The following is a 72,089-nucleotide window of genomic DNA, read 5'->3' as shown; positions in this document are numbered from 1 at the left end:
TGACTCGGTATCGGTACCCCCTGTATAGAGTCTCGCTATTGTTATTTGATTGTGTTACTTTATTTATTTTTTACTTTAGTTTATTTGGTAAATTATTTTCTTAACTCTTTCTTGAACTGCACTGTTGATTAAGGGCTTGTAAGTAAGCATTTCACGGTAAGGTCTACACTTGTATTAGGCGCATGTGACAAATAAAGTTTGATTTGATATTTCCGTTTTTTATTTTTTTATTCTAAAAACCTGTTATTGACTTGTCATTATGAGGTATTGTGTGTAGATTGAGTGTGTAGATTTAATCCATTTTATAAATGCCTGTAACGTAACAAAATGTGGAAAAGGTCAAGGGGTCTGAGTACTTTCTGAATGCACTGTATATAGTGTGTGACTTTCTTTTCATACAGTTTACTCTCTGTTAGTCAACACCTCTATAAACAGTGCATCACCTTGTGCTTTTTACTAGACAAATATGAAGTAGAACAATGTGGGCCTGGTTCAACAGAGGCACTCTGTTGCATTCTTGGAGGTGTGTGTGTGTCTTTCATGGAGCATTTGTGAAACAGAAGTGGAGGTGGCCCTTACATGTTTTCATGGGCTGCCTTCATGGCCTTGGCAGCAAAGCCCATGTTCTTCAGCACTTCGGTGTTGGTGTTGGCGTTCTCTAGCGCCTCCCTCTGGAACTCGATGGTGGACAGCGTGCCATCGATCTGGCCCAGCTGCTTTTCATACCGCTTCTTCCGTTTTAATGCCTGCAGAGCAGCTGGATGCAAGAGGAGAGGAAGGAAAGACAACTGTGAGAGGATATGTGTGGGAATACTAATGGAGCAGCATAAGCCTAAAGCACTGCAAGAGGAAATACAAAATATAACGCTGTTCATTTGAGTCGTTTAACTCTGTATTCACTGGGAGACCTTGTATAGGCTTACAATAGGTATTTAATTGAGTCGAGACATTATCTGAAGTATCTTAGATGTGATAAGATGCTTTCACTGCGTAGCTTGTAGATTTCTAGATCACATCTTACCTTGAACCTCCCTAGAACTAATTTCAGACATGGTTCAAAAACCTGACTAAACTCAACAATATATACAGTTGATAGAATAATTTGTATGTTTAAGATGAAATGTGTTAGAGTCATAATCCAATAAGGTGTGTGACTAGGCCATTGTGTTACTATTTCGCAATATGAGCTGGGTATAGTTGAGACATTCAAGGACAACTGAACTGTCGACTTGTGATAACGGTAAAACTAATAACTGGAAAGAGGCCTCCCCACCCTAGGGAGGAGAAAAACTGTTAGAAATGTCTAGGCTTGCAGAAGATGATGAAACATGTTGCAGAAGGTTGATAAACAATGTATGTGAACTTTGGAAAAAAACAGTCCATCTAAAGAGAGGTGGAGTTTCAACTGATGCGAGTTCATTTGTGTTCATTTCTATTGCAGAATCTGACACTTTGTCTAATTCTTTATTAACAGGAGATTTACAACCTCTGGTAAATAGACAAAGCTTGAGTGATAGTTGAGTTCAACCATTGAGATAGCAAAATTCTTGTGACAACAGTACTAGCTAAAAGTTTGGACATACCTACTCATTCAAGAGTTTCTTTATTTTTTAAATATTTTCTACATTGTACAATAATACTGAAGACATCAAAACTAGGAAATAACACATATGTAATCATGTAGTAAACAAAGTGTTAAAAAAAAATCTAAATATATTTAATATTTGAGATTCTTCAAAGTGCCACCCTTTGCCTTGACAGCTTTGCACACTCTTGGCATTCTCTCAACCAGTTTCACGAGGTAGTCACCTGGAATGCTTTTCCAACAGTCTTGAAGGAGTTCCCACATGTGCTGAGCACTTGTTGGCTGCTTTTTCTTCACTCTGCAGTCTAATTCATCCAAAACCATCTCAAATGGGTTGAGGTCGGGTGATTGTGGAGGCCAGGTCATCTGATACAGCACTCAATCACTCTCCTTCTTGGTCAAATAGCCCTTACACAGCCTGTTTTGGGTCATTGTCCTGTTGAAAAACAAATGAGTCCCACTAAACCCAAACCAGATGGGATGGTGTATCGCTGCAGAATGCTGTGGTAAACATGCTGGTTAAGTGTGCCTTGAATTCTAAATAAATCACATTGCCACCAGTAAAGCACCCCCACGCCTCCTCCATACACGGTGGGAACCACCAAAGGACAGATTTCCACCGGTCTAATGTCCATTGGTCGTGTTGCTTGGCCCAAGCATGTTTCTTCTTCTTATTGGTGTCCTTTAGTGGTTTCTTTGCAGCAATTCAACCATTCGCGCAGTCTCGTCTAAACAGTTGATGTTGAGATGTGTCTGTTACTTGAACTCTGTGAAGCATTTATTTGGGCTACAATCTGAGTCTGGTAACTAATGAAATTATCCTCTGAAACAGAGGTAGCTCTGGGTCTTTCTTTCCTGTGGCGGTCCTCACGAGAGCCAGTTTCATTATAGTGCTGGATGGTTTTTGCAAATGCACTTGAAGAAACTCTCAAAGTTCTTAAAATTCATTGACATTTCTTAAAGTAATGATGGACTGTCGTTTCTCTTTGCTTATTTGTTCTTGCCATAATATGGACTTGGTGTATCAACCAAATAGGGCTATCTTCTGTATACCACCCCTACCTTGTCACAACACAACTGATTGGCTCAAACGCATTAAGGAAAGAAATTCCACAAATGAACTTTAGGAATACCTGTTAATTGAAATGCATTCCAGGTGACTACTTCATGAAGCTGGTTGAGAAAATGCCAAGAGTGTGCAAAGCGGTCATCAAGGCAAAGGGTGGCTACATTGAAGAATCTAAAATATATTTTGATTTGTTTAACACTTTTTTGGTTACTACATAATTCCATGTGTTATTTCATAGTTTTGATGTCTTCGCTATTATTCAACAACGTAGAAAAAAGTAAAAATAAAGAAAAAGCCTTGAATGAATAGGTTTGTCCAAACTTTTGACTGGTTGTTTCTCTCTAATGTCGGAAGTATGGTAGCCTTCACATGTAGATTGTTGTTTTTGCCAGCCAATCAGAGCGGCACTACTGTCAAAATTAGTTCCATGTGTAAAAAGTGAAGTGAGAACTCAATGCAAAATGGGATTAAAATTCAGGAACAAAAAAATTTGATCGCTAGCTACGTTAGCTCAGCTAGCTTCTCTAGGTTACTCGGATTTGATGTAGTCAGGCCAGGCATTGTCAAATGGGATGATACATAACATTAAATTGGCATGGCTTTGTTGGCTACTTTGTCTCTCCCTCTCCTGTCCACTCTGCTCCACACACACACACAAAAAAAAACACTCCATCCCAGATATGTAAATTACTTAAGTAGAAATAATTGAAAGTACTAAAGTAGTTTTTTGGGGTAATCTGTACTTTATTTATATTTTGGACAACTTTTACATCACTACATTCCTAATGACAATGATGTACTTTTTAATCCATACATTTTTCCTGACACCCAGAAGTAGTCGTTTCATTTTTAAACGCTTAGCAGGACAGGAAAATGGTGCAATTCACACACATCAAGAGAACATCCCTGCAAGGGGAACAACCACTCCAAGTCTCAGAGCGAGTGACGTTTGAAACACTATTAGCGCGCACCCCACTAACTAGCAAGCCATTTCACATTGGTTCCACCAGCCTAATCTCGGGAGTTGATAGGCTTGAAGTCATAAACAGCTCAATGCTTGAAGCACAGCGACGAGCTGCTGGCAAAACTCACGAAAGTGCTGTTTGAATGAATGCTTACGAGTCTGCTGGTGCCTACCACCGCTCAGTCAGACTGCTCTATCAAATCATAGACTTAATTATAACATACAGTAATACGAGCCTTAGGTCATTAATATGGTCGAATCCGGAAACTATCATCTCGAAAACAAGCCGTTTATTCTTTCAGTGAAATACGGAACCGTTACGTATTTTATCCAATGGGTGGCATCCATAAGTCTAAATATTCCTGTTACATTGCACAACCTTCAATGTTATATCATAATTACGTAAAATTATGGGAAATTAGGCGGCCCAAACTGTTGCATATACACTGACTCTGCGTGCAATGAACGCAAGAGAGGTGATACAATTTCACCTGGTTAATATTGCCTGCTAACCTGGATTTCTTTTAGCAAAACAGGCCGGCTTAAATATATATACACTTCTGTGTATTGATTTTAAGAAAGGCATTGATGTTTATGGTTAGGGACAGTCGTGCAACAATTGTGCTTTTTTCGCAAATGCGCATTTGTTAAATCCTCCCCCGTTTGGCGAAGTTGGCTGTCTTTGTTAGGAAGATATTTGCCTTCACAGAGCTCGCAACGAGCCAGGTTAGCAGGCAATATTAACTAAATATACCGTTTTAAAAATATATACTTGTGTATGGATTTTAAGAAAGGCATTGATGTTTATGGTTAGGTACATATTGGAGCAAGACTGTCCTTTTTCGCGAATACGCACCGCATCAATTATATGCAACGCAGGACACGCTAGATAAACTAGTAATATCACCAACCATGTGTAGTTAAATAGTGATTATGATTGATAGATTGTTTTTTATAAGATAAGTTTAATGCTAGCTAGCAACTTACCTTGGCTTCTAATGCATTCGCGTAACAGACAGGCTCCTCGTGGAGTGCAATGAGAGAAAGGGGGTTAGAGCGTTGGACTAGTTAACTGCAATGTTGCAAGATCGAATCCCCGAGCTGACAAGGTAAAAAAAAAAAGTCTATGTATTTTCAGCTGTTTGACCCAGTGGGTAAATAAACTTGGTTTCAGCTTTGACTAGTTGTCCGTTAGTTTTTCCCTCTGTTTGTCAAAACCTAAAACACTTAAATATTTTGTCTTGCCCATTCACCCTGAGTGTCTCAATTGTCTCAAGGTTTAAAAATCCTTCTTCAACCGGTCTCCTCCTCTTCATCTACTCTGATTGAAGTGGATTTAACAAGTGACATCAATAAGGGATCATAGCTTTCACCTGGTCAGTTTATATCATGGGAAGAACAGGTGTTGTACAGTGTAGATCTGGAGGCTCCAAGTCAAGTCTCTTCCCTATCAAGTCGAGTCTCAAATCATCATGTGATTCGAGTCAGAATAGAGTCCAAGTCATGTGACTTGAGTCCACACCTCTGTTATGTGATGGTAGGCCGGCTCAGAAGGCCCGCTTACCTGACAAATCAGATGAGGGTGTGTGATGATGCGTATGCCGCCTTGGGTTATCTCAAGTTCAAGTTCGATGACCAAATAACTGAACTAAATATTGTTCAGAAACAAGAATTGGCAACATCACTAAAGTTCAAAACATTAAGAAAGCACAAAAGGTTTTGCGCTAAAGGGTGAGTAGTCATTTCAAATAGAAATATATCATATTCTTTGACGTTCAACAGATGCACAGCCGTTGGCAGGAAGAAACTCTCCCAACTGAGTTTAAAAGTCTCCCATTCAATGGTGTTTTCTTTCAAGTTGTGGGCACAAAGACCTATTTTGCCACCATGGGAAAGACACTCGACAAACAAAAGCCAAAGATAAATATTCTGCTGAAATGAACAAGGCGGCAATAAGTTCAAAGACAGATCACTGTAATTTATAATCTACACTTTTATAACATTAATTTCATTTTAATAATGTTGCAGTACTAACAATGGAAGTTTCCCCTTACACTGTTAAGAGTCCTGAGTGTCGAGAAAGGTGCCATGTACAGTGGGGAGAACAAGTATTTGATAACCTGCAAAATCGGCAGTGTTTCCTACTTACAAAGCATGTAGAGGTCTGTAATTTTTATCATAGGTACACTTCAACTGTGAGAAACGGGATCTAAAACAAAAATCCAGAAAATCACATTGTATGATTTTTAATTAAATAATTTGCATTTTATTGCATGACATAAGTATTTGATACATCAGAAAAGCAGAACTTAATATTTGGTACAGAAACCTTTGTTTGCAATTACAGATATCATATGTTTCCTGTAGTTCTTGACCAGGTTTGCACACACTGCAGCAGGGATTTTGGCCCACTCCTCCATACAGACCTTCTCCAGATCCTTCAGCTTTTGGGGCTGTCGCTGGGCAATACAGACTTTCAGCTCCCTCCAAAGATTTTATATTGGGTTCAGCTCTGGAGACTGGCTAGGCCACTCCAGGACCTTGAGATGCTTCTTATGGAGCCACTCCTTAGTTGCCCCGGCTGTGTGTTTCGGGTCGTTGTCATGCTGGAAGACCCAGCCACGACCCATCTTCAATGCTCTTACTGAGGGAAGGAGGCTGTTGGCCAAGATCTCGCGATACATGGCCCCATCCATCCTCCCCTCAATACGGTGCAGTCGTCCTGTCCCCTTTGCAGAAAAGCATCCCCAAAGAATGATGCTTCCACCTCCATGCTTCACGGTTTGGATGGTGTTCTTGGGGTTGTACTCATCCTTCTTCTTCCTCCAAACACGGTGAGTGGAGTTTAGATCAAAAAGCTCTATTTTTGTCTCATCAGACCACATGACTTTCTCCCATTCCTCCTCTGGATCATCCAGATGGTCATTGGCAAACTTCCGACAGGCCTGGACATCTTGAACATCTTGAACTCCATTTTCTAATAATTGCGCCAATAGTTGTTGCCTTCTCACCAAGCTGCTTGCCTATTGTCATGTAGCCCATCCCAGCCTTGTGCAAGTCTACAATTATATCCCTGATGTCCTTACACAGCTCTCTAGTCTTGGCCATTGTGGAGAGGTTGGAGTCTGTTTGAGTGTGTGGACGGGTGTCTTTGATACAGGTAACGAGTTCAAACAGGTGCAGTTAATACAGGTAATGAGTGGAGAACAGGAGGACTTCTTAAAGAAAAACTAACAGGTCTGTGAGAGCCAGAAATCTTACTGGTTGGTAGGTGATCAAATACTTACAGTGGGACAAAAAAGTATTTAGTCAGCCACCAATTTTGCAAGTTCTCCCACTTAAAAAGATGAGAGAGGCCTGTAATTTTCATCATAGGTACACTTCAACTATGATAGACAAAAAGAGGAAAAAAAATCCAGAAAATCACATTGTACGATTTTTAATTTATTTATTTGCAAATTATGGTGGAAAATAAGTATTTGGTCACCTACAAACAAGCAAGATTTCTGGCTCTCACAGACCTGTAACAACTTCTTTAAGAGGCTCCGCTGTCCTCCACTCGTTACCTGTATTAATGGCACCTGTTTGAACTTGTTATCAGTATAAAAGACACCTGTCCACAACCTCAAACAGTCACACTCCAAACTGCACTATGGCCAAGACCAAAGAGCTGTCAAAGGACACCAGAAACAAAATTGTAGACCTGCACCAGGCTGGGAAGACTGAATCTGCAATAGGTAAGTGGCTTGGTTTGAAGAAATCAACTGTGGGAGCAATTATTAGGAAATGGAAGACATACAAGACCACTGATAATCTCCCTCGATCTGGGGCTCCACGCAAGATCTCACACCGTGGGGTCAAAATGATCACAAGAACGGTGAGCAAAAATCCCACAACCACACAGGGGGGCCTAGTGAATGACCTGCAGAGAGCTGGGACCAAAGTAACAAAGCCTACCATCAGTAACACACTACGCCGCCAGGGACTCAAATGCCAGACGTGTCCCCCTGCTTAAGCCAGTACATGTCCAGGCCCGTCTGAAGTTTGCTAGAGAGCATTTGGATGATCCAGAAGAAGATTGGGAGAATGTCATATGGTCAGATGAAACCAAAATATAACTTTTTGGTAAAAACTCAACTCGTTGTGTTTGGAGGACAAAGAATGCTGAGTTGCATCCAAAGAACACCATACCTACTGTGAAGCATGGGGGTGGAAACATCATGCTTTGGGGCTGTTTTTCTGCAAAGGGACCAGGATGACTGATCTGACTGTAAAGGAAAGAATGAATGGGGCCATGTATCGTGAGATTTTGAGTGAAAACCTCCTTCCATCAGCAAGGGTATTGAAGATGCCTGGGTCTTTTAGCATGACAATGATCCCAAACACACCACTCGGGCAACGAAGGAGTGGCTTCGTAAGAAGCATTTCAAGGTCCTGGAGTGGCCTAGCCAGTCTCCAGATCTCAACCCCATAGAAAATCTTTGGAGGGAGTTGAAAGTCCATGTTGCCCAGCAACAGCCCCAAAACATCACTGCTCTAGAGGAGATGTGCATGGAGGAATGTGCCAAAATACCAGCAACAGTGTGTGAAAACCTTGTGAAGACTTACAGAAAATGTTTGACCTCTGTCATTGCCAACAAAGGGTATATAACAAAGTATTGAGAGAAACTTTTGTTATTGACCAAATACTTATTTTCCACCATAATTTGCAAATAAATCCATTAAAAATCCTACAATGTAATTTTTCTGGATTTTTTTTCTAATTTTGTCTGTCATAGTTGAAGTGTACCTATGATGAAAATTACAGGCCTCATCTTTTTACGTGGGAGAACTTGCACAATTGGTGGCTGACTAAATACTTTTTTGCCCCACTGTATGTCATGCAATAAAATGCTAATTAATTACTTAAAAATCATACAATGTGATTTTCTGGATCTTTGTTTTAGATTCCGTCTCTCACAGTTGAAGTGTACCTATGATAAAAAATTACGGACCTCTACATGCTTTGTAAGTTGGAAACACTGCCGATTTTGCAGGTTATCAAATACTTGTTCTTCCCACTGTAAGTCCAATCAGTTATTATTTAATATTTTTGCCATCTTCCATAGCTTGAAGAACATGCTTTTGTACAGAGATGGAAACTGGTTAAAAAATACCAAGGTGGACTGCAGGGCTATAATAAACGTTGCCCACATTATCTGCTGTCCTGTTTTGAAGCGATACTTCAGGATTTTGGTAATGAGGCCCTTTTACTACTTCCCCAGAATCAGATTCATTTTTATGTCACTGCATGCGGTTTGAAGGAAGTTTCTAACAAGTGCAATTGCTAAATAGCGCCTATTGAGGATAGTATATTCTGGCTGGGGGAGTTTTGTTAAGAGCCCAAATCGCTCATTCTGAACGTTAAAACGCATCAGTTGCTATACAGTTTTGGAAACATAAGGAACATATTTCATATCAGAGAAACAATTTTCTAAAAACAAAAAAAGGTTAAATGCACTATGCAGAAATCACTCAACTATTTCCTGGTTGCTAAAATTCTAATACATTGCCTAATTTCAGTTTATGTGACAAAACAATCAAGTTGAGTGTAGAGAATGATTGTACCATCTAAACCACTGAAATATATTTTCAGCTGTTTGAAGCTGGTGTACAAAACCGAAAGTAAAAGATGCAAATACAAAACAGACGTATAAGTTAAATGTCTATTTGTATTCGGCCAGGATGCCAAAAGGTTACATATTGCAGCTTTAAATTACTACAAACCTTTATTTATTTTACCTTTAATTTAAACCGGGAGTCACCATTGAGGGGTCACAAGGGAGCCCTGCATATACAATTCAAAATACAACATCTTAAATCAGATACAATGTAAAACAAACTAAAATACAGCACAACACAAATTTTCAAGAAATAAAACCATACAATTCTCAGTACAAAGGTCCCAAATCAATACTTTAAATTGCCCAAATGGCACCAGAAAATGTAATTGTAATGTATTTTCTAGTTGGTTCCAGCAATGAGGTGCATTAAAATTAAAAGCGGATTTACCTAGTCCAGTGGAGACCTGAGGAACCTCAACCCTGTGAATGTGTTTCAGCATCTCATGTTTTTATACTTTAACAACGAAGTTAGATAAGTTTGAATCTCGTGAAGTAGAGCCTTGTAAACAAAAAGGGAATAATTAAGTGATTTAAGGGACTTTAATGAAGACCAGCCAACCTTTAGGTACAGGATGCAGTGGTGAGTATTTCAAATGGCGCTATGGTAGAAGGCATCCAAAGGTTTAAGAGTAGTGACTGCTGCAATCTGGTAAATGATGTCACCATAGTCAAGAACTGGCAGGAAAGTTGACTGTGCTCTCTAAATAGTGGGAAGCAGATTGAAGCAAGATAAAAATAAATGTTTTAAAGTCCACTTTAAATCTTAGCTTTTTAACTAGCTCGTCCATATGTCTTAAAAAAAATATTAGTCAATACAAATACCCAGATATTTATAGCTGGGGACCCGATCGATGGGAGAACCATCCAATGAATAAATATGTAGTCCATCTGAAAAATGTTTGGGAGAATTAGAAAACAAAATGTATATAGTCTTTACCGCATGAAGTACAAGTTTTAAACAAACCAGTGTTCTGTTAGAGCTGCAATCTGAGCTTGTTGCCTAACATAGCTTGGTCAATAGTTGGGGCCATGGCATACATACAGTCAGGTCCATAAATATTTGGACATTGACCAAGTTATTATTTTAGCTGTCTACCACAAATAATGAATATGAGCTGAAAGTGCAGACTTTCACCTTTAATTTGAGGGCATTTACATCCAAATCAGATGAACGGTGTAGGAATTACAGCACTTTTTACATGTGCCCCCCTTTAATTAAGGGACCAAAAGTAATTGGACAATTGGCTGCTCAGCTGTTCCATGGCCAGGTGTGCGTTATTCCCTCATTAGTTAATTTACAAGTAAGCAGATAAAAGGTCTAGAGTTGATTTCAAGTGTGGCATTAGCATTTGGAATCTGTTGCTGATAACCCTCAATATGAAGTCCAAAGACCTGTCACTGCCAGTGAAGCAAGCCATCATTAGGCTGAAAAATGAAAACAAACCCATCAGAAAGATCATTGATTTGGCCACACATAATGTTTCTACTATTTGGTACATTCTTAAAAAGAAAGAACACACTGGTGAGCTCAGGAACACCAAAAGGCCCAGAAGACCATGGAAAAGAACTGTGGTGGATGACAGACAAATTCTTTCCCTGGTGAAGAAAAGCCCCTTCACAACAGTTGGCCAGATCAAAAACACCCTCAAGGAGGTAGGCGTATCTGTGTCAAAGTCAACAATCAAGAGAAGACTTCACCAGAGAAAATACAGACTGTTTACCACAAGATGTAAACCATTGGTAAGCCTCAAAAACAGCGAGACCAGATTAGAGTTTGCCAAAAAACATCTTTAAAAGCCTATGGACAGATGAGACAAAGATCAACTTGTACCAGAATGATGGGAAGAGAAGAGTATGGAAAAGGGAAGGAACTGCTCATGATCCGAAGCATACCACCTCATCTGTGAAGCATGGTGGAGGTAGTGTTATGACGTGAGCATGTATGGCTGCCAATGGAACGGGTTTCCTTGTATTGATTGTTGATGTAACTGCTGACAAAAGCAACAGGATGAATTCTGAAGTGCTTAGGGCCATATTATCTGCTCAGATTCAGCCAATTGCTTCAAAACTCATTGCACGGCGCTTCACATTGCAGATGGACAATGACCCGAAGCATACTCCGAAAGCAACCCAATACATTAAGGCAAAGAAGTGGAACGAAGGCAAAACGCTCAACGAACAAGCAGGAACTGAAGACAGCTACAGTAAAGGCCTGGCACAGCACTAACAGGGAAGAAACCCAGCATCTGGTGATGTCTATAAGTTCCAGACTTCAGGCAGTCATTGACTGCAAAGAATTTGCAACCAAGTATCAAAACAATTAAATTTATTATTGTTAGTTTGTCCAATTACTTTTGAGCCCGTAATATTGGGGGGATATGTATAAAAATGGTTGTAATTCTTACACGGTTCATACAGTAATTTTGACAAAACCCTTACATTAAAGATGAAAGTCGACACTTTAAGCACATCTTGATAGTTTCCTTTCAATTCCATTGTGGTGGTGTACAGAGCCAAAATGAGGCAAATTGTGTCACTATCCAAATACTAATGGATCTGACTGAGTGTCGTCTGCATACATTACCGATTACCACTTTGCATTTGGAACGGTTAGTTTAAATTATACCTAATAACCAAATCATTGATGATCACTAGATAAAATAAAATGTCTCCTCTTCCCCTGCACACACGTCATCACACTGCCTCATCTGATTGGTCGTTTAACGTGAACCGCAAGCCGAAATAAACGTCATCATACTCCTTGAACAGATTGGTTGAGTAGGCAGGCCTTCTGACTTTGTGGCTGTGGTATCTAGTGACGACCATTTCTATTGGATAAGCAGTTTCTGCATATCTTGATACTGTATTGCAGGAGTTGGCAACCCAGTTGCTGGAGTGTCGCAGGTACTGCAGGATTTGGCCCGACTAGAATTGATCAGTTCAGTGATCGATTAATAATCAACATACCTGGTCTCAAGTGGCGGAGCGGTCGGTCTAAGGCACTGCATCTCAGTGCTAGAGGCATCACTACAGACCCTGATTCGATCCGGGGCTGTATCACAACTTGCTGTGATCTGGAGTCCCGTAGGGCGGCGCACAATTGGCCAAGCGTCGTCCGGGGTAGGCAGTCATTGTAAAATAAGAATTTGTTCTTAACCGACTACCCTAGTTAAATAAAAACGTTGCCGCTTGGTTAAATCAAAACCATGAAGTGCCTGTGGAACTCTTGGACTAGGGTTACCTACCCCCACTATACCGTCTTTGCTTGAAGTTAGCTAAATCCATTACATTTGTACGATATAGCCTATTGACTTTGTGGCTGTGGTACTTTGTTCTTCATGTGAAGTTTTTGGATAAAAAGCTAGCCAGTTAGCTAATCATACCGCGTTCACGTGCTAGTCGGAACTAGGACATTTCCGTCTTGGAAACTCGTTTTAGAAACACGAGCTCCGAGTTTCCCGGTTGAAGGTACCAGAATCAACTATTGCTATAGTATAAGAAGCTCTGTGCAAATACAACGTTCATTTTAACTAGTCGGGAGGTTCCGAATTTAAGATAGTAGTTGAACATGGCATGATAAAACCGTATTTCTCATAGATCTCACCTCTTTTATTTTTTGTGCCATTCTTCTTCGCAGTGATGAGTTCCTGGTCAATCTTTTTCTCCAAAAAGTCCTGTTTCTTCGTCAACATTTCCTCAGTGTCTCGAAGTCGCTGAATCGCCTCCTGAGGGCTAGCAGATTTCCCACCTTTACCTCCAGCGCCAAATAACTTCCCCAACAAAGACATATTTGCGCTGAATAATAACAGCAACTGATATTACAAATTCTATAGCAATTAACAGGATTCAACTAGTCTCGTATTTTCTCTCTCGCTGTCACTCGCCCAGCAGAGCTGCTGTTGTTGTTATTTCTTCTTCCTCTTTCCAACCAGGCCTCGTGATGTCAGCACGTCACCAGGGCGTGGTTCAATGACGTAGTGAGAGTGAAAAAGTAAAATGTTTCACATGTTCCTATGTTAATGATCCCTTCACAGTATTCCTCCAACAGAAAGAAGATCACTGATCTGCCAGTATGGGTACACATCTGCATTACAAATGGATTACTAATTTGTTACTTTTATTTTAAATGTTTTACTTATCTATTTTTTTTTACTCAACACTTATTTTTTTTTAATGCATTGTTGGTTAAGGACTTGTATGTAAGCAATTTCACTGTAAGGTCTACACCTGTTGTATTTGGCATATGTGACAAATTTGATTTGAAACAAAAGCTTATAGACCAGGGCCCTGTTGCAATAGCGATTTTAGCATGCAAATCTTGATGTGGCAATAACAACAAATATTAAGTGGGATGCATGCCAGCAAAGCCACAACACTAAACAATACATGAATATATATATAACGACAAACGGTGCCCACAAACTGTTAGGGCCGACATAAAGCTGTCCCAACATCTTACCACTGCTACACCTTGCTATCAGCAGAGTTTTGTCTGGCAGCGAAACAGTTCATCCAGCCTCATTTACTGCCTTTAAAAAAAAAAGCATAGCTGATATGGTTGACTTGCTTAAACAAATGTGGTTTCTAATGAAAATTGAGATGTACAAACTATGGCATAAGGGGGATGACAAGCGGATAAGAGGCTACCTGTAATTTCGATTAAGACATTAATGGGCGAGCTAGGATGGACGTTGTCAATATAACTATTTTTTTAGCACTTTTGAAATGTACAGCGACAGAATTCAGAACATGGGTCGTTCTTACAGTGTTCTCCTTGTACACCAAGTCAGAACCATAGGACGAATAAAGAGGGCATATAAGCAGACAATGAGAGCTCTAACAATATGTGATGATTACACTTCTCTAAAATAGGTTATAGGCTACATGTGCACCATCAAGTCAGAACAGTAGACAACATTAAGAGGGGTAAATAGACAAAATTATTAGGGTGAGGCACAGGCACCTTGTTGTGCTGTGCTCACTTTAACAGGAAGGTGGCTCGGCGGTCCTTCGTGGGCAAATTCTGTCATCAAAATCTGTCATTCTCTGGATTTATGGTGCTTTCAAAAAAAGTGGGAACTCAGAAAAAAAATCGAATCATGATGACGTCATTGATCTTCAGGTCATAGCTCTAGAAAGAGGCCGAATGACCGTTCAAAACCTATTTTCCCAGGAGCTCGTTTATTCCCGACTTCCCAGTTGTCTTGAACTCACTGAAGTCAAGTTTTTGCAGTTCCGAGTTAAAAGTTGTTTTGAGCACAGCACAAATCATGCTTCATTGACAGCATGGCCAACGTTGAATGTTTATGATTTTAAACTTGGAAAAGAGCCCCTTAATCCCAGATTTGGGATTAATCCCAGTGACAGTGCCCACACAGTGCCCACACACACTGATTTCTTCCAAACCACTCATCGTTGAATTTGCGATTTCCAACTTGTTGTGTTTATGTCCAATAGCCGATGAGCACCAGTACATTTTATCTATAATTTTTCTTATTTATCTTCACATGACAAGGATTAAAAAGGATTTGTCAGTAGATTGTCAACTTGATTCATGATGATGATTGCTAGCTAAGATTTTGAAAGTATGATGTTGACATGATCAATCCAATCAAAGCAACTGTGCATATAACGTGATTTGACGTAATTTTATCTGTGGGCAATGACATTGAGCCTTCTTGGATGGACTTCTAATGTAACTCTATGGCAGCGCGCAAGGGGCTAGAATTGTCTAAGTCTACCCTTAGACTTGGTGGTGACGCAGTGTCCCCATGAGTGACAGAACACTGAGCCAATCACGACGAAACGCTACATATTTTCTTCTGGCTTGCCCCACTACCACAGAAAGCACTGAAACACCTGCATTTTGGACCTGCCTTACTCAAGAAACCAAAATAAAGAGACCATGTTTGTATGCGGCTTTATTAACAAAATGATATATATTTTTTACATTGTTTGTAAACTGATATGGGATACGTATTAATGCCAAAATAACATGCTAAAAATGTGGGCACAAAACAGGTTGTCACGCGGGACTAGGTGTGTGTGCAGGAATCAGACGCAGAGAGAGAGTAATGGAGTAAAGTGCTTTACTATTGCACACCAAACTGATAAGCCCAATAAAATACAGGGCGCAGGACACTATACCAGACAACCCAAAACCACAGGGTGTCCAGTATAGAAAACAAAATACACCACGACCTAATATGTATACACGTAACAAAAGACAATCCCACACAAAACAAACTACTATATATAGGGAAGCTAATTAAACCAAAATACACACAGGTGAAACTAATAAGAAAAAACCAACAGACAAATGAAAAAGGGATCGGTAGCGGCTAGTAGGACGGTGACAACGACCGCCGAGCACCACCCGAACAGGGAGCCAACTTCGGTGGAAGTCGTGACACAGGTTGCATAAAAATAATGCTTTTTTAACTTTAAGTCAGTTGCACAAAACATTTTAAGGTGAATCCCCCCTTTGAAATTAAGTGAAAAAGTTAACTGTTTCAATCAGCTACTTATCTAAACAATGGAGGATGCACAATCAATGGCAACAAAGCTAGCTAAAACAAGGTTATTAACTTCTGAATCAATTTGGTTGTGCCGTCTTGATTGTAGAAGTTTTATTTTGCTCTCACAAAATAAATGCAATCTCTTTTTATGAGAGGTTTAGTCAGTGAATCAGGCCATCTCCACGGTAACCAGATACTCATTCTGCAGTACATGCCTTCCCTTACCAAAATGTACCATGGTAATACTATGGTACTTTCATTCATACCATGATACTACTATAATATTTTCATTTATACCATGGTATAGTCTGAATCATGGAAATGTACCATGGTTTTAGCCTTGAAGTATGATGGTACTCCCATGCATCTAAATATTGCCATGGTATTGCCTCCTTTATACCATGGTATAGTTGTGGATCATGGAAATACCATGGTTTTAACCTGCATTAGACATTCTACCATGGTAACGCACAATTATGATAAATGTTACCAAAAATTATCATTATGGTACCATCTTTATTAATTGTGCGTTGCCATAGTACAATGCTAGTATAATGCATTAAATAAGGTCAAAAGAGGTCAGTTGGTTTTATATTGATTAATTTATATAACAGTATGGACTTGCTTCTGATAAAGTCAGAGGCAGGCTACTATTGTTGGTCCTAGTTTGTCTGTAACATCAAAGAAAAGGGGAAATAGTTTGTGTTTTAATACAGAAATAGTAATACTTTCTGTATTAATAGTACCGTTCTTGCTCATGTTCCGTGTTGCTTGTTTCCGCCCACAGAGGGAGCTGCTCGCTCTAGTAGTTGCTACAGTTGCACCATCGAGAGCATCCTGACCGGTTGCATCAGCGCCTGGTATGGCAACTGCTCGTCATCTGACCGTAAGGCGCTACAGAGGGTAGTGCTCACGGCCCAGTACATCACTGGGGCCAAGCTTCCTGCCATCCAGGACCTATATAATAGGCAGTGTCATAGGAAAGCCCATAAAATTGTCAGAGAATCCAGTCATCCAAGTCAAAGACTGTTTTCTCTGCTACCGCACAGCAAGCGGTACCGGAGCGCCAAGTCTAGGACCAAAAGGCTCCTTAACAGTTTCTACCCCCAAGCCATAAGACTGCTGAACAATTAATCAAATGGCCACCAGACTATTTTCATTGACACCCCCACCCCCCCTCCCCTCCAATTGTTTTGTACACTGCTGCTACTTGCTGTTACTTATCTATGCATAGTCACTTCACCCCTACCTACATGTACAAATTACCTCAATTAAAGGTACCCACGCACACTGACTCGGTACCAGTACCCCCTGTATATAGATAGCCTCGTTGTTGTTATTTTATTGTGTTACTTTTTATTATTTTTTAACTCTTCTTGAACTGCACTTGTTGGTTAAGGGCTTGTAAAAGTAAGCATTTCACGGTAAGGACTACACTTGTTGTATTCGGCGCATGTGACAAATAAAGTTTGATTTGATTTGATTGTTCACACACACTCCCTCTACAGTGGCTCTCGCACTAGCCTGTGAGTCAGTTGCATGAGAGCCAACTGAAAACTGAAGAGAGAAGTTAAACAAATTATTTTAAACGTTATTATCATGGTAAGTGAGTTATAAAGCATAGGATATGAAACACCAAGTTAAGCAGAGTGTAATGATATAATTGTTATTTATGACATTTTGATAGTTTAATTTATAAAAGCAAACCTTGGCTAAAGTTAGCTCCAGTCAAGCTAGCCTGTCGTCATGGCGACAAGACCAACAAACGTTCACACAGAGTGTAAACAAAGATAAACATTTTAACTTGCTGTTTTTAGGGATATGTTGAGAATTATGCGATAAGGTGCTAATGAATACCTTTTTCCAAATAGTTTTTTTTGTATGTTGGTTATTTAAGCAATAAGGCTCAAAGGGGTCACAAACCCCCGAGGTGCCTTACTGCTATTATAAACTGGTTGCCAACATAATTAGAGCAGTAAAAATAAATGTTTTGTCATACGTGTGGTATATGGTTTGATATACCACGGCTGTCAGCCAATCAGCATTCAGGGATTGAACCACCCAGTTTATAATTATAATTATACAATGGGTGGGTCTAATCCTGAATGCTGATTGGTTAAAAACACATTCCAGTCGGTGTCTATTCCACAAGTTGCCACCAGCTAAATCTATGATGTTAAAATGCCAATTTAATCTGTTCCATCTGACTGCGCAATCCACTGTCTCATCAGCCCAGCCAGGCAAATTATAAACTTAATGTCCACTATAAAAAGCATCTAGACATTATCTCACATTTCTTTTAGACTAATATTAAGTTTTCAACAGCGGAGATTTGTATAAACCTTGCTGTCTGTCTCTCCGACAATTGCAACATTGTTTCAATATTCAAATTTGATCTCTTGCTGTCCCATAGTAATGAACATGAGGCAGGCAGTGTTTCTCAGCCAGTCAAAATCATCAAACAGCTGGCATAATGTACAAATGTAAATTTAAAAATGTCAGCTAATTTGCAGTCTTTCCAGATTCAGTTTGAAGTGATTGTGTTACTGTTGTTGTGTTGTTGATTAGCTCCTCTGAACAACAGTGTCCTGACGAGTCAGCACATTTTCTATGCCAGGCGACGACATCAACTACAATATGACTTGGGTTACCATGGAGAAGCTGGTGGGGAAGGGCATGACCAAGGCTATCGGCCTGTCCAGCTTCAACAGCAGACGTGCTCTCCGTAGCCAACATCAAACCTACTATACTTCAGGTGGAAAGCCATCCGTACCTGGCTCAGGTGGAGTGGCTGCGACACTGCAGGGACAGGGACCTGTGTGTAAAATCGGAGTGCCTGTTGTCTGGACCTCTGACAGTCTCTATGGTGGTGCCACAGGGTTCAATCCTTGGGCCGACTCTTTTCTCTATATACATCAATGATGTCGCTCTTGCTGCTGGTGATTCTCTGATCCACCTCTACGTATTCGACACCATTCTGTATACTTCAGGCCCTTCTTTGGACACTGTGTTAACTAACCTCCAAACCAGCTTCAATGCCATACAACTCTCATTCCGTGGCGCAGCATCACTACCCTGGACGGTTCTGACTTAAAATGTGTGGACAACTACAAATACCTAGGTGTCTGGTTAGACTGTAAACTCTCCTTCCAGACTCACATTAAGCATCTCCAATCCAAAATTAAATCTTGAGTCAGCTTCTGATTTCACAGCAAAGCATCCTTCACTCATGCTGCCAAACACCCTCGTAAAACTGACTATCCTGCCGATCCTTGACTTTGGCGATGTAATTTACAAAATAGCCTCCAACATTCTACTCAGCGAATTGGATGCAGTCTATCCCAGTGCCATCCATTTTGTCACCAAAGCCCCATATACTACCCACCACTGCGACCTGTATGCTCTCGTTGGCTGGCCCTCGCTTCATATTCTTCGCCAAACCCACTGGCTCCATGTCATCTATAAAAGTATTTGCAAGGTAAAGCCCCGCCTTATCTCAGCTCACTGGTCACCATTGCAGCACCCACCCATAGCACGTGCTCCAGCAGGTATATTTCACTGGTCACCCCCAAAGCCAATTCCTCCTTCGGCCGCCTTTCCTTCCAGTTCTCTGTTGCCAATGACTGGAACGAACTGCAAAAATCACTGACGCTGGAGACTCATATCTCCCTCACTAGCTTTAAGCACCAGCTGTCAGAGCAGCTCACAGATCACTGCACCTGTACATAGCCCATCCAACTACCTCAGGATGACCTCAGAATGAGGTAGGTAGATTGGGTGGGCTATTTAGAGATGGGCTATGTATAACGGCATTGAACAAAGGCTGGTGCTACATTGTACCAACCATCACAGTTGATGGGAAGCCCGTCCCCAGGGATGCAGGACATCCACACTACACCTTCAGTGACCCCTACTGAGTAATGCCCCACAATGCTGCCCACTTTTGTGCCTTGGGAACACTCTCCCCTTCCTCAACTCCCTCTAATGTTGTGTCCCGATTCGATGAAATGGCTTCCTTTAGTCATCATCCTCCTGAGTGACAACTGATTTGAAAGGACTTTCTGTAGGGGAATGAAGGTTGGTAACAGGGAAATACTGCTTTTTGAGAGCATTGGGACATAGTATCTGTGTTCTTCGTAATAAAAATGTTTTGCTACTGGCCAAAAATATATATTTTTTATGCAACCGGGCCCAGGGCCTATCTACAACTCTCCCAATGTATCAAAAGTGTAACTATGTCTATCAGTCAGTAACACTGTGAACTTCAAACCTGTCTCTATTGTTTTAACATGGACCCTCTTTATTTTTCTCCTCTATCCATGGCCCACTCCCTACCTCTGTCATGCACACATATACGTACAAAGACACACAAACATGTACAAAGACACACACACAAACACCGGTTTTGATGCTAATTGATTTATGTTTTTTTTATATAATGCAGAAAGGAATGAAGAAATTCTAATAAAATCAATCAATCAATTGTATTTTCTAAAGCTATTTTTACATCAGCAGTTGTCAAAGTGCAATTGTCCTACAGAGTTTGCAATGCAGATGTAGAAGCACAGTGCCTAGGAAAAACTCATAGAAAGACAGAAACCTAGGAAGAAACCAAGAGTCGTGGCCAGTCCTCATCTGGCTGCACCGGATGGAGATGATAAGAGTATATGGACATTAAGGCCAGATCATCAGACGTTCATAGACGACTAGCAGGGTCTAATAATAATCACAGTGCTTATAGAGGGTGCAACAGGTCAGCACCTCAGGAGTAAATGTCAGTTGGCTTTTCATAGCTGAGCATTCAGAGGTTGAGACAGCAGGGGTGGCGGAGAGAGAGAAAAAAATAATGAGAGAGAGAGAGAGATCTGGAGAAATGCAGGCCATTAATGCAGTGGTCACTTCCAGGGTCCAGATTTAAAAGAATCATCTGAAAACGACTTGTAATTGCTGTTATTGTGATAAATTAAATTCTCTGTTTCAAAAAACAAAGTTTACATGTGGTATTATGCCTGAATGCATTTTCCAGACTCACTACCCATTTGGGATCTTTCAGAACCTGACTGTCTGTCTTCTCTGCTGAGGTTGCACTCTGTTACTTATCCTACTCGTAGGCAAAACTGGAAAGATGGGAAGAAAGATGGCAGCTATCAGTATAGTTTCTTTAAAAAAACTAAAGAATGCTCCTATTCATATAATTTAGATTGATGATAGAGGTATCAAAGTGTTAGGTATACAATACCTTCATAAAGTTTTTCTTTCTTCTCACCCATCTACACACAATACCCCATAATGACAAAGTGAAAACATGTTTTAGGAAATGTTTGCAAATGTATTGATAATGAAATACAGAAATATCTCATTTACATACAGTACCAGTCAAAAGTTTGGACACATCTACTTATTCAAGGGTTTTTCTTTATTTTGACATTTTTTACATTGTAGAATAATAGTGAAGACATAAAACTATGAAATAACACATATGGAATCATGTAGTGTGCAAAGCTGTCATCAAGGCAAAGGGTGGATACTTTGTTTAACACTTTTTGGGTTACTACATGATTCCAGTTTTGATGTCTTCACTATTATTATACAATGTATAAAATAGTAAAAATAAAGAAAAAAATGTTTTTAGTCTCTAAAAGCTTTGCACTGAACCAGGTTATCCTCTAAGATTTTGCCTGTGCTTAACTCTATTCCGTTTCTTTTTTATCCTGAAAAGCTCCCCAATCCTTAATGATTACAAGCATTACTTTGTTACTTTGTTACTTTATTACTTTGGTGCCTTGTTGCAAGGATGAATGTTTTGGAATATCTGTATTCTCTACAGGCTACCTTCATTTTCACTCTGTCAATTAGGTTATTATTGTGTAGTAACTACAATATTGTTTATCCATCCACAGTTTGCTAATATCACAGCCATTAAACTCTGTAACTGTTTTAAAGTCACCATTGGCCTCAAGGTGAAATCTCTGAGGGGTTTCCTTCTTCTCCAGCAACTGAGTTAGGAAGGACGTCTGTATCTTTGTAGTGACTGGGTGGGTGCATTGATACACCATCTAAAGTGCAATTAATAACTATTGTGTGTAGGCCAGTGACACAAAATCTTAATTTAAACCATTTTAAATTCAGGCTGTACCACAACAAAATGTGGAAAAAGTCAAGGGCTGTGAATACTTTCTGAAGACACTATATGTAACCACCTACTTATGTGTCAAGCGTCTAGAAGAGTTTAGAATATTAAAAACAAAGCGGAACAGAATAAACACATTGTAAACACATTTTATTTAAAGGGGGTGCCCCTGGTAGAATATACTGTACCATCATGACTTCTGCTTCTGTACATCCACTTGATGGAGACATGTGCCACATTTTTTTAGTCATTAACTATTGAGTCAATAAGTATTCAACCCTTTTGTTATGGCAAGCCTAGATAAGAAACAACAATTATAATACAAATAATCTGAATATGAGGTGACCTGCATTCAATTACTCTATATGGGGCATTAGTCTCAAGGTACAGGGCTGAGTAACAAACACATACATACACAAAAGAATATGACTGGAATTACAAAACCTTTTGACATTTAAAAAAATAAATGTTGTCTTCCAAATTCAAGTTATTCCTTTGAAAATGTATGGACCTGTGGCTAACCCCTTAGTGCCTGTCTGTGTTGTTACGTGAGAGACTAGGGTCTGTGGCTTTTTAACTCAGGGTAAGGGTCGCAGGGAGAGATGGTACATGGCATGCGTGTTGTATAGATAGGTCAGTGCAGGGACAGGCCCACTAGTGAGTCTGTCTGACACATCAGTTTAGCAGACTGGGGGGAACGTTTGAGAGGAAGAGTCACCGCGTGGTCAGGCTAAAAGTAGAGCACTGTCTGTGTGCCAAATTGCCAATACATCATAGCACATGTACCAACAACCATTCTATCATACTATCTTGAACAATGTTTTTGGCATTGTATGCATATGTACCCAATGTTACTCAATGGTGAAATAATAGTCAGAATACAAACATGTTTTCAGTTGTCCTCAATTTATATAACATTCACAGTAAAGTCACACTTTTCTAATAGAATATCAGTAGTCTCCTTAGCTTTATCTAGATTCATTGAGTCAGACTAGCTATATTCAGTAATAATAGCAGACATTTATCCAACATAATTGTCATTATTACATCCCCCTCTACTGTTAGACAGCTGTGTGACTTGTATTCCAGACAGCTTCATAATAGTAGATGGCCACATGTGGAATGTGTGTAATGCGTTGTGCCCTTAGGTAGAATTAATAAATTGCAATAAAGAGAAAAAGCATGTCTGTTTAAATGTCAGTGCAGCTGTAGCTTTGCATTAAAAGCTCAGTGTGACATCGCCATATGTGTTGCCCTGATGGGTAAGACATTTGCCAGAATGAATCTGCTCAACAAATCTTTTGATTGCACTTTATTTTGCTCTGCTGTTTTCATTGGTATTTAGGCCTACCTGGTATTTTGTAGGACATTATGAGTACTTTCTGGTACTTGGTAATCATTTAACACAGCTGATAAATGGTGTCAAGTGATGCTTGATTTAATGAATCCACCAAAAAAGTAAATCTTAGATTATTACTATGTAATAACATTTTGCTATGTCATGTAAAATATTGCTACCCAGGTTTTTAATGTAAATTCTTCCAAATACACTGTGCAAATAAAGAAATAAATATATTATGAAAGTGACACAAACAATTGCAAGATAGGGCACATTGATATTACTTGGTCAACTACTGCCATTGAAAAATTATACCAAAGTTAGCAAATAGAACAAACATTGTTTGAAATTAAAATGTTTATACCCTCCTAAAAATGCATCTAAATAAATATGCACTAATTCATATACACTTTGTAGCAACATCTTTTCAACAAAAATGTCAGCCCTTAAATGGCAATCTGCGATTGCTACATCCATTTTGGACTTCAAATTCATGATATATGGTCAATGATTCTTGACAAACATGACTTATTATGCATCACGAGCTTAGTTCGTCTGTCGTACCCAACCAGAACCCAAAATATAAGCTTGTTTGAACTGCAGATTGCCCCTTAACTAATACATGACACTTGTGGGAATACAGCACCATTGAATATAGAATGAAAGAACATAATATCCTATTAATAATAAAGTGATTTTCATTGGAGCAGCAATATCAAGTACCCATTGCGCTAATTTTGTTGGATATAGTATGCAATATGTGTTAAAATGAAGTGTGAGAGAGACAGAAGTAAATAAAATCAGATTAAAATTGTGTATTGATTGAGTATTAATCAATGTTGAGTTAAATCAAATCCCAATTTGTTTTAGCTGACTGTGCTACTATCAGAGGACTTTAGAGAATTTGAGACAAAAAAGGAGGGAGCAAGAACCTCGACAGAGGGACACAAAGACAAACAAGAGCAGAGTATAAGGGAAAGTCATATATTGAGCAGCAAGGGCGGCGGGGGAGTTCCTCATATGCAGGCGTCGAAAGCCCAGCCAAGCTCCTTCAATAAGCTCTTCTTCCCACACTTGACCTTTCCGTAGCGCTCCAGCTGCAGCTCGGGCACTGCTGAGCGCCAGCCAATCAGAGCCTGGGTGGTCTGCGGAACAGGGGGAGAGGGTCCCACCTGCAACAAACCTCAGTGTCACGCATGGCCAAGCATTTCCGTTTGCATCCCAAATGGCACCATATTCTCTACGTTTTGCAATTTTATGTACACTCCCATCCATATGTATTTGAACAGTGAGGATAAAATAAAAAATCCAGCAGTTTCGATTTGAGATCAAATGTGTCATATGCAGGCGACAGAACAGAATGTCACCTTTATTTGATGATTGTATGAAACTAACAGTCAGGTAAAAAATAATTGGAACCGTTGATAATGGTGAGCAAAAACTATATTAAAAATACTGAGCTACTGTATATTGTATGCTCCAAAAAATGTGAAAATTATTTTATACTAACAATACCTTAGACTCTAAGGCTTAGAGAAAGAGATTTTGATTAACAAGATATATTTTTTTCTCTGAAAAAGAGAGGTCAAAATTATTGGCACCCCCGTTTTCAATACCTTTCAATGCCTCACCTACAGAAGCAACCAGGTTTTTGGCTAAAATGTCCTGGTACTGGGTAAAGTTTATGATGCCGTTGAACTTAAAGCGGGAATGCGCAGGTTGTGGGCGCCCCTACAAAAAAATACAAAATATGCATGACATTGTCTAGTGGTAACCTAGTGGTTAGAGCGTTGGACCAGTAACCGAAAGGTTGCAAGTTCATATTCCCGAGCTGACAAGGTACAAATCTGTCGTTCTGCCCCTGAACAGGCAGTTAACCCACTGTTCATAGGCCGTCATTGAAAATAAGAATTTGTTCTTAACTGACTTGCCAAGTAAAATAAAATAAAAAAATTGGAGGACCCAAAAAAGCCGATAGCGATTAATCGGGCAATTTTTTATATGTATTTGTAATAATGACAATTACAACAATACTGAATGAAAACTTATTTTAACTTAATATAATACATCAATAAAAATCAATTTAGCCTCATAAATAATGAAACATTTTCAATTTGGATTAAATAATGCAGAAACAAAGTGTTGGAGAAGAAAGTAAAATTGCAATATGTGCCATGTAAAAAAGATCATGTTTAAGTTCCTTGCTCAGAACATGAGAACATATGAAAGTTGGTGGTTCCTTTTAACATGAGACTTCAATATTCCAAGGTAAGAGGTTTTAGGTTGTAGTTAATATAGTATTTATAGGACTATTTCTCTCTATACCATTTGTATTTCATATACCTTTGACTATTGGATGTTCTTATAGGCACACTTTAGTATTGCCAGTGTAACAGTATAGCTTCCGTCCCTCTCCTCGCCCCTACCTGGGCTCGAACCAGGAACACATCGACAACAGCCACACTCGAAGCAGCGTTACCCATCGCTCCACAAAAGCCGTGGCACTTGCAGAGCAAGGGGAACAACCACTCCAAGTCTCAGAGCAAGTGACGTTTGAAACGCTGTTAGCGCGCACCCCGCTAACTAGCTATCCATTTCACATCGGTTACACCAGCCTAATCTCGGGAGTTGATAGGCTTGAAGTCATAAACAGCGCTGTGCTTGCGAAGAGCTGCTGGCAAAACGCACAAAAGTGCTGTTTAAATGAATGCTTGCGAGCCTGCTGCTGCCTACCATCGCTCAGTCAGACTGCTCTATCAAATATCAAATCATAGACTTAATTATAACATAATAACACACAGAAATACGAGCCTTTGGTCATTAATATGGTCAAATCCGGAAACTATCATTTCGAAAACAAAACGTTTATTATTTCAGTGAAGTACGGAACCGTTCGGTATTTTATCTAACGGGTGGCATCCATAAGTCTAAATATAATTACGTAAAATTCTGACAAATTAGTTCGCAATGAGCCAGGCTGCCCAAACTGTTGCACATACCCTGACTCTGCGTGCAAGGAACGCAAGAGAAGTGACACAATTTCACCTGGTTAATATTGCCTGCTAACCTGGATTTCATTTAGCTAAACATGCAGGTTTAAAAATATATACTTCTGTGCATTGATTTTAAGAAAGGCATTGGTGTTTATGGTTAGGTACAGTCGTGCAACGATTGAGCTTTTTTTGCAAATGCGTTTTTGTTAAATCATCCCCCTGCGTTGCATCGATTATATGCAACGCAGGACATGCTAGATAAACTAGTAGTATCATCAACCATGTGTAGTTAACTAGTGATTATGATTGATAGATTGTTTTTTTATAAGATAAGTTTAATGCTAGCTAGCAACTTACCTTGGCTTCTACTGCATTTTCATAACAGGCAGGCCCCTCGTGGAGTGCAATGAGAGGCAGGTGGTTAGAGCGTTGGACTAGTTAACTGTAAGGTTGCAAGATTGAATCCCAGAGCTGACAAGGTAAAAAATCTGTCTTTCTGCCCCTGAACAAGGCAGTTAACCCACCGTTCCTAGGCCGTCATTGAAAATAAGAATGTGTTCTTAACTGACTTGCCTAGTTAAAAATAAAGGTGTAAAATAATAATAATAATAATAATAAAACAGCAAAATCGGAGTCCAAAAATACCAATTTCCGATTGTTATGAAAACTTGAAATCGGCCCTAATTAAATCGGCCATTCCGATTAATCGGTCGACCTCTATTCTGAACGTCACATAATTCGTAAATCTGCACAAACCACACAAATGTAATTGATTATTTACTAATAAGCTAAATGATAACATAAGATACACATACACAGACAGTCTAGGTTATTGGTTAGAACTTAATACAAATGGCAACAGGTCCCTAGTTGACCAACACAATATGACACAGATTTAAAGAGAGAGAGTATGAGAGAAAAGCACACTTGGATACATTTGTAAACTATGCCTAGTTTAGCCCTAATACCATGCCCCAAACTGTCACTCCTATGGGTTAGAATTATAATGCATGTATTTATGTGGTGGTCTCCGTTGGGTATCTCGTCATAGACCGAGTTCCGCTTAGTGGGATAGGTTTGGCTGACGCCCTGGCCGACACCCTGGTTTGGCCGGGTGTAAGTCTCTGATTGTACACACGATGTCACAATGTCCTTTCTCTTGGTGGTTTGTTCCCTTGCACTCGTTCTGTGAGAATGGTCTTCTTGGGAGGCTAATCAGCCATGTCGACGCTCCCAGCTTGGGCAAGAGGGCTGTGTAGACAACCGATGACTTGAAGAGAATAACCAGTTGGTCCTTCTTGAATTCACATTCTTAGATACTGTAGCATTCATTATTAAGAGGTTCCTTTGTCCTCTTCAACCTCGTGTTGCGTTTCGGGGTCGCGACTACTTGTAAACCTTGCCTGCACTGCGTGGTCAACTTAGTCTGGTATGTAAATTCTTAACTCACATGCTTTATACCCCAGGGTAGAGAGGCGTTCCCGTCTTTATGACACACTCTCTGGGTTACCTGGGGCGTAGCTAGTTTCGAGGTATTGTAAATGGCTATGATCTTGTTTAGACAACTAAAATCACAGTCATATTGTCACCAAAACATTCTCCTTCATCTGTATATTTTCTACACAACATAAAGTATGTAAACATCACATACACATTATGAAAACGCTTTAAGTTAATGTTTTCGTTATAGTGTCTTCATTTAACTTTTAATTAAATAACAAAATCGACATTCCTTTTCATATTCCATCTATCATTGTTACCACCATTTTGGCTGATGAAATATAATGTCCCAAAGTCTATTTATTGCATGTTAGAGTTCCATAAGGAAGGCCCACACAGACATTCCAGTCCCAAACACTAAAGGAAGAAGGATTTATAACGGGCGTGAGGTGTTATAATGGTCAGGGATCTGTTTGTTAACTTGGCTTTCAAGGGTAGGATAGATATATGTCTGTAGCAGTTTGGGTCTAGAGTGTCTCCCCCTTTGAAGAGGGGGATGCCCGCAGCAGCTTTCCAATCTTTGGGGATCTCAGACGATAGGGGTTGAAACAATTTTGGCAGATCATTTTATAAGGAGAGGGTCCAGATTGTCTAGCCCGGCTGATTTGTAAGGGGTCCAGATTTTGCAGCTCTTTTAGAACATCAGCTATCTGAATTTGGGTGAAGGAGAAATGGGGGAGGCTTGGGCAAGTTGCTGTGGGGGGTTGCAGGGCTGTTGACCGGGGTAGGGGTAGCCAGGTGGAAAGCATGACCAGCCGTAGAAAAATGCTTATTGAAATTCTCCATTAGTACGGATTTATCGGTGTTGACAGTGTTTCCTAGCCTCAGTGCAGTGGGCAGCTGGGAGGAGGTGATCTTATTCGCCATGGACTTTACAGTGTCCCAGAACTTTTTGGAGTTTGTGCACAGGATGCAAATTTCTGTTTGAAAAAGCTAGCCTTTGCTTTCCTAACTGCCTGTGTATTTTGGTTCCTAACTTCCCTGAAAAGTTGCATATCGTGGAGGCTATTCTATGCTAATGTAGTACGCCACAGGATGTGAAACTGGTCGAGAGAATGCCAAGAGCGTGCAAAGCTGTCAAGGCAAAGGGTGGCTACTTTGAAGAATCTAAAATATATTTTGATTTGTACATGATTCCATGTGTTATTTTATAGTTTTGATGTCTTCACTATTATTCTACAATGTAGAAAATAGTAAAAAATAAAGAAAAACCCTTGACTGAGTAGGTGTCCAAACCTTTGACTGGTATGGTACGTTGTAAACTTTCATTCATAGGCCAGGTTTTAGCAACCTCATGATGGTTGTAGAGAAAATTATAGTATCATGTCGTAACCTAAACCTATCACTGTTACATTGACCTGAGTGAATGGAATATGAATGAGAGTCATCCAATATTCTGTAATCGAAATAAAGCCATGCTCATGGAATTCTTTTGTTGTCCTCTTCATCTTAAACGGCACTGACTGCCACTGGTGTGCACTACCTGGTACAGTAGCTCTTTGCCCTCGGACTCTTGTTGGCCCTTCTCAGCTCTGTGAACTACAGTGGCTATCAATTAATAACAGGGTCAATTATGCCTGGTACAGTCCCCCAGTATCTAAAGAACTACTGTATATCACTACTGTTAGGGACTGTCATTCCTACGCAACGAGAGGCAGTGCCAAAGATTTTGTGCCATGTCGATTCAAGATTGATACTGGCCAGAACAAGTTTTTGAAATACGACTGGTAGAGTGGAATAAACTCCTGGCTGAGATAAAAACTGCTTCTGCCAGTCTTAGGTTCAAATACCACTGCAAGGCTTGGTTAATGTTGAGATGTGTAACATGTAAAGCCAATCTGCGCTAGTGGAGGTATTTATTTGATGTTTATATATGCAAATTTTTTCCGTATAGATCTAAATGTGGACATTGTGCCATAGATTCAATCATGCACAGAGTGCCCATGTCACGTGTTTGGCCCTGCAGCCACTTGCCTACCAATAGAGGACCACAATGACTTTTTGTGTATATAATCCTCTGCAATTTGGTATTAATATTGGTTGCCTGGTGTGGCTTCGTAAAGTATTTTAAATGGTCAAATAAAATCAATGGCACACACGTGCGTTCATTCTATCTTGTGAATTGAAATAAGGAGAAATAAAGTTGATTTAGTAGGTTTCTGGTGTAGCAGGTTGGACATCACATTGACACAATGATGGCGATGCATGTAGCTGAAGGGTTAGGCTGTTCGTCATCTATGGCTGTTTCCTCCATCCAACAGGTCCAAACTATCCTGTGCATTATAGGCTGACATAGGAAATCATGAAACAAATTGTTACTTCAATCATACATGGTACATTGCAATGTAATATTCCCGTATACACCACTGTTTCCTGTGCGTATGCCAAATAAACTATTTTGATTTGATAATATATTATTAATGGAAAAAGCGTACATTACAGCGACGACGTTCACACCGTTTATGAATTCAACCACCTCATCTTCTTCAATGCTCTCCAGGGTTGTGAATCACCATCAATGTTCTGTTGATTACAGCCAAATGTGGGGTGGTGTAACGGCTTTCTTCCGTTGAAAGAGAAGCGGACCAAAATGCAGCGTGGTGGTTACTCATGTTCTTTAATGAAAATGAACAAACATGAAATAACTTAAATATACAAAACAACAAACGGAACGTGAAAACCTATACAGCCCATCTTGTGGCAACAAACACAGAGACAGGAACAATCACCCACAAACACACAGTGAAACCCGGGCTACCTAAATATGGTTCCCAATCAGAGACAACGATAATCACCTGACTCTGATTGAGAACCGCCTCAGGCAGCCATAGACTTTACTAGACAACCCTAATCAGCCACAATCCCAATACCTACTAAAACCCCAATACAAAAACACAACACAAAATAAACCCATGTCACACCCTGGCCTGACCAAATAAATATATAAACACAAAATACTAAGACCAGCGCGTGACAGAACCCCCCAAGGTGCGGACTCCCGGCCGCACACTAAAACCCATAGGGAGGGTCCGGGTGGGCGTCTGTCCACGGTGGTGGCTCCGGCTCGGGGCGTGGACCCCACTCCAACCAAGTCTTAGTCCCCCTGTAACGCGTCCTTTGATTGGCGACCCTCGCCGCCGACCTTGGCCTAATAACCCTCACCAAGGACCCCACTGGACTGAGGTAGAAGCTCGGGACTGAGGGGAAGCTCGGGACTGAGGAGAAGCTCGGGACTGAGGGGTAGCTCGGGACTGAGGGGTAGCTCGGGACTGAGGGGTAGCTCGGGACTGAGGGGTAGCTCGGGACTGAAGGGAAGCTCAGCACTGAGGGGAAGCTCAGCACTGAGAGGATGCCTAGTACCGAGAGGAAGCCCAGTATTGAGAGGAAACTCAGGCAGGTAGTAGGCTCTGGCAGATCCTGGCTAACTGGCGGATCCTGGCTGACTGGCAGATCCTGGCTGACTGGCGGATCTGGAGGATCATGGCTGACTGGCGGATCCTGGCTGACTGGTGGATCTGGAAGATCATGGCTGACTGGCGGATCCTGGCTGACTGGCGGATCCTGGCTGAATGGTGGATCCTGGCTGAATGGCGGATCTGGAAGATCCTGGCTGACTGGTGGATCCTGGCTGACTGGCGGATCTGGAAGATCCTGGCTGGATGGCGGATCTGGAGGATCCTGGCTGACTGGCGGATCCTGGCTGACTGGCGGGTCTGGAAGATCCTGGCTGACTGGTGGATCCTGGCTGACTGGCGGATCTGGAAGATCCTGGCTGACTGGTGGATCCTGGCTGACTGGCGGATCTGGAAGATCCTGGCTGACTGGTGGATCCTGGCTGACTGGCGGATCTGGAAGATCATGGCTGACTGGCGGATCCTGGCTGACTGGCAGATCTGGAAGATCCTGGCTGACTGGCGGCTCTAGCTGCTCCATGCAGACAGGCAGCTCTGGCTGCTCCATGCAGACAGGCAGCTCTGGCTGCTCCATGCAGACTAGCAGCTCTGGCTGCATTGAACAGGCAGGAGACTCCGGCAGCGCTGGAGAGAAGGAAGGCTCTGGCAGCGCTAAACAGGCGGGAGACTCCGACAGCGTTGGAGAGGAGGAAGGCTCTAACAGCGCTAAACAGGCGGGAGACTCCGACAGCGCTGGAGAGGAGAAAGGCTCTGACAGCGCTGAACAGGCGAGGCGCACTGAAGGCCTGGTGCGTGGTGCTGGCACTGGTGGTACTGAACCGAGGACACGCACAGGAAGCCTGGTGCGGGGAGCTGCCACCGGAGAACTGGTGTGTGAAGGTGGCACAGGATGGACCGGACCGTGAAGGTGTACTGGAGAGCCTGAGAGCAGGACTGGCACAGGACATGCAAGGCTAGGTAGGTACACAGGAGGCCTAGTGCGTGAGGCTGGCACACTCTTCACCAGCCGACTAACACGCACCTCAGGACGAGTATGGAGCACTGACCCAGGTGCCATCAAATCCCCGACACGCTCCGTCGGACGAATATCATACCTAAAGCACCAAACTAGCAACTCCCTCATAACTCTCTCCTCCACTTTCCCGATTAACTCCTTCACAGTCTCTGCTTCACTCACCTCCAACACCGGCTCTGGTTCTGGTCTCCTCCTTGGCTCCTTACGATAAACAGGGGAGTTGGCTCAGGTCTGAACCCTGACTCTGCCACACTCTCCCTGAGCCCCCAATACATTTTTGGGGCGGACTCTCGGGCTTCCATCCGCGTCGCCATGCTGCCTCTTCATACCAGCGCCTTTCCGCTTTCGCCGTCCCCAGTTCTTCTTTGGGGCAGCGATATTCTCCAGGCTGTGTCCAGGGTCCTTTTCCGTCCAATATCTCCTCCCACGTCCAGAAGTCCTGTGATCGCTGCTCCTCATGATAAACAGGAGGAGTTGGCTCAGGTTTGAACCCTGACTCTGCCGCACTCTCCCTGAGCCCCCCAAGAAATTTTTGGGGCTGACTCTTGGGCTTCCTTCTGCGCCGCCGTGCTTGTCTCTTCAACTCCATTCTCCTATAGCCCTCTTCGCACTGCTCCAGCGAATCCCAGGCGGGCTCCGGCACTCTCTCTGGGTCGACCGCCCACCTGTCTATTTCCTCCCAAGTCGTATACTCTATACGACTTTGCTGTCCATAACGTCCTTCCATGTCCATTCCTCTTTTCGCTGCTGTTGCTGTCGCTGCCTGTCACCACGCTGCTTGGTCCAGTTGTGGTGGGTGATTCTGTAACGGCTTTCTTCCATTGAAAGAGAAGCGGACCAAAATGCAGCATGGTGGTTACTCATGTTCTTTAATGAAAATGAACAAACATGAAATAACTTAAATATACAAAACAACAAACGGAACGTGAAAACCTATACAGCCTATCTTGTGACAACAAACACAGAGACAGGAACAATCACCCACAAACACACAGTGAAACCCGGGCTACCTAAATATGGTTCCCAATCAGAGACAACGATAATCACCTGACTCTGATTGAGAACCGCCTCAGGCAGCCATAGACTTTACTAGACAACCCTACTCAGCCAGAATCCCAATACCTACTAAAACCCCAATACAAAAACACAACACAAAATAAACCCATGTCACACCCTGGCCTGACCAAATAAATATATAAACACAAAATACTAAGACCAGGGCGTGACAGGTGGAAAGACATTACTACCACATGTCACAACAGCAAGCTTTACATACATAGGATGTGGTGTTGTGCTGTAACCAGTGTAATGTGTCATGCTAATGTAATAATCCTATTACTTGATGGCCCAACGTCCACCAATATGTCATGCAGATGAGCTATTGTTTACTTTGCTGACCACGCTGGATATTCATTCAAGTTTTATCATAGGTACACTTCAACTGTGAGAGACAGAATCTAAAACAAAGATCCAGAAAATCACATTGTATGATTTTTAAGTAAATAATCTCTCTCCAGTCAAATTGGGCACGCTCGGCTACTCGCTCCGCTCCAGCGCTGCTCACATCTGCAAACAAGTTAGCTAGCTTGTTGGCTTTGTCTTCTCTGTGTTTGTTTCTGGTGGCTGTCATGTTAGCAGCTTGCAAGTGACTAACTTCCTCTCCACCTCTGGGACAGCAGGGTCATTCGAGTAGGCGGGTTTACGCAAAGACACACCAGACTTGTTTACGTGTTGCTGTGCGTTTTGTTGCCAACCTTACCTTGCTACCTGACAACTTTACGGTTTTTACTTTTTAATTACGTTTATATTTTTAGTTTTTCCCTCACTCAACTTTTTTTCATTCAACTTGTTCACTCCGGATGCTTTATCTGGACATGGTTCGTCAGGACTTCCAACAGCCGAAGCTAAGTAGTAACATTAACGTGAATCCTTCTAATTGCAGTCGCTGTACTCCTAATATACAGGAGAACGATTGCCTTACGGCGAGGATAGCTGTGCTGCAAGCAATCGTAAGGCAAGGGTAATTTCAGTATAGGAAAGGATGAAACAGCGTCTGTGCCAGCAGTAAGTACAGATAGTATAATTAGTACAAATCCACCGCACGGTCCCCGCAGCCAGACAACTTTCTCATGGCTTCTGGAGGGAAATGCTGTAGGAATGCTCAACCGGTGTCGCTCATTAAGCCAGCAGAAACTTTCAACCGGTTTTCCCCATTAAGCAGCAAGTCGGAGTCTGAGACCGAGCCTTCTCTGGTCTCTACTCCTCCCGTTACGGGGTCTGAGACGCCGAAGCTTCCCACCATTAGCTCTGACAAATTGAAAGCCCTAGTCATTGGCGACTCCATTACCCGCAGTATTAGACTTAAAACGAATCATCCAGCCATCATACACTTTTTACCAGAGGGTAGTCATAGCAGATAATATTTAAATTTTTTGTGAATTTAATATTCACACGGAAAAGTCCACAGACCCACTCCAAAAGGCTTTCGGAGCCATCATCAACTCAGTGGGTTTTGTCCAACATGTCTCTGGACCTACTCACTGTCACAGTCATACTCTGGACCTAGTTTTGTCCCATGGAATAAATGTTATGGATCTTAATGTTTTTCCTCATAAACCTGGACTATCGGACCACCATTTTATTACGCTTGCAATCGCAACAAATAATTTGCTCAGACCTCAACCAAGGAGCATCAAAAGTCATGCTATGAATTCTCAGACAACCCAAAGATTCCTTGATGCCCTTCCAGACTCCCTCTGCCTACCCAAGGACGTCAGAGGACAAAAATCAGTTAACCACCTAACTGAGGTACTCAATTTACATTGCGCAATACCCTAGATGCAGTTGCACCCCTAAAAACTAAAAACATTTGTCATAAGAAACTAGCTCCCCGGGATACAGAAAATACCCGAGCTCTGAAGAAAGCTTCCAGAAATTGGAACGAAAATGGCGCCACACCAAACTGGAAGTCTTCTGACTAGCTTGGAAAGACAGTACCGTACAGTATCGAAAATCCCTCATTGCTGCTCGATCATCCTATTTTTCCAACTTAATTGAGGAAAATAAGAACAATCTGAAATGTCTTTTTGATACTGTCGCAAAGCTAACTATAAAGCAGCATTCCCCAAGAGAGGATGGCTTTCACTTCAGCAGTAATAAATTCATGAACTTCCTCGAGGAATAGATCATGATCATTAGAAAGCAAATTACGGACTCCTCTTTAAATCTGCGTATTCCTCCAAAGCTCAGTTGTCCTGAGTCTGCACAACTCTGCCAGGACCTAGCATCAAGAGAGACACTCAAGTGTTTTAGTTCAACATAGGAGGGCCAAACACAGGAAGCAGCTCTTTCAGTAGTTTAGTTGGAATATGGTACAGTATGCAGCTTGAAGGTTTATTTTCATCATTGTGTCAAGAGATATAGTACATAATAAACGGCTCTCTATCCACCGGATGGGTACCATACTCACTAAAAAGTGGCAGTAATAAAGCCTATCTTGAAAAAAACAAACCTTGACCCAGAAAATATAAAAAACTATCCGCCTATATTGAATCTTCCGTTTCTCTCAAAAAGTGTAGAAAAGGCTGTTGCGCAGCAACTCACTGCCTTCCTGAAGACAAACAATGTATACGAAATGCTTCCGTCTGGTTTTAGACCCCACCATAGCACTGAGACTGCACTTGTGAAGGTGGTAATTACCTTTTAACTGTGTCAGACCGAGGCTCTGCATCTGTCCTCGTGCTCCTAGACCTTAGTGCTGCTTTTGAAACTATCGATCACCACATTCTTTTGGAGAGATTGGAAACCCAAATTGGTCTACACGGACAATTTTTGGCATGGTTTAGATCTTATCTGTCTGAAAGATATCCGTTTGTCTCTGTGAATGGTTTGTCCTGACAAATCAACTGTAAATGTCGATGTTCCTCAAGGTTCCGTTTTAGGACCACTATTGTTTTCCCTATTCATTTTACCTCTTGGGGATGTTATTCGAAAACATAATGTTAACTTTCACTGCTATGCGGATGACACACAGCTGTACATTTCAATGAAACATGGTGAAGCCCCAAAATTGCCCTCGCTAGAAGCCTGTGTTTCAGACATAAGGAAGTGGATGGCTGTAAACTTTCTACTTTTAAACACGGACAAAACAGAGATGCTTCCCAAGAAACAAAGAGATCTTCTGTTGAATCTGACAATTAATCTTGATGGTTGTACAGTCGTCTCAAATAAAACTGTGAAGGACCTCAGCGTTACTCTGGACCCTGATCTCTTTTGACGAACATATCAAGACTCTTTCAAGGATAGCTTTTTTCCATCTACGTAACATTGCAAAAATTAGAAACTTTCTGTCCAAAAATGATGCAGAAAAATGAATCCATGCTTTTGTTACTTCTAGGTTAGACTACTGCAATGCTCTACTTTCCGGTTACCCGGATAAAGCACTAAATGCACTTCAGTTAGTGCTATATACAGCTGCTATACTCCTGACTAGAACCAAAAAATGTGATCATATTACTCCAGTGCTAGCCTCCCTACACTGGCTTCCTGGGCAAGGGCTGATTTCAAGGTTTTACTGCTAACTTACAAAGCATTATATGGGCTTGCACCTACATATCTTTTCGATTTGGTCCTGCCTGCGGATATGGAACCCTGACCTGTTCACCGGACGTGCTACCTGTCCCAGACCTGCGTTTTTCAACTCTCTAGATACAGCAGGAGCTGTAGAGATACTCTTAATGATCGGCTATGAAAAGCCAATTGACATTTTCTCCTGAGGTGCTGACTTGCTGCACCCTCGACGACTACTGTGATTATTATTATTTGACCATGCTAGTCATTCATGAACATTTGAGCATCTTGGCCATGTTCTGTTATAATCTCCACCCGGCACAGCCAGAAGAGGACTGGACACCCCTCATAGCCTGGTTCCTCTAGGTTTCTTCCTAGGTTTTGGCCTTTCTAGGGAGTTTTTCCTAGCCACCGTGCTTCCACACGTGCATTGCTTGCTGTTTGGGGTTTTAGGCTGGGTTTCTGTACAGCACTTTGAGATATCAGCTGATGTAAGAAGGGCTATATAAATTCATTTGATTTGACCAGAAGGCCAGCCCAATGCAACTCTGGGCTCAACTCCCTTGTTTTCGTTCAAAGTGAAAACACTATACGATAAGTGGGGCGGCATAGGGGCGCCCATGACCTGCGGATTCATGTTTTACCAAGGGCCCCAGGACCAGTGGAAGCAAAAAGCCCCATAACATCAAAAATCCATCACCATATTTTACATTAGGTATGGGGTTATTTTCTGCTTATGCATCCTTATTTCGATGCCAAACCCACCACTGATGGCCAAAGAGCTCTACTTTTTTGATCCCATATTCTTTTCACTCAAGGATTACAACAAGCTTGTGATGCTACAAACTCCATGGATGCATTCGCAGTATGTTTTGGTTGTGTTTCGATTTATATTTTGCCCAATAGGAACTGAACGGTGAAAAATGTAGTGTTTCATTTTGGAGTCACTTTTTTTGTAAGTAAGAACAGAAGATGCTACTGAACACTTCTCCATTAATGTGAATGATTATGGATAATCATGAATGAAAATCATTTGTTATTGGTCATAGTGAGGTTAGCATGTTTTGTTGTATCCTTTGTAACTTTCTCACTCAGTTTTTCATGATTCATTTATGATTTTCCTTAATCAGGATTAGTCTTATCTACTCCCTTGGAAAGAAAATTACTCCAGTCATCATTCAGTTCCTAATGGTAACTTGAAACATAGCCTTTGTTTCCAGGCCTTTGTCACGTTGTTCTCGAGAGTCTGGAGAAGTACATTGGAAAAGTATGAGTGGCGAACTGATTGCCAGCGTTAGCAGGCTGTAGATGTTGAATTTGAAAAAACAACCACCCCTTCTGTTATGATAATTACTGATGTCCCCTGTAAGAACAGAGCACAGTGTTGCTCTGTTATTCTTGTATTAACTAGCTTTAGTAAATGTGAAGCTCCAGTTCACTTCCTTGTATTCGGAGTCTTTCTTATTGTATCTATTAGTAACAAGAGCTAAGACACTACAATGGTGACAAGGATAATTACCTACAGTGTGCATCACGAATGCAGATGGAGCTCGTAGAAAGAGAGGAAGATTTTGACCCCTGTAGCACAGCAGCTAGCAAGCAGTGACAACAAGGGAAGTGCTGACAAGAACGAGATGAGGTAAAGAGAATGGCTAGCATCGGAAAAATAGATGTTTGATGACACGCAAGAAAACGGAAGTTACGAATGTAACTATGGTTCTACGAATACCTGAAAGACCATCAGTATTGTTGAAAGTATGGATTATATCCCTCGCGCTCCCCGCAGGTCGATTAATAATAACAACAAAGTCACGCCGGTGACGTGACAGCGTGCGAGGCCGTGCCCCGCGGTTAATAAAAATATCAGAGAATCTTCTCGCCCAAAAGATTCAGTGACAGGAAAGTACTGATGGTCTTCCAGGTATTCGTAGAACCATAGTTACATTTGTAACTTTCGTTCTACTACCTCCCTCCAGACCGTCAGTACGGTTGAAAGTATGCATGACTCATACCAACAAGGTCACGAGGAATAGCAATACTAACCTCTGATTAATGCACCAGTGCCACTGGAATAATAGCATAGCCCGTGGTGTGGCAGGATGCGACGTTGACCTTGTAAAATCTTAAGAACGTGCAGGGCCACGACCAGGTAGTAGCTGTGCATATCTCATTTAGGCCTGAGTGATGACGTCCACAACCCAATGTGAAAGCCTCTGCTTGGACAATGCAAAGCCTTCACGCTTAGGTCGCCTTCCATTGTAGGCAGACAGGGCTCATGGAGAGCACGTGGAGCTCACTCACACGTTTCACTGACGAAACAGCTGAAGGAAAGACGTTTTCATAGATAAAATGGTTATGTCCGGCTCCTCCGTATGCTCAAAAGGAGGTTTTGTTCGATAATAGCAGGACAGCAGCTACCCCCCCAGTAGAGGGTCAGGCTCTGAGGCCACATGCACAGCTGTAGTTGCTCTGGGCTGGGATGCCATATCCTGCATTAAATCTGTGAAAGCACGTCCTTTCTGTGAGGCAGCTGCCATGGCTCTCCCTCCAGAAGACTAAGGAAGGTTGAAAACCAGGGTCTCGCTGGCCATCTCGGGGCCACAATCAGCAGCCTGCGCTAAGACTGAGAGACCCTGTGCAGCGTTGCTAAGGTCAGGGCGGGGTCGGAGGGAAAGCATACAGTAGGCCCTCTGACCATGTGTGGGCTAAAGTGTCCATGCCCAGGGGGTTCTTGGACTCTGCCAGAGAGAACCAGAGGGAGCAGTGTGATGTTTGCTATGATGTGAACAGGTCCACATGTGCTGTTCCAAACCGCTTCCATGTCATCTTCACTACTTGTGGGTGAAGTCTTAATTCTCCCGGGGGCGGTTTTCTGTCAAGACAAGAAGTCTACCACCTTGTTCACCTTGCCTGGGAGATTAATGGCTCGTAGGGAGGCCAGATGTGGTAGGGCCAATATCAAGAGTTGTTGGACCACCTGTAGGGACCGTACAGACCTCGTTCCTCTTTGATGGTTGATGTGGAACACCGTCGATGTATTGTCGTATCAGGACATTTGTGTTTGAGAACCGGCAGAAAGTGATTAAGGGACTAAAATGTCTTGAGTTCTAATATGTTGATGTGCTCTTTCCTCCAGCAGGGGCACCAGTCTCCTTGTACAGACCTGTATTGTCCCACTGCTCCTCAGCCTGTTAGCGAAGTGTCAGTTGTCACTACCTCCCGCCTTGCCGGAATTGATCCGAGAGGGACACCTGTAGTCAGGTAGGCTCTCTTCCTCCACGGCCACAGAATAATGTAGCATGCCCTTGTCACCCGTCTTTTGGTGTTTCTGTACCGCTTGGATTCCAAGGGCAGGTCATTGAACTTAAAGACAGCAGGCCTAACGGTGTCACCGCAGAGGCCACTGTGAGCATGCTCATCAGTTGTTGGAACGTTTGTACCTTCACTAATGCATTGAACTGAAATTGTTGCAGAAGAATGCTGTCCACACGCTGAGGTGTTATACATGCCCTCATCGTACGGGAGTTCAGAGCCATACCAATAAAGGTGACCTTTTGGCTTGGTGTGAAGTTGCTCTTTTCGTTGTTCACGGTAACACCCAGTGCGGTGACGTGGTTCAGTGTCAGCGCTGTGCCCTCGGCCGCACTCGCGAGTGGCAGCGCAGATGAGCCAGTTGTCAAGGTGAGGAAGGATCTTGATCCCTTGTAGGTGGAGGGAGCTCAGGGCTGCGCTCACACATCTTGTGAAGACGCGAGGAGCCAGGGAGAGACAGAAGGCTAATACCACAAACTGGTATGCCTGGCCCTGGAAGGCGAACAGCAGAAACACATGAAAGCATCCTTTAAGTCCAGGAATCTGAACCATTCCCCTGCAGCTACGGTCTGGAGAACTTTTAGGAAGACATTAAACTGTTTTAAATCCAGAACTAGACAGAAGCCTCAGTCTTTCTTTCAGAACCAGGAAATAGGTTGAGTAAAAGACATCTTGCTGTTCTGATGCTTGATTGAGGGTGCAAGCTTTCATGGGGTTCTGTGACTGATGTCATTCTGATCCCTGAGAACGGTGGGGGCCGACATCAGAACTGCAGCCTTTATCCTTTTGAGAGAGTCATCACCACCCATGGGTCTGAGGAGTGGGATGCCTACTAGGTCAGGTGCGGTTGGGGAAATCGGCCAACCCCTCCATTCAGTTTCTGCCCCCAAGCCTGTTTGTGGGGTTGGGGGCAGCACTAAGAAGGAGTTCCCAATGCGAACCGCTGTGTCATAGGCCCATGACAGTAGCTCATCCTGGGCCCTGCACTGAGGTCTGGAGTCATCTTTCAGGGCTTCGTCTGGGGAGAGCATTAGCTTTGCTATGCATTCATCCACCTTAGGCATATGGTCCAGAGCATGTTGTTTTGCGCCGCGCACTGCAGATAGTGTCTTACTGTCCTTGCCGTGGTGGGCAAGGGCCCACGGGTCGGCACAGCATCTCCGAAGCTCCGTGAAAAAAGCCTTTAAAGTTGGCACACTGAATGGTGTAGCTGCCGGGGCCTTCTTAAAGAATGGGTTAGCTGCAGGGAGTTTGGCTTTAGGGTAATCAAGCTCTACCCTAGCAAAGGCCACAAGCAGGACCAGGCGATGTGAGGCAGAGCTTCCTTCTGGCTCTGTCTGACCCAGAGCCTCGGAATGACTCCTGACCCATCTTTAGTGTTGAGACTGAATGGGTCCACAACACTGGTTGGCACCTCCTTCACCATGTTGGGTGTGTCATCATCCTGGCCACTTGGGGCAGCAGGGTAGCCTAGTGGTTAGAGCGTTGGACTAGTAACCGGATGGTTGGAAGTTCAAATCCCCGAGCTGACAAGGTACAAATGTCGTTCTGCTCCTGAACAGGCAGTTAACCCTCTGCTCCTAGGCAATCATTGAAAATAAGAATTTGTTCTTAACTGACTTGCCTAGTATAATAAAAAAGTGCTGGTTGGATTCCTGAGTAGACAGGTCATCATCCCAGCTACCTGAGTCCTCTGCTAGAGGGCCCTGACTCAGGGGGCTTGAAGGAACGCAAAATTGTTTTTTGCTGCTCTCTCAGTGGATATGGAATCGACCTTCTGAGTGAGGCTCTTATTTAAAAAAAAACTTAATTGGGTTGGCGCCATCGGTTTTGTGCCTATCCCTCTTTTGGTTGCCCTGGGTGGGTCCTGGCAAACAATGCCGGATGCTGGTATGTTATCTGTGAAACCAGCCATGCTTCCCTCACCTTCACAGGCAAGATGGTGCAGTCAACGCAGGGGTCAGAAAGGGCCTCACGCAGGTGGCCAATGCCTAAGCAGGCAGGGCACAGGTTATGACCATCTTCTACTTGTAGTTCAGCTCCACAGGTGGAGCAGCCATGTATGCCCACTATAATGGTGATGTGGTGTTCTCTCAGTTCAGAATGTGTAGAAAATAAATGATAAAATATATCTTATGCAATACACTGATTCATCAAATTAACTAATATAATAGTAACCTAAGACTGTATACAACAGCTACCATAATACAAAGTAAGGGTAGAGAGCTACAATAACCTGGTCGGAGCTGTACTGCACCAAAAAAAAAGATTTTGGATGAGCCTAGCTATGACCACCGGGCTGGAGTAGGAAGTAACATATTTAAACGTAGGCTTATTTATGTGAAAACACGCACAAATGGCTGCCGTTTGGTAAGCCAAGCTGACAACACACAGTGGCAGCTATATGGAGTTGGTAAACTAGCTGATGACACACAGTGGCAGTTAGGTTGAGTTAGTAAACTGGCTAGCTAGCTTGTAGCATGCTAGTAATACCAGAGGAGAGGGATGCCTAGGGGAGGCAATCCAAATCTCACATCATATAACATTAGCTGGCTAGGCTAACAATCTTCCTAGATCTGAATCTAGGGAAGTGACTCGTTCGAGTTTTAAATAGTTGAAGGATGACTAGTGCCCTGCGGCCTCGATAACGAGCACAGCAGTGGAGAATATCTTGACAAGGTTAGCACTGGAGTATGGTGGCCAACACACACACTAGCTGGTGGGCTAAATCAGCATAAGACAATGAAGCCCCGATATCTTCCGATAAAAGGGAAAGGTAGGTAAGGGAGAGCCGCAAATTTCACGCTCTGACTGTTGGTGACAGACTGACAGTACACACTGTCAGTCTGACAGTACACACAACTACTGAGTTTAGCTTACCCTACCAGGACCTGGGAATATGCAATCTGAAAAACGGGACCAGCGGAGCAGTCACCTTGTGCAATATGGCATAAGAGACCCACGCACTATTTTATATGAACTGCGGGCATGTCCTCCCACACTGTCACGTCACCGACATGACTTTGTTGTTATTATTACTCGACCTGAGCAGAGAGCGAGGGATATAATCCATACTTCAACCATACTGACCATACTGAAAGTTATGAAGTAGAACTGGGCAAGTTACATTGAACGACTGGAACAGTACTTCATTGCAAAAGTCATTTTATTTTACCTTTACTAGGCAAGTCAGTTAATTAAGAACAAATTCTTATTTTCAATGACAGCTTTGAAATGGTGGGTTAACTGCCTTGTTCAGGGGCAGACTGACAGATTTTGTACCTTGTCAGCTCAGGGATTCAATCTTGCAACATTTCAGTTACTACTCCAATGCTCTAACCACTAGGCTATGCTACCACCCATTGCTGATAACAAGAGAGTACCAGTGTTGTTGAGTTAAAAAATGTTTGCTCACAGAATCAGATCTAACTTTTGCAAAGGCTGTTCAAATTGCTGTAGCTATGGAAATCGCGACCAAAGATGCAATTGAGTTGCAAAGTAAAATAAATACAGACCTATCACAAACTTCCCTGCATAAGTTACAGCGCGCACCTGTATGGCTGAAAAATGCAACAGGTGTGACAGAGGAGAGGACTGCCATTTTGAAAATGAAATTTGTCATGAAAGCAAAATACAGTCACAACAGGAAACTGAAAAGGTCTGTGAATGCATTAGCAGATATTCAGATGAACAATTAATTGGTACAATGGAATTAAACATAGTAGCTGTGTTTGAATACCCATACTAATCTACTGTATACTACATACTTAATGACTACAGTACCAGTCAAATGTTTGGACACACCTACTCATGCCAGGGATTCTTTATTTGTACTATTTTCTACATTGTAGAATAATAGTGAAGATATCAAAACTATGAAATAACACATAAGGAATCATGTAGTAGCCCCCAAAAAAGTGTTAAAACAAATCAAAATATATTTGACATTTTTAGCCACCCTTTGCCTTGGTGACAGCTTTGCAAACTCTTGGTAATCTCTCAACCAGCATCCTGAGGTAGTCACCTGGAAGGTATTTCCAGGTGACTGGAGGCACACCTTCATAAATTTAATTTGTGGAATTTCTTTCTTAACGCGTTTGAGCCAATCAGCTGTGTTGTGACAAGGTAGGGGTGGTATGCAGAGGATAGCCCTATTTGGTTTATTGAACAGCTCAAATAAGCAAAGAGAAACGACAGTCCATCATTACTTAAAGACATGATCAGTCAATCCGAAAAAATTTCAAGAACTTTGAAAGTTTCATCAAGTGCAGTCGCAAAAACCATCAAGAGCTATGATGAAACTGGCTCTCACGAGGACTGCCACAGGAAAGTGAGACCCAGAGTTACCTCTGCTGCAGAGCAGTAACAGACACATCTCAACATCAACTGTTCAGAGGAGACTGCGTGAATCCGGCTTTCATAATTGAATTGGTGCAAAGAAACCACTACTGAAGGACAAAAATAAGAAGAGACTTGCTTGGGCCAAGAAAAATTAGGAATGGACATTAGACCGGTGAAAATCTGGCCTTTGGTCTGATGAGTCAACTTTGAGATTTTTGGTTCCATTCGCTGTGTCTTTGTGAGATGCAGAGTAGGTGAACGGATGATCTCTGCATGCGTGGTTCCCACCGTGAAGCATGGAGGAGGTGGTGTGATGGTGCTTTGCTGGTGACACTGTCTGATTTATTTAGAATTCAAGGCACACCTAACAACATTCTGCAGCGATACGCCATCCCATCTGGTTTGCGCTTAGTGGGACTATCATTTGTTTTACAACAGGACAATGACCCCAAAACACACTTCCAGGCTGTGTACGGGGCTAATTGACCAAGGAGAGTGATGGAGTGCTGCTTCAGAAAACCTGGCCTCTACTATCACCCGACCCCAACCCAATTGAGATGGTTTGGGTTGAGTTGGACCGCAGAGTGAAGGAAAAGCAGGCAACAAGTGCTCAGCATATGTGGCAACTCTTTGAAGACTGTTAGAAAAGCATTCCAGGTGAAGATGGTTGAGAGAATGCCAAGAGTGTGCAAAGCTGTCATCAAGGCAAAGGGTGGCTACTTTGAAGAATCTAAAATATTAAATAAAGATTTGTCTAAAACTTCTTTGGTTACTACATGATTCCATGTGTTATTTCATCTTTTTGATGTCTTCATTATTATTGTACAATGTAGAAAAAAGTTTTTTTTTTAAAATAAAGTAAAACCCTTGAATGAGTAGGTGTGTCCAACATTTTTGATAGGTACTGTATATACAAAGATTTTTAAAAGTGATTAAATTAAACAATTAATACTAAAACGTGCTTGCGTGTCCGATGTCATCAATCTAAGAAGCATCCTAAAATGATTGACTATGTGAGGGGAGAGAGAATCAGAAAATGGCTTTGGCAACAATAGACCCGTGGAGCCGTAGGTAAAGAGAATGGCTAGCATCGGGAAAATAGGGATCTGACGGGGCCGAATTGAAACAAGTCATGGTCAGAAGAGGCTGAAAATTACCATTATATCAATCTAATGTGCCTTTCCCTGTGTTACAAACCAAGAACGAACACCATCTCTGCATATGAGTCATTACACATGACAATACCCTTTGTAAATTATTTATAGACTCCGGTACCAGCCTGGAACTGCCCCCACATTATTTGGCAGGGAATGGCTTTCAAAAATAATGCTGAACTGGTGTGATTTGAAAATGCTCCACACGTTCCAGTCCAAAGGGAAAGGCACAGAACAAACACTGGAACATTTGCTGAAGAAATACAACACAGTTTTCAGTGATCAGATGGGAACAGTAAAAGGCTTCACAGCAAAACTTGTACTGAAAGTTGACGCAACCCCAAAATTTTGCAAAGCCAGATCTGTTCCATACTCCCTGAGACCAAAGGTGGAAGCGGAAATCAATCACTTGCAGGATACAGGGATCCTGACGAAAGTGGACTGAAGCGAATGGGCCACACCCATAGTTCCTATTGTAAAGAAAGACGGGTCTGTTAGAAGGTGTGGGGACTTCAAGGTAACTGTGAATTAAATGTTTCATGTGGACCAATACCCCCTACCACGTCTGGATGACATCTTTGCTGCACCAGCTGGTGGGAAACACTTCAGTAAAATCGATCTAAAACAGGCATACCTGCAGCTACCGGTTGAAGAGAGCTCCAAACAGTACCTGACAATAAACACACACAAAGGTCTATACAGGTATAACCGCCTGGTTTTTGGTATTGCATCAGCCCCAGCCATTTGGCAACGAACTATTGACCAGATTTTGCAAGGAATCACAGGAACCCAGTGTATCCTGGATGACATGATCATAACAGGACGCACCGACAAAGAGCACCTGGCTTACCTGGAAGAGATCCTGAAAAGACTGAAAGAGCATGGTCTACAGGCAAACTTACAGATTGTGTGAGTTCTTCAAAGACAAGACTGTCTTCTGTGGACATGAAATTGACCGAAATGGATTTCACAAAACACAGGACAAAATCGATGCAGTGGTGCAGCACCACAACCACAAAATATCACAGAAGTGAGATATTTTACAGGACTGATCAATTACTACAAATGATTCCTCCCAAACCTTTCAGCAGTAATCCAGACTCTAAATCAGCTCCTGGAAAAGAATAGGACATGGCGGGGGACAGAACGGTGTGAATATGTGTTTCTTGAGGCAAGATGGCTCATCACATCTGAACAGGTCCTGATGCACTATGACTCTAAACTGCCAGTGAAGTTGGCTTGTGATGCGTCCCCTTATGGCTTAGGGGCTGTCCTTTCACACACACTGAAAGACAGGTCAGAGAGGCCAGTTGCATTTGCGTCACGAACATTGAATAATGCAGAGAAAAACTACTCACAAATCGACAAAGAAGCACTGGCGCTAGTGTGGGGCATCAAGAAATTCCACGAATACCTATATCGTAAGCGTTTCACACTGGTTACGGATCACCAGCCGTTGCTTTTCAGCGGCCAGGTTACAGCGATACGCCTTGTTCCTTGCCAGTCATATGTATGACATTGAGTTTAAGCCCTCGTCCCTCCACACATGCAGATGGATTATCCAGACTGCCGTGTACAAGAGAAAGACAAAGGAGTATGGATGCAGTGGACATTTCCCATGCCACTCAGCTCGAGGCACTACCGGTCACAAGCACAGTTATCAAACAGGAGACAATTAAAGATGTGACCTTGTCAAAAGTATACACCTACACCATGTCAGGATGGACAGCTACTGGCAGAAAGGAGCTGACTCCGTATTTCCAGCAGAGAAACGAAATTACAATGCACCAAGGATGTTTGATGTGGGGAATGAGATTCATGATACCCCAGAAATGCCAACTTCGGGTTTTGCAGCAACTACATGAAGGTCATGTTGGAGTTGTCAAAATGAAACTGCTCGCAAGGAGCCACTTCTGGTGGCCCGGTCTGGATCAACAGATAGAAAACATGTTTGGAAACCCTTCACATGACTGCTCCTGTCCCAGTCCACCCATGGGAATGGCCCACAGAGCCATGGCAGAGAATTCATGTGGACTACGCTGGTCCCTTTGAAAAGCATATGTTTCTGGTTATAGTTGATGCCCATTCCAAATGGCCAGAGGTGTTTTGCACTGACTCCTCCACCTCAGCTCAGACGATAGAGTGTCTCAGAACAACGTTTGCACGCTTCGGATTGCCGCTGCAGCTGATAAGTGACAATGCACAAGCTTTTGTAAGTGACGAGTTTACAAGATTCATGTCAGTAAATGGAATCAAACATTCATCCTCAGCTCCGCACCACCCTGCCACCAATGGGCTGGCAGAACACTTTGTGCAAACCTTAAAGCAAGGACTCCGTGCAGCATAACGAGACGAAGGGACTTTGCAAACAAAACTGGCCAAGTTCATGGCCTCCTACCGAAACACCCCACATGCCACGACAAATGAAAGCCCAGCCGCACTGATGTTCGGGAGGCCTCTCCGCACACAGCTGGACATCATGAAGCCAAACAGGCGTAATGACGTGCTGAACAAACAAGCCAAGATGCTCTCCGGTGGCCAGGAGCGCCATCTCCAAACAGAACAGGAAGTGATGTTGCGAGACTACAGAAGGGGAGGGAAATGGACAAGAGGGACCGTACACACACAAACGGGGGCCCAGACATAATGTGGCAGCGTCATATTAACCAAATGCATTCCACGGAAAACAGCACAACAATCGAGAGAGAACAGGCACAGAGAGCTCCTGAGAGTGACACACAGGGAACTGTAGAGGTCAGTGGGGCAGTAAAGAGACCCTAGGCTGAAAAAAGGGAACGTGTTGCTGCTATAGCAGAAGCTATAATGGAGCAAGCACACACTGAGGATGTTCAGGAGCCTCCAGACAAACCAAGGCGCTACCCAGAACGAAGGCACCGTCCACCAGACAGACTGGACTTATAAACAAACAAACAAAAACAAACTGTTCAAGTTCAAATTAAAAGATGCAAAATAACTACAACAAGTTCTGGGAAATGTTTCAGTTGTGGTTTGGTAAAAGTAACTCTGAATGTATAAGAGAAGGAGTGTTATGTTCTGTTAATTACTGATGTCCCCTTTAAGAATGGAGCACCCTTGGTCATGCGCAGTGTTGTTCTATGTTATTCTGGTACTAACTCGTTTTAGTAAATGTGAAACTCCGGTTTAGTTTATTGTATTCAGTCTTTCTTATTATATAAACAAGTAATAAGAGCTAAGACACTACACACAGGATGTAGCGTCACACTGAACAGTTCCCAATTCAATGAGAAATTGAAAAAGGTGAAGTGCCTAAACTGAGGGACACCCCCCATTAACTCAAAACGTACACAGGGATGAAAATCACTGATTGGAGTTGCTGACTTTCAAGTGGAATATCAAGGACAAAAGGAAAGTCTGCCTCGCTTATTAGTGAAAGGTACAGTTCCCAGCTTACTAGGGAGAGGGTGGTTGGAGGACATAAAATAATATTTTATTTGTTACATACACATGTTTAGCAGATGTTATTGCGGGTGTAGCGAAATGCTTGAATAACACACAAAAAAACAAAATACTGCAAAGTTGCTTCGAAGCTAGATGCAGAGCTGCCCTATCTGTCGATACCATCTTGAACTGGGATGAAATCAAACATATCACTACAGAGACATTGACACTGCAGCAGGTGCTTTCAAAGCATGAGCATGTTTTCAAATAAGAGATAGGGACATTAAATTGGGTCCAGGCTACCATTCATGTTTCTGCAGATGCTACTCCTAGATTCTATAGGCCAAGATCAGTTGATATGCTATGATGCCTAAAGTGGATGTCGAAATTGACAGAGCATATCATTATTCCTGTCAAATTCTCTGAGTGGGCAGCACCAGTTGTTCCCATACTCAAACCAGATGGTTCCATCAGATTATGTGGTGACTACAAGCTGACTGTAAATGAAGTTTCATCACTGGAGCAGTACCCCATACCCAAAGTGGAGTATTTGCTTTCAACGTTAACCGGAGGGCAACAGTTTACAAAACTGGACATGAGTCACGTATATCATCAAGTGCAAATAGATGAAGCTTCACAGAAGTACATGACCATAAACACCCACATAGGGATGATTACCTATAAACGCTTACCTTTCAGGGTGTCTTCCGCACCAGCTATCTTCCAAAGAAGCATGGATGGAGTTCTGCAGGGGATAGCCAAGGTAGCGGTTTACCTCAACTACATTCTGGTCACGGGAGTCACGAAGGAGGAGCATCTCAGAAACTTGGGTGAAGTTTTGAGGAGGATGGAAGAGGCCGGTCTCCAGCCGAAGAGGTGCAAGTGTACACTGTTAGCTGATGAAGTGCAGTACCTGGGTCACAAGGTGGATGGGTTACACGCTGTCAAAGCTAAAGTGAGGGCTGTTGTGGAAGCTCCAGCTCTGACAAGCATTACAGAGCTGAAAGCCTATCTAGGCTTACTGAACTATTACAATTGCTTCCTCCCTAACCTCTATGCCCTCTTAGCTCCAATGCATCAACTGTTAATAAGGAAGGATGTGGTCTGGAGACCTCATCTTATTGTGTGACACCTCATCGTATGGTGTGGAGGCGGGTATCACACCGGAAGGAGAATGGTGCAGAGGAACCCATCGGGTTCATGTACAGAACATTGTCGTCAGTGGAGAAAAAGTACTCCTAGCTGGACAAAAAAGGACTGGCTGTCATATTCGGAAGACAAAGATTCCACAGTCTCTATGGGTGTGCCACAGGGTTCAATTCTCGGGCCGACTCTCTTTTCTGTACACATCAGTGATGTTGCTTTTGCTGCTGGTGATTCTCTGATCCACCTCTACGCAGACGACACCATTCTGTATACTTCTGGCCCCTCCTTGGACACTGTGTTAACTAACCTCCAGACAGGCTTCAATGCCATACAACTCTCCTTCCGTGGCCTCCAACTGCTCTTAAACGCAAGTAAAACTAAATGCATGCTTTTCAATCGATCGCTGCCCGCACCTGCTCGCCCGTCCAGTATCACTACTCTGGACGGCTCTGACATAGAATACGTGGACAACTACAAATACCTGGGTGTCTGGTTAGACTGTAAACTCTCCTTCCAGAGTCACATTAAGCATCTCCAATCCAAAATTAAATATAGAATCGGCTTCCTATATCGCAACAAAGCATCCTTCACTCATGCTGCCAAACATACCCTCGTAAAACTGACTGTCCTACCGATCCTCAAATTCGGCGATGCCATTTACAAAATATCTTCCAATACTCTACTCAGCAAACTGGATGCAGTCTATCACAGTGCCATCCGTTTTGTCACCAAAGCCCCTTATACCACCCACCACTGCGACCTGTATGCTCTAGTCGTCTGGCCCTCGCTACATATTCGTCGCCAGACCCACTGGCTCCAGGTCATCTATAAGTCACGATAACAACACTCACCCGTAGCACACGCTCCAGCAGGTAGATCTCACTGGTCATCCCCAAAGCCAACACCTCCTTTGGCCACCTTTCCTTCCAGTTCTCTGCTGCCAATGACTGGAACGTATTGCAAAAATCGCTGAAGCTGGAGACTTATATTTCCCTCACTAACTTTAAACATCAGCTATCTGAGCAGCTAACCAATCGCTGCAGCTGATCATAGTCCATCTGTAAATAGCCCACCCACCCAATCTACCTCATCCCCATAATGTTTTTATTCACTTTTCTGCTCTTTTACACACCAGTATCTCTACTTGCACATCCCCAACTGCTCATCTATCACTCCGGTGTTAATTTGCTAAATTGTAATTACTTCGCTACTCTGGCCTATTTATTGCCTTACCTCCTCACGCCATTGGCACACACTGTATATAGATTTTCTTTTTTTTCTATTGTGTTGACTGTACGCTTGTTTATTCCATATGTAACTCTGTTGTTGTTTGTCGCACTGCTTTGCTTTATCTTGGCCAGGTCACAGTTGTAAATGAGAACTTGTTCTCAACTAGCTTACCTGGTTAAATAAAGGTGAAATAAATAAAAAATTTAATAATTAAATATGTTAAGTATAATGCTTACCAATAGATGGAAGTATTGATTAATACGGGGTTTGCTTTCCCTAATCCGTAGCCGTTTAAATATCTACCATATATATCGTGTTCGAGAGCCTCCGGTAGTTTAACGCCAGGTACATTCCGGTAATGTCATTCAAAGTTACAACTAAATGCTAAAACGTACTCGCGTGTCTGGTGTCATCAATCTAAGAAGCATTCTAAGATACTGCAATGACAGACTGACCAGGTGAATCCAGGTGAAAGCTATGTTCCCTTAATCTATGATCACTTATTAAATCCACTTTAATCCGTGTAGATGAAGGAGAGGAGACGGGTTAAAGAAGGATTTTTAAGCCTTGAGACAATTGAAACATGGATTTGACATGTGTGCCATTCAGAGGGTGAATTGACAAGATGAAATATGTAAGTGTCTTTGAAGAAGTTATGGTAGTAGGTGCCAGGATTCCCAGGAGCACCAGTTTTTTGTCAAGAACTGCAATGCTGCTGGGTTTTTCATGCTCAACCGTTTCCCGTGTGTATCAAGAATGGTCTACCACCCAAAGGACGTCAAGGCAGTGAGGCAGGCTGCTGTTGCTGAGTGAGTGAGTGGTGGCAGGGAAGGAGCTTCATACAGTGGGGCTCCCGAGTGGCGCAGCGGTCTAATCTCAGTGCTAGAGGCGTCACTATAGACACCCTGGTTTGAATCCAAGCTATATCACAACCAGCCGTGATTGGGAGTCCCAATGGGTGTCGCACAATTGGCCCAGCATTGTCCGGGTTTGGCCGGTGTAGGCCTTCATTGTAAATAAGAATTTGTTCTAAACTGACTTGCCTAGTTAAATAAAATAAATACAGTTGCTGGAAGGGAGTTGTGTGTGTAGTACTGCTGAGAAAGAGTGCTTCTGCTGCAGCAGGCAGTTCAAGTTCAGCTGACTCATGTCAGTGAGAGGAGAACAAAATGCACGCACATCATGACAAGTGATGTGAGATTCAACAACGAATAGCAGCGCTAGCTAACTACATACTTCTCCCTGAATATTATTCTTTGCTTCATTTTTTTGTATCCTGACCTACCAATCGTTACAGCCGATAGAACAAGGGAGAAAAACAGAGAAAAAAATCAGTTTCAGAAAGCAGGAGAAAGGGTTGAACAATGTTTGGGTATTTAGCTAGCTAGCTAACATTGGCCAGAAAGTTGAAGTCAGAGGAGAGAGGGAGTAACATGCAGAGATGAGAACATAGGAATGAACCTCTTTGACACGCTAGTTTACAGGCTAGATACGATTCTACTGTCAGTATGCCAGGTAAATGGGGAAAAATATGGGCATCCCAGGAGAGGACAGAAAAATATTCTGTAGGTACAGGGCCGGTCTTTGCTGTTCTGCCTCATAGGCCAGTCCAAAAAACAAGAAAAAAGCAGGGTGAGTAACTTTCACAAGCATTATTTTTGAGTCTACATTCCCCCTGTGGTGATGGGGAATGGCAGCAGCACCAACTTGTATGTGGATCACCAGCATGTATCTCCTTTGGCCCCTCACTGGCTGGAACCCTGTTGCTCAGTGTCCTCTAAAGTTCAATAATTGACTTCAACCTGGTAGTGGGGCTCCTGGTTGGCCTAACCCAGCACTTTGGGGGTGAGCAGAACACACACACACACACACACACACACACACACACACACACACACACACACACACACACACACACACACACACACACACACACACACACACACACACACACCCTTCAGTCATGTCTGTAAAGTCTCATTCCCCCTGTTTATCTAACTAATCCCTAGCTTCAATGCCATACAACTCTCCTTCCGTGGCCTCCAACTGCTCTTAACCGCAAGTAAAACTAAATGCATGCTTTTCAATCGATCGCTGCCCGCACCTGCTCGCCCGTCCAGCATCACTACTCTGGACGGCTCTGACTTAGAATACGTGGACAACTACAAATACCTGGGTGTCTGGTTAGACTGTAAACTCTCCTTCCAGACTCACATTAAGCATCTCCAATCCAAAATTAAATATAGAATCGGCTTCCTATCGCAACAAAGCATCCTTCACTCATGCTGCCAAACATACCCTCGTAAAACTGACCACCCTACCGATCCTCAACTTCAGTGATGTCATCTATAAAATAGCCTCCAACACTCTACTCAACAAACTGGATGCAGTCTATCACAGTGCCATCCGTTTTGTCACCAAAGCCCCATACACTACCCACCATTGCGACCTGTATGCTCTCGTTGGTTGGCCCTCGCTTCATATTCGTCGCCAAATCCACTGGCTACAGGTTATCTACAAGTCTCTGCTAGGTAAAGCCCCGCCTTATCTCAGCTCACTGGTCACCATAGCAGCACCCACCCGTAGCATGTGCTCCAGCAGGTATATCTCACTGGTCACCCCCAAAGGCAATTCCTCCTTTGGTCGTCTTTCTTTCCAGTTCTCTGCTGCCCATGACTGGAACGAATTGCAAAAATCTCTGAAGCTGGAGACTCACATCTCCATCACTAGCTTTAAGCACCAGGTGTCAGAGCAGTTCACAGATCACTGCACCTGTACTTAGCCTATCTGTAAACAGCCCATCTATCTACCTACCTCATCCCCATACTGGTATTTATTTATTTATTTTGCTCCTTTGCACCCCAGTATCTCTACCTGCACATTACCTTACCATTACCATTACCTACCTTACCATTACCATTACCTTCACATTACCTCTACCTGCACCCCAGTATCTCTACCTGCACACCGGACCAATTTCTCTCCATGTCCCTGGATTTCGACTGCTCTCTGGACATTCATACCCGGATCTCACAGCTAGCTAGCTGCTATCCGTGTGACTATCGGCCTTCGTCGATTCCGGAGCAAACATCAATTATTCCGGAGCTAGCCAGCTCCGTCAATCACTCCTGAGTTCCATCAATCACTCCTGGGCTGCAGTCACCTATCCGGACCCGTTCTACTGCCTACGCGGAGCCCCACCGGGCCTTCATAACTGGACTGCCGACGTTATCTACCCGAAGGAGATCCGGCTGGCTCCTCCGTCGCGACGTTACCTGAACGCCCATCTGCGGCCTGCTAACCGTTAGCTATCTTACCGGCTGCTATCTGAATAGACAATCGGACAATTTATTTATTTTTATTATTATTATGTTTTCTTCTTGGGCATCTATAACTATATCTATTGTTTTTATTTTTGTTGTTGTGTGATTTGGATTAATCCCCTCTACCACACGGAACCCCACTAATCTACTGACAGAACGCAAGAGGTGGCTAACAACAGACCTCCATCCTATGCTAGCTTGCTACCGATGGCCTGGCTAGCTGTCTAAATCACCAACCAACCTCTCCACTCACCGGACCCTTTTGATCACTCGACTAAGCATGCCTCTCCTTAATGTCAATATGTCTTGTCCATTGCTGTTCTGGTTAGTGTTTATTGGCTTATTTCACTGTAGAGCCTCTAGTCCTGCTCACTATACCTTATCCAACCTATTAGTTCCACCACCCACACATGCAATGACATCTCCTGGTTTCAATGATGTTTCTAGAGACAATATCTCTCTCTTCATCACTCAATACCTAGGTTTACCTCCACTGTATTCACATCCTACCATACATTTGTCTGTACATTATACCTTGATGCTATTTTATCGCCCCCAGAAACCTCCTTTTACTCTATGTTCCAGACGTTCTAGACGACCAATTCTCATAGCTTTTAGCCGTACCCTTATTCTACTCCTCCTATGTTCCTCTGGCGATGTAGAGGTGAATCCAGGCCCTGCAGTGCCTAGCTCCACTCCTATTCCCCAGGTGCTCTCTTTTGATGACTTCTGTGACCGTAATAGCCTTGGTTTCATGCATGTTAACATTAGAAGCCTCCTCCCTAAGTTTGTTCTATTCACTGCTTTAGCATACTCAGCCAACCCGGATGTTCTAGCTGTGTCTGAATCCTGGCTTAGGAAGACCACCAAAAATTCAGAAATTTTAATTCCAAACTACAACATTTTCAGACAAGATAGAACTGCCAAAGGGGGCGGTGTTGCAATCTACTGCAAAGATAGCCTGCAGAGTTCTGTCCTACTATCCAGGTCTGTACCCAAACAATTTGAACTTCTACTTTTAAAAATCCACCTCTCTAAAAACAAGTCTCTCACCGTTGCCACCTGCTATAGACCACCCTCTGCCCCCAGCTGTGCTCTGGACACCATATGTGAACTGATTGCCCCCCATCTATCTTCAGAGTTCGTGCTGCTAGGTGACCTAAACTGGAACATGCTTAACACCCCAGCCATCCTACAATCTAAACTTGATGCCCTCAATCTCACACAAATTATCAATGAACCTACCAGGTACCTCCCCAAAGCCTTAAACACGGGCACCATCATAGATATCATCCTAACCAACTTCCCCTCTAAATACACCTCTGCTGTCTTCAACCAAGATCTCAGCGATCACTGCCTCATTGCCTGCATCCGTAATGGGTCAGCGGTCAAACGACCTCCACTCATCACTGTAAAACGCTCCCTGAAACACTTCTGCGAGCAGGCCTTTCTAATCGACCTGGCCGGGGTATCCTGGAAGGATATTGATCTCATCCCGTCAGTAGAGGATGCCTGGATATTTTTAAAAATGCCTTCCTAACCATCTTAAATAAACATGCCCCATTCAAGAAATTTAGAACCAGGAACAGATATAGCCCTTGGTTCTCCCCAGACCTGACTGCCCTTAACCAACACAAAAACATCCTATGGCGTTCTGCATTAGCATCGAACAGCCCCGTGATATGCAGCTGTTCAGGGAAGCTAGAAACCATTATACACAGGCAGTTAGAAAAGCCAAGGCTAGCTTTTTCAAGCAGAAATTTGCTTCCTGCAACACTAACTCAAAAAGTTCTGGGACACTGTAAAGTCCATGGAGAATAAGAACACCTCCTCCCAGCTGCCCACTGCACTGAAGATAGGAAACACTGTCACCAATGATAAATCCACCATAATTGAGAATATCAATAAGCATTTTTCTACGGCTGGCCATGCTTTCCACCTGGCTACTCCTACCCCGGACAACAGCACTGCACCCCCAACAGCAACTCGCCCAAGCCTTCCCCATTTCTCCTTCTCCCAAATCCATTCAGCTGATGTTCTGAAAGAGCTGCAAAATCTGGACCCCTACAAATCAGCCGGGCTAGACAATCTGGACCCTTTCTTTCTAAAATTATCTGCCGAAATTGTTGCCACCCCTATTACTAGCCTGTTCAACCTCTCTTTCGTGTCGTCTGAGATTCCCAAAGATTGGAAAGCAGCTGCGGTCATCCCCCTCTTCAAAGGGGGACACTCTTGACCCAAACTGCTACAGACCTATATCTATCCTACCGTGCCTTTCTAAGGTCTTCGAAAGCCAAGTCAACAAACAGATTACCGACCATTTCGAATCTCACCATACCTTCTCTGCTATGCAATCTGGTTTCAGAGCTGGTCATGGGTGCACCTCAGCCACGCTCAAGGTCCTAAACGATATCTTAACCGCCATCGATAAGAAACATTACTGTGCAGCCGTATTCATTGATCTGGCCAAGGCTTTCGACTCTGTCAATCACCACATCCTCATCGGCAGACTCGACAGCCTTGGTTTCTCAAATAATTGCCTCGCCTGGTTCACCAACTACTTCTCTGATAGAGTTCAGTGTGTCAAATCGGAGGGTCTGCTGTCCGGACCTCTGGCAGTCTCTATGGGGGTGCCACAGGGTTCAATTCTTGGACCGACTCTCTTCTCTGTATACATCAATGAGGTCGCTCTTGCTGCTGGTGAATCCCTGATCCACCTCTACGCAGACGACACCATTCTGTATACTTCCGGCCCTTCTTTGGACACTGTGTTAACAACCCTCCAGGCAAGCTTCAATGCCATACAACTCTCCTTCCGTGGCCTCCAATTGCTCTTAAATACAAGTAAAACTAAATGCATGCTCTTCAACCGATCGCTACCTGCACCTACCAGCCTGTCCAACATCACTACTCTGGACGGCTCTGACTTAGAATACGTGGACAACTACAAATACTTAGGTGTCTGGTTAGACTGTAAACTCTCCTTCCAGACCCATATCAAACATCTCCAATCCAAAGTTAAATCTAGAATTGGCTTCCTATTTCGCAACAAAGCATCCTTCACTCATGCTGCCAAACATACCCTTGTAAAACTGACCATCCTACCAGTCCTCGACTTTGGCGATGTCATTTACAAAATAGCCTCCAATACCCTACTCAACAAATTGGATGCAGTCTATCACAGTGCAATCCGTTTTATCACCAAAGCCCCATATACTACCCACCATTGCGACCTGTACGCTCTCGTTGGCTGGCCCTCGCTTCATACTCGTCGCCAAACCCACTGGCTCCATGTCATCTACAAGACCCTGCTAGGTAAAGTCCCCCTTATCTCAGCTCGCTGGTCACCATAGCATCTCCCACCTGTAGCACACGCTCCAGCAGGTATATCTCTCTAGTCACCCCCAAAACCAATTCTTTCTTTGGCCGCCTCTCCTTCCAGTTCTCTGCTGCCAATGACTGGAACGAACTACAAAAATCTCTGAAACTGGAAACACTTATCTCCCTCACTAGCTTTAAGCACCAACTCTCAGAGCAGCTCACAGATTACTGCACCTGTACATAGCCCACCTATAATTTAGCCCAAACAACTACCTCTTTCCCAACTGTATTTAATTTTTATTTATTTATTTATTTTGCTCCTTTGCACCCCATTATTTTTATTTCTACTTTGCACATTCTTCCATTGCAAAACTACCATTCCAGTGTTTTACTTGCTATATTGTATTTACTTTGCCACCATGGCCTTTTTTGCCTTTACCTCCCTTCTCACCTCATTTGCTCACATTGTATATAGACTTGTTTATACTGTATTATTGACTGTATGTTTGTTTTACTCCATGTGTAACTCTGTGTCGTTGTATCTGTCGAACTGCTTTGCTTTATCTTGGCCAGGTCGCAATTGTAAATGAGAACTTGTTCTCAACTTGCCTACCTGGTTAAATAAAGGTAAAATAAAAAATAAAATAAATAAATAAATAAAACATTCATCTTCTGCCGATCTACCATTCCAGTGTTTAATTGCTATATTGTAATTACTTTGCCACCTTGGCCTATTTATTTCCTTAACTTACCTCATTTGCACTCACTGTATAAAGACTTTTTGTTTTCTTTTGTTCTACTATATTATTGACTGTATGTTTTGTTTATTCCATGTGTAACTCTGTTGTTGTATGTGTCGAATTGCTTTGCTTTATCTTGGCCAGGTCGCAGTTGTAAATGAGAACTTGTTCTCAACGAGCCTACCTGGTTAAATAAAGGGGGAATAAATAAATATCTCCGACAAGGACATGAGGGGAAACAGAGGGTTAAATACACAACATGTAATTGATGGGATTGGAACCAGGTGTGAAGGAAGACAAGACAAAACCAATGAAAAATGGATCAGTGATGGCTAGAAGGTTGGTGACGTCGACCGCCGAACACCGCCCGAACAAGGAGACCAAAATGCGGGGACTAGATACATGAAGTACTTTCATTTCTAAACAGTGAAACATATATGAAAATAACCTCAAATATAAGGATGACATTATGTTCTGTCGCCTCATATGAAACATTTGATCTCAAATCCAAAATACTGGCGTAATAGAGCACATTTTAAATGTTAGCTTTACTGTCCACGTTTGTTATACAAATGGTGCAATACTATATAGTGCAATACTTTTGACCAGGGACAAACTTGACCAGGGACAAAAAGAGTTTGTATGGACTCACCTGGATGTATTTATCAGGTGGGGAAGGAGGACGTGTTTTAAGATGCTGGGGCAGCTCTAATCTTACAACTTCCTTCAGCTTGTGGCTCTGCTCCTGCGTCTGTAAACATTACATGGAATATCTGAACATCTGAAGAAACTCAGATCCAGTGCATTCAGAAAGTATTCAGACCCCTTTACTTTCCACTTTTTGTTACATTACAGCCTTATCCTAAATGTATTACATCGTTTTCCCCCCCCCCTCAATCTACACACAATACTCCATAATGACGAAGTAAACACAGATTTTTAGACCTTTTTGCAAATATATTAACAATAAAAAAACAAATAATACATTAACATAAGTATTCAAACCTTTTACTCAGTACTTTGTTGAAGCACCTTTGGCAGCGATTACAGCCTCGAGTCAGCTTGGGTATGACGCTACAAACGTGGCACACCTGTATTCGGGGAGTTTCTTCCATTCTTCTCTGCAGATCCTCTCAAGCTGTCAGGTTGGATGAGGAGCGTCGCTCCGCAGCTATTTTCAGGTCTCTCCTGAGATGTTCGATCGGATTCAAGTCCAGGCTCTGCATGGGCCACTCAAGGACATTCAGAGATTTGTCCTGTTGTAAGGTGAACCTTTGCCCTATTCTGAGGTAACAAGCGCTCTTGAGCAGGTTTTTATCAAGGATCTCTCTGTACTTTGCTCTGTTCATCTTTCGATCCTGACTAGTCTCCCAGTCCTGACTGCTGAAAAACATCCCCACCACATGATGCTGCCACCACCATGCTTCACCGTAGGGATGGTGCCAGGTTTCCTCCTGACTTGGCATTCAGGCCAAAGACTTCAATTTTGGTTTCATCAGACCAGAGAATCTTGCTTCTCGTGGTCTGAGAGTCCTTTAGGTACCTTTTGGCAAACTCCAAGCGGGCTGTCATGTTCGTTTTACTGAGGAGTGGATTCTGTCAGGCCACTACCATAAAGGTCTGATTTGGTGGAGTGCTGCAGAGATGGTTGTCCTTCTGGAAGGTTTTCCCATCTCCACAGAGGAATTTTAGAGCTCTGTCAGAGTGAGAATTGTGTTCTTGGTCACCTCTCTGACCAAGGCCCTTCTCCCTCGATTGCTCAGTTTGGCTGGGCGGCCAGCTCTAAGAAAAGTCTTGGTCATTCCAAACTTCTTCCATTTAAAAATTATGGTGGCCACTGTGTTCTTGAAGACCTTCAGTTCTGCAGAAATGTTTGATAAATTTCCCCAGATCTGTGCCTCGACACTCCTGTCTCGGAGCTCTACGGACGATTCCTTCGACCTCATGGCTTGGTTTTTGCTCTGACATGCACTGTCAACTGTGGGATCTTATATAGACATGTGTGTGCCTTTCCAAATCATGTCCAATCAATTGAATTTACCACAGGTGGACTCCAATCAAGTTGTAGAAACATCTCAAGGATGATCAAGGGGAACAGGATGCACCTGAGCTCAATTTCGAGTCTCATAGCAAAGGGTCTGAATACTTACAGTGGGGCAAAAAAGTATTTAGTCAGCCACACATTGTGCAAGTTCTCCCACTTAAAAAGATGAGAGACATCATAGGTACACTTCAACTATGACAGACAAAAGGAGAAAAAAAATCCAGAAAATCACATTGTAGGATTTTTAATGAATTTATTTGCAAATTATGGTGGAAAATAAGTATTTGTTCACTTACAAACAAGCAAGATTTCTGGCTCTCACATACCTGTAACTTCTTCTTTAAGAGGCTTCTCTGTCCTCCACTCGTTGCCTGTATTAATGGCACTTGTTTGAACTTGTTATCAGTATAAAAGACACCTGTCTACAACCTCAAACAGTCACACTCCAAACTCCACTATGGCCAAGACCAAAGAGCTGTCAAAGGACACCAGAAACAAAATTGTAGACCTGCACCAGGCTGTGAAGACTGAATCTGCAATAGGTAAGCAGCTTGGTTTGAAGAAATCAACTGTGGGAGCAATTATTAGGAAATGGAAGACATACAAGACCACTGATAATCTCCCTTGATCTGGGGCTCCACGCAAGATCTCACCCCGTGGGGTCAAAATGATCACAAGAACGGTGAGCAAAAATCCCAGAACCACACGGGGGGACCTAGTGAATGACCTGCAGAGAGCTGGGACCAAAGTAACAAAGCCTACCATCAGTAACACACTACGCCGCCAGGGACTCAAATCCTGCAGTGCCAGACGTGTCCCCCTGCTTAAGCTAGTACATGTCCAGGCCCGTCTGAAGTTTGCTAGAGAGCATTTGGATGATCCAGAAGAAGATTGGGAGAATGTCATATGGTCAGATGAAACCAAAATAGAACTTTTTGGTAAAAACTCAACTCGTCGTGTATGGAGGACAAAGAATGCTGAGTTGCATCCAAAGAACACCATACCTACTGTGAAGCATGGGGGTGGAAACATCATTTTTTGGGGCTGTTTTTCTGCAAAGGGACCAGGACGACTGATACGTGTAAAGGAAAGAATGAATGGGGGCATGTATCGTGAGATTATGAGTGAAAACCTCCTTCCATCAGCAAGGGCATTGAAGATGAAACGTGGCTGGGTCTTTCAGCATGACAATGATCCCAAACACACCGCCCGGGCAACGAAGGAGTGGCTTCGTAAGAAGCATTTCAAGGTCCTGGAGTGGCCTAGCCAGTCTCCATATCTCAACCCCATAGAAAATCTTTGGAGGGAGTTGAAAGTCCATGTTGCCCAGCAACAGCCCCAAAACATCACTGCTCTTGAGGAGATCTGCATGGAGGAATGGGCCAAAATACCAGCAATAGTGTGTGAAAACCTTGTGAAGACTTATAGAAAATGTTTGACCTCTGTCATTGCCAAAGGGTATATAACAAAGTATTGAGATAAACTTTTGTTATTGACCAAATACTTATTTTCCACCAAAATTTGCAAATAAATTCACTAAAAATCCTACAATGTGATTTTCTGGATTTTTTTTCTAATTTTGTCTGTCATAGTTGAAGTGTACCTATGATGAAAATTACAGGCCACTCTCATCTTTTTAAGTGGGAGAACTTGCACAATTGGTGGCTGACTAAATACTTTTTTGCCCCACTGTATGTAAAATAATTTATTTCTGTTTTATTTGTAATGAATTTGCAAACATTTCTAAAACCTGTTTTTGCCTTCTCATTATGGGGTATTGTGTGTAGATAGATGAGGAACATGTTTTATTTAATCAATTTTAGAATAAAGCTGTAACGTAACAAAATGTGTAAAAAGTGAAGGCATCTGAATACTTTCCGAATACATTGTATGCGATTGAGTGACCTTATAACTGTAATTGAATTGTTTTGATTCAAATGGAGCCCAGTTCAGTATGTCCCTGACTGGCTAATCAAAGGAAGCTGATAAGGTTGTGTAGTTGTATTCACAGGAAATATATATATTTTATTTTTACCCCCCCTTTTTTCCTACCCAATTTCGTGGTATCCAATTGGTAGTAGTTACAGTCTTGTCTCATCGCTGCAACTCCCGTACAGACTCGGGTGAGGCGAAGGTCGAGAGCCACGCGTCTTCCGAAACACAACCCAACCTAGCCGCACTGCTTCTTTACACAATGCACATCCAATCCGGAAGCCAGCCTCACCAATGTGTCGGAGGAAACACCATACACCTGGCTACCTGGTCAGCGTGCACTGCGTCCGGCCCGACACAGGAGTCGTAAGTGCGCGATGAGACAAGGATATCCCTGCCGGCCAAACCCTCCCTAACCAGGAAGACACTGGGCCAATTGTGCGCCGCCCCATGGCACATGGGAGTTATTGGAAGTAGAACTCTTGTTCTGTGTTTATACCGCATCATGTTTCACTGGCTCACCTTGTAGGACGTGGTCAAGAATCCCCATTTATTGGGCCAGGCTTTGGCTGACTCAAGCTCTATTTTGACGTGAACTTTCCTGAAAATGAAGACACATAGAAAGCTTTTTGAAAGAGCATTGGGCCTGCATAAAAACGCCAAACGGCTCATAAATCAATTAACATAGCTCAGAGAACCCTACTTGCCTCAATCTATATTAAAAGTATAGGTTATTTTAGGGGTAATCTACCTAGCTATATCTCTTCAGACACGGTTACTACACCTGTTATCCCAATACTAGGCTACTAATACTGCTGGCTTACTTCTACAACCACTACTACTACTAGCCTTCTACTACCACCACCATGAACGACTGTTACCAATCCACCATTACCACAACAAACAAAAACTCATGGCTAATCCTCTTTAACAAAAGTGACAGACCTTGTGCTATATCAAAAAAGAAAGGCTAATTTATTAGCAAAATACAAGGAATACAATTCAAAATTTCATTGCATTTGTTTTGTTGTGAACCCATAGACTTTTTAAAGAGAAGAGTTTACCAGATTTGATCCTGATCCACAAAGTTGAATTCTTTACCAGATCCAGGTTGTTTTGGGGCTGCCATCTATGCCGGCAAGCTTGTCTGTCTCTGTGACTTCTTACCTTATGGTCTCTGTAAGTTATACTGACAGATATGTTTACCGTCACCATAGCAACATATTGTAGTGACACTATCCTTTTGTGTATCCTGGGATACAATGACAAATAATTTGAGTGTCACACAGAGATCACACCATATACTGTGTGTGTGTAAAACAAGAAACATGAGTACATAATAAGGTGTTTACAGTGATGGACTATACAGTACCTAGTGAAAGTCTACACACCCTTTGCACAGTGTTCACGTTGTTGCCTTAAATTTCAATCTAAAAAACGATCAAGTAGGATTTTGTTTACTACTGATCTATAGAACTTCCTCCACATTTTCAGAGTGTAAAAAAAAAAAAAACATTTTCTAAATAAATAACAATTGAAAAGCAAAGATGTCTTGATTTCATACAGGTCGAAGCTCCTTTAGCAGGAATTACAGCTGTGAATTATTTTGAATAAGATTCCAATAACTTTTAGCATACCTGGACCATTGTTTTTGTCAAAATTGCTCAAGCACAGTCAATTTGGTTGGGAATTATTGATGGACTACAATATTCAGATTTAAGTCAGCACTGAGAATGGAGCACTCAGGAACACTCAACAGTTCTTGGAAAGCCATGTGTCAGTGACTAACATGTACGCTTGGAGTCAGGAAGCAGGTGCAGAAGGGGAGTTGAATGATAAGAAAGGCAGATAAACAAAAACAGAAGAAGTGTACTGAACTCGACCAAAAGCAGTACTGCCTGATGACTGAGGCTACTGAAGGCTAAATAAAGGGAGAGTAATCAAGGTAATGATGAGGTCCAGGTGTGCGTAACGATGGGGAGCAAGTGAGTGTAATGATGATGCCAGGACCGGTGGTTAGTAGACTGGCGACATTGAGCCCCGGAGCGAGAGAAGGTGACAGTGACAAGCATACCCATAACAAGATGCTGCCACAACAATTACATATAGTTTCACTCTGATGTGTTGTTAGATTTGACCCATAACTACATTTTTTTCATTTAGGCCAAAAAGTTCATTTATTTGTGTTATTACTTAAGGGACTTGTTGCAAAAAAATGTAAACACAGGCTTCCTTCTTTTCACTTTTTCATACAGACCAGTACCCTTACAAAAATGTAACATGGTAGGGAAATGAAAAAACCCATGGTACTTATCATGTTTTTTTGGTCACTAACATTGTTACGGTTTTCTAGTGGTGATGAAGGAGAGTCGGACCAAACTGCAGCGTGTCGATTTAGATTCATGTTTAATCAAACGAAGAAACACGAACACTACACAAAACAATAAACGTAATCGAAACCGAAACAGCCTATCTAGTGCAAACTAACCGAGAGTACACACAGGACACTAAGGACAATCACCCACGACAAACTCAAAGAATATGGCTGCCTAAATATGGTTCCCAATCAGAGACAACGATAAGCATCTGCCTCTGATTGAGAACCACTCCAGACAGCCATAGACTTTGCTAGATAACCCACTAAGCTACAATCCCAATACCACCACCAAAACCCCAAGACAAACACACCACAATTACAAAAACCCCATGCCACACCCTGGCCTGACCAAATACATAAAGATAAACACAAAATACTTTGACCAGGGCGTGACAGAACCCCCCTAAGGTGCGGACTCCCGAACGCACAACCTAAACCTGTAGGGGAGGGTCTGGGTGGGCATCTGTCCGCGGTGGCGGCTCTGGTGCTGGACGTGGACCCCACTCCATAATTGTCTTAGTCCACCTCCTTAGTGTCCCTTGAGTGGCGACCCTCGCCGCTAACCTTGGCCTAGGAAACCTAACAACGGGCCCCACTGGACTGAGGTAGCTCGGGACCGAGGGGAAGCTCGGGACCGAGGGGAAGCTCGGGACCGAGAGGAAGCTCAGGAGTGAGAGGAAGCTCAGGAGTGATAGGAAGCTCAGGCAGGTTGATGGATCTACCAGATCCTGGCTGGCTGGTGGTTCCGGCAGATCCTGGCTGACTGGCGGATCCTGGCAGACTGGCGGATCCTGGCAGACTGGCGGATCCTGGCTGAATGGCGGATCTAACTGATCCTGGCAGACTGGCGGATCCTGGCCGACTGGCAGATCCTGGCCGACTGGCAGATCCTGGCCGACTGGCAGATCCTGGCCGACTGGCAGTTCTGGCGGATCCTGGCAGACTGGCGGATCCTGGCAGACTGGCGGATCCTGGCAGACTGGCGGATCCTGGCAGACTGGCAGTTCTGGCGGATCCTGGCTCACTGGTGGATCCTGGCTGACTGGCGGATCCTGGCAGACTGGCGGATCCTGGCTGACTGGCGGATCCTGGCTGACTGGCACTTCTGGCGGATCCTGGCTGACTGGTGGATCCTGGCAGACTGGCGGATCCTGGCTGACTGGTGGATCCTGGCTGACTGGCGGATCCTGGTTGACTGGCAGTTCTGGCAGATCCCGGCTGACTGGCGGATCTGGAAGAGTCTGATTGACTGGCAGATCTGGAAGAGTCTGGTTGACTGGCAGATCTGGAAGAGTCTGGTTGACTGGCAGATCTGGCGGCGCTGGGCAGACTGGCGGCGCTGGGCAGACTGGCGGCGCTGGGCAGACTGGCGGCGCTGGGCAGACTGGCGATGCTGGGCAGACTGGTGGCGCTGGGCCGACTGGCGGTGCTGGGCAGACTGGTGGTGCTGGGCAGACTGGTGGCGCTGGGCAGACTGACGACGCTGGGCAGACTGACGACGCTGGGCAGACTGGCGATGCTGGGCAGACTGGCGATGCTGGGCAGACTGGCGACGCTGGGCAGACTGGGGGCACTGGCGGCGCTGGGCAGACTGGCGGCACTAGCTGCTCCATATAGGCTGACAGCTCTGGCGGCTTCTTACAGACTGACCGCTCTGGCGGCTCCGTGCTGACTGGCAGCTCCTTGCAGACTGGCAGCTCCTTACAGACTGACAGCTCCTTGCAGACTGACAGCTCCTTGCAGACTGACAGCTCCTTGCAGACTGACAGCTCCGTGCAGACTGGCAGCTCCGTGCAGACTGGCAGCTCCTTGCAGACTGGCAGCTCCATGCAGACTGGCAGCTCCATGCAGACTGGCAGCTCCATGCAGACTGGCTGCTCTATGCAGACTGACAGCTCTGGCTGCTTCATGCAGACTGACAGCTCTGGCTGCGCTGAACAGGCGGGAGACTCCTGCAGTGCTGTGTCGGAGGAAGGCTCTGGCTGCGCTGAACAGGCGGGAGACTCCGGCAGCGCTGTAGAGGAGGAAGGCTCTGGCTGTGCTGAACAGGCGGGAGGCTCCGGCAGCGCTGTAGAGGAGAAAGGCTCTGGCTGCGCTAAACAGGCGGGAGACTCCAGCAGCGCAGGAGAGGAGAAAAGCGCTGGCTGCGCTGAACAGGCGAGGCACACTGAAGGCCTGGTGCGTGGTGCTGGAACTGGTGGTACTGGATCGAGGACACGCACAGGAAGCCTGGTGCGGGGAGCTGCTACCGGAGGACTGGAGTGTGAAGGTGGCACAGGATGGGCTAGACCGTGAAGGCGTACTGGAGATCTTGAGAGCAGTGTTGGCACAGGACGTGCAAGGCTAGGGATGTGCACAGGAGGCCTGGTGCGTGAGGCTGGCACCAACTTCACCAGCCGACTAACACGCACCTCAGGAAGAGTATGGAGCGCTAACCCAGGTTCCATCAAATCCCCAACACGTTCCGTCGGGCGAATTCCATGCAAAAAGCACCAACACAGCAACTCCCTCATTTCTCTCTCCAATTTCCCCATTAACTCCTTCACAGTCTCTGTTTCGCTCACCTCCAACACCGGCTCTGGTTCTGGTCTCCTCCTCGGCTCCTCACGATAAACAGGGAGAGTTGGCTCAGGTCTGACTCCTGACTCTGCCACACTCTCCCTGAGCCCCCCCCCAATAAATTTTTGGGGCTGATTCTCAGGCTTCCATCCGCTACGCCGTGCTGCCTCCTCATATCTGCGCCTCTCAGCTTTCGCCGCCTCCAGTTCTTCCTTGGGGCGGCGATATTCTCCAGGCTGATTCCAGGGTCCTTTACCGTCCAGTTCTTCCTCCCATGTCCATTTCTCCAGGTGGTGCAGCCTCTCCCACTGCAGCTGCTGCTGCTCCTGCTGCTGCTGCTGCTGCCTCTGTTGCCTCTCCTGTGGCTCCTGCCTGTTAACACGCTGCTTGGTCCGTTGGTGGTGGGTGATTCTGTTACGGTTTTCTAGTGGTGATGAAGGAGAGTCGGACCAAACTGCAGCGTGTCGATTTAGATTCATGTTTAATCAAACGAAGAAACACGAACACTACACAAAACAATAAACGTAATCGAAACCGAAACAGCCTATCTAGTGCAAACTAACCGAGAGTACACATAGGACACTAAGGACAATCACCCACGACAAACTCAAAGAATATGGCTGCCTAAATATGGTTCCCAATCAGAGACAAAGATAAGCATCTGCCTCTGATTGAGAACCACTCCAGACAGCCATAGACTTTGCTAGATAACCCACTAAGCTACAATCCCAATACCACCATCAAAACCCCAAGACAAACACACCACAATTACAAAAACCCCATGCCACACCCTGGCCTGACCAAATACATAAAGATAAACACAAAATACTTTGACCAGGGCGTGACAAACATGGTAGTTTCCTGCCGCAGTACTGACAAAATAACATTATCGAAGCATGGTAGTTTTTTCATTTTTACTATCATGGCAGGAAAATACCATGGCATTTGCGCCAGTACCATGGTATTTTCCTGCCATGGTAGTGACCAAAAATACATGACTTTTTTTCCAAAAATGTGTATTTGGCTAACAAGGCAGGAAAGACAACAGTTTACAAATTCCCCGGAATCAAGAAACACCATTGGTGATACCAATAAGCTAAGACTCAAGAACTGTCAGAAAAGCAAAGAAACCTTTTGTCAAGACCTGAAAACATTCCTCCACTGCTGTCCCATCGATGTGGATAGGGGGGTTCTCCCTCTGCTGTTTCCTGAAGTACACTATCATCTCCTTATTTTTGTTGACGTTGAGTGAGATTTCCTGATACCACACTCGGAGTGCCCTCACCTCCTCCCTATAGGTTGTCTCGTCGTTGCTGGTGATCAAGCCTACTACTGTTGCGTCTTCTACAAACTTGATGATTGAATTGGAGGCGTGCATGGCCACGCAGTCATGGGTGAACAGGGAGTACAGGAGGGGGCTGAGCACGCACCCTTGTGTGGCCCCAGTTTTGAGGATCAGCAAAGTGGAGATGTTGTTTACTACCTTCACCACCTGGTGACGGCCCGTCAGGAAGTCCAGGACCCAATCACACAGGGCGGGGTTGAGACCCAGGGCCTCAAGCTTAATGATGAGCTTGGAGGGTATTATGGTGATGAATGCTGAGCTGTAGTTTATGAACAGAATTCTTGGTAATCCTCTTGTCCAGATGGGATAGGGCAGTGTGCAGTGTGATGGCGATTGCATTGTCTGTGGACCTATTGGGGCGGTATGCAAATTACAGTGGGTCTGGGGAGACAGGTATGGTGGAGGTGATATGATCTTTGAGTCGTCTCTCAAAGCACTTCATGATGACAGAAATGAGTGCTACGGGGCGGTAGTCATTCAGTTCAATTACCTTTGCCTTCTTGGGTGCAGGAATAATGGTGTCCATCTTGAAGCAGGTGGGACAGCAGACTGGGATAGGGAGAGACTGAATATGTCCGTAAACACACCAGCCAGTTGGTCTGCGCGTGCTCTGAGGACGTTGCCAGGAATGCCGTCTGGGCCGGCAGCCTTGCGAGGGTTAACATGTTTAAATGTCTTACTCACGTCGGCCACGGAGAAGAAGAGCCCACTGTCCTTGGTTGCGGGCCGCGTCGGTGGCAGTGTATTATCCATGAAGTGGGCAAAGAAGGTTAGTTTGTCTGGATATAAGACGTCGATGTCTGTGACGTGGCTGATTTTCTTTTTGTAGTCCGTGATTGTCTGTAGACTCTGCCACATACAGTGGGGCAAAAAATTATTTAGTCAGCCACCAATTGTGCAAGTTCTCCCACTTAAAATTTTTAAACTTAAAAACTTCAACTATGACAGATAAAATTAGATTTTTTTTCCCAGAAAATCACATTGTAGGATTTTTAATTAATTTATTTTCAAATGATGGTGAGCATTTATCTCAATACTTTGTTATATACCCTTTGTTGGCAATGACAGAGGTCAAACGTTTTCTGTAAGTCTTCACAAGGTTTTCACACACTGTTGCTGGTATTTTGGCCCATTCCTCCATGCAGATCTCCTCTAGAGCAGTGATGTTTTGGGGCTGTTGCTGGGCAACACGGACTTTCAACTCTCTCCAAAGATTTTTTATGGGGTTGAGATCTGGAGACTGGCTAGGCCACTCCAGGACCTTGAAATGCTTCTTACGAAGCCACTCCTTCATTGCCTGGGTGGTGTGTTTGGGATCATTGTCATGCTGAAAGACCCAACCACGTTTCATCTTCAATGCCCTTGTTGATGGAAGGAGGTTTCCACTCAAAATCTCACGATACATGGCTCCATTCATTCTTTCCTTTACACGTATCAGTCGTCCTGGTCCCTTTGCAGAAAAACAGCCCCAAAGCATGATGTTTCCATCCCCATGCTTCATAGTAGGTATGGTGTTCTTTGGATGCAACTCAGCATTCTTTGTCCTCCAAACATGACGAGTTGAGACCAAAAAAGTTATATTTTGGTTTGATCTGACCATATGACATTCACCCAATCTTCTTTTGGATCATCCAAATGCTCTCTAGCAAACTTCAGACGGGCCTGGACATGTACAGGCTTAAGCAGGGGGACACGTCTAGCACTGCAGGATTTGAGTCCCTGGCAGCGTAGTGTGTTACTGATGGTAGGCTTTGTTACTTTGGTCCCAGCTCTCTGCAGGTCATTCACTAGGTCCCCCTGTGTGGTTCTGGGATTTTTGCTCACCGTTCTTGTGATCATTTTGACCCCACGGGGTGAGATCTTGCATCAAGCCCCAGATCGAGGGAGATTATCAGTGGTCTTGTATGTCTTCCATTTCCCAATAATTGCTCCCACAGTTGATTTCTTCAAACCAAGCTGCTTAACTATTGCAGATTCAGTCTTCCCAGCCTGCTGCTTAACTATTACAGATAGTGCTTAACTATTGCAGAGTCAGTCTTCCCAGCCTTCCCAGGCCTTCCCAGCCTGCAGGTCTACAATTTTGTTTCTGGTGTCCTTTGACAGTTCTTTGGTCATGGCCATATTGGAGTTTGGAGTGTGACTGTTTGAGGTTGTGGACAGGTGTCTTTTATACTGATAACAAGTTCAAACAGGTGCCATTAATACAGGTAACGAGTGGAGGGCAGAGGAGCCTCTTAAAGAAGATTGAGGGAGATTATCAGTGGTCTTCCAGTTACAGGTCTGTGAGAGCCAGAAATCTTGCTTGTTTGTAGGTGACCATAATTTGCAAATAAATTCATTGTGATTTTGTGATTTTCTGGATTTGTTTTCTCATTTTGTCTGTAAATAGTTGAAATGCACCTGATGAAAATTACAGGCCTTTCTCATCTTTTTAAGTGGGAGAACTTGCACAATTGGTGGCTGACTAAATACTTTTTTGCCCCACTGTAATTTTAAGAAATTGAAATGTCAGACTAATAGAAGATAGAATGATTTACTTCAGATTTTATTTCTTTCATCACATTCCCAGTGGGTCATAAGTTTACATACACTCAATTAGTATTTGGTAGCATTGCCTTTAAATTGTTGAACTTGGGTCAAACAATTCTGGTAGCCTTCCACAAGCTTCCCACAATAAGTTGGGTGAATTTTGGCCCATTCCTCCTGACAGAGCTGGTGTAACTGAGTCAGGTTTGTGGGCCTCCTTGCTCGCACACACTTTTTAAGTTCTGCCCACACATTTTCTATTGGATTGAGGTTAGGGCTTTGTGATGGCCACTCCAATAGCTTGAATTTGTTGTCCTTAAGCCATTTTGCCACAACTTTGGAGGTATGATTGGCGTCATTGTCCATTTGGGAGACCCATTTACGACCAAGTTTTAATTTCCTGACTGATGTCTTGAGATGTTGCTTCAATATATCCACATATTTTTCCTGCCTTGTGATGCCATCTATTTTGGGAAGTGCACCAGTCCCTCCTGCAGCAAAGCACCCCCACAAGATGATGCTGCCATCCCCGTGCTTCATTGTTGGGATGGTGTTCTTCGG

The 72,089-nt window shown here is 43.4% G+C and overlaps 2 protein-coding genes across 2 annotated transcripts in view; both read right to left on the bottom strand.

Moving 5' to 3' along the window:
- The window catches only part of LOC112254104 (charged multivesicular body protein 4b), a 19,324-nt gene extending 6,098 nt beyond the window's left edge, over positions 1-13,226 (bottom strand). Inside the window, exons 1-2 of the mRNA XM_024426334.2 lie at positions 12,886-13,226; positions 580-757 (exon numbers count right to left, since the gene is read on the bottom strand). Coding sequence (XP_024282102.1) covers positions 580-757; positions 12,886-13,069 — 362 coding nt within the window. The 5' untranslated portion in view covers positions 13,070-13,226. The remainder of the gene's footprint in view (positions 1-579; positions 758-12,885) is intronic.
- A 9,610-nt stretch (positions 13,227-22,836) lies between these two features.
- LOC112255432 (uncharacterized protein C20orf85) lies at positions 22,837-63,869 on the bottom strand. Its single transcript, XM_024428418.1, has 4 exons — positions 63,786-63,869; positions 63,244-63,322; positions 59,398-59,496; positions 22,837-24,440 (listed from the first exon to the last, which is right to left on the bottom strand). The coding sequence occupies exons 1-4, from the start codon at positions 63,848-63,850 to the stop codon at positions 24,285-24,287; spliced, it is 399 nt and encodes a 132-aa protein (XP_024284186.1). The 5' UTR covers positions 63,851-63,869; the 3' UTR covers positions 22,837-24,284.
- Between the last annotated feature and the right edge of the window lie 8,220 nt (positions 63,870-72,089).

Source organism: Oncorhynchus tshawytscha, linkage group LG07 (genome assembly GCF_018296145.1).
Source record: "Oncorhynchus tshawytscha isolate Ot180627B linkage group LG07, Otsh_v2.0, whole genome shotgun sequence".
In the NCBI taxonomy this organism is placed as follows: Eukaryota; Metazoa; Chordata; class Actinopteri; order Salmoniformes; family Salmonidae; genus Oncorhynchus; species Oncorhynchus tshawytscha.
The sequence above is the reverse complement of the archived record's forward strand: the minus strand, read 5'-3'. Positions and strand labels throughout refer to the sequence as shown.

Excerpts from the sequence above, each read along its gene's own strand:
- LOC112255432 (XM_024428418.1), bottom strand. The coding sequence starts at position 63,850 with ATGGCAGCCCCAAAACAACCTGGATCTGGTAAAGAATTCAACTTTGTG. Across the intron at positions 63,323-63,785 it reads GTGGATCAGGATCAAATCTG|GAAAGTTCACGTCAAAATAG; the intron begins GTAAACTCTTCT and ends CTTCATTTTCAG. Across the intron at positions 59,497-63,243 it reads TCTTGACCACGTCCTACAAG|ACGCAGGAGCAGAGCCACAA; the intron begins GTGAGCCAGTGA and ends TAATGTTTACAG.